Source organism: Colletes latitarsis, chromosome 1 (assembly GCF_051014445.1).
Source record: "Colletes latitarsis isolate SP2378_abdomen chromosome 1, iyColLati1, whole genome shotgun sequence".
NCBI classification, from domain to species: Eukaryota; Metazoa; Arthropoda; class Insecta; order Hymenoptera; family Colletidae; genus Colletes; species Colletes latitarsis.
In genome coordinates this window covers 27,231,618-27,303,706 of record NC_135134.1, presented here as the reverse complement: position 1 = coordinate 27,303,706, position 72,089 = coordinate 27,231,618, and positions in this window count along the sequence as shown.

The following is a 72,089-nucleotide window of genomic DNA, read 5'->3' as shown; positions in this document are numbered from 1 at the left end:
TCTTATGGACCGCCACCGTCATCCCCATCCCCCTGATCCGGTCGACGACGCGTTGCGACCCCTCCTCCGCGCGACGCATGGCCCTCCCCCAGTGCGCCCCGACGGCCAGCACCAGTGTGTCATCCGCATAACACACCGTGCTGACGCCGTCGGGGAGGCCGGCCCGCAACACCGAGTCGTACGCGATGTTCCACAGGAGTGGCCCGAGGACCGACCCCTGCGGAACACCGCAGTACACCTCCCTCCGCATATCACCATCCCGGCCCGGATACTCGATCCACCTGCCGCGGAGATAATCCCCGACGACCGCCCTGAGACAAGGGGGGACTCGATGATATTCGAGCCCCCTCCTTATCCCTTCCCAGGGGAGGGTGTTAAAGGCATTGGCAATATCCAAGGATATTGCCAATGCCACCCCTCCCCGGGAGACGGCCGCCTCCGAGAGGGCCCTCACACGACCTATCGCGTCGATAGTCGATCGGCCCCCCCGGAAACCGAACTGGCAGTCGGCCAGACCGGGATCACCCCGCGACAGGTGCTCGACGAGGCGGGCAGCAATCACACGCTCGAAGAGCTTGCCCACCTCGTCGAGGAGACAAATGGGCCGGTATGCGGAGGGAGACTCCGCGGGCCGACCCTCCTTCCGGAGGAGGACCATCCTCGCCACCTTCCAACTGGGGGGGAATCGCCCGTCCCTCAGGCAGCGGTCGAACAACCGCCTGAGGTCGGCCCCAAGGACGCCCTGGGTCAAGACCCAAACCCGGCCGGGCACACCATCCGGACCCGGGGCCGTGTTACGAACCCCGAGCCGTCTGATGGCCGCTGCCAGCTCCTCCTGCGTGACCCCCAGCTCGGCCGTCCACTCCACTGGGACAGCCGCCGCCGCCGGAGGACGCGGTCCCCTCTCCCCAATTGGGAAGAGTGTATTGACCACGTCCTCCAGCAGCCGGGGGTCAAGACCCTCGGTGACGGGGGGCGCCCACGGGCGGAGCTTATTCAGCACCACCTTATATGGGCGCCCCCATGGATCGTCATCAAGGGTCTGGAGGAGCTCCTTCCATGCCTGGGTCTTGGCCCGTTTGATGGCGACCTGCAGAGCAACCCGCGCCACGCGGTATGCTCCATACAGGTCATCAGCTGCCCTCGCTCGCGCCACGCCGTCGCCTGTACGTTGACGACGGCGCGCGCGGGTGTACTGGCGTCGGGCGCGGACAGTCGCGACTCGCAACTCCGCGATCGCGTCCGACCACCAGTACACCGCCCGGCGAGGAGAAGCCCGCCCGACCCGAGGCATCGCCGCGTCGCAAATACCCGCGACCAACGCTCCGAGCCGGGCGACCTCCTCCTCTATGCTCGGCAACTCGGCCGCTCCCTGCGGCCAAGTTGCAGCGAGGGCAGCTGCCATCAGGGCGTCCTTGTCCAGGCGCCGAAGCGCCCAGCGGCGTGGTGGGGTGCCACGCAGGCGGCCGTGTCGGGATGCACTCGCGGCGGCAGAGACCTCCATCCGGATGTACCGGTGATCGGAGAGTGTCTCTGCCCCCGCGACCACGTGCCAACCCGACACCATGCGCACGGCGTTGGGGGTCGCGAATCCAACATCCACGATGGACCCCCCATATCGCCGCACGCATGTGTGCTCCGACCCCCGGTTCAATACCCGGAGGTCGAGCCCCGCCGCCCAATCGCCCAGGATCCCGCCGCGAACGGAGGTCCTGGGGGATCCCCAAGCCACCGACTTGGCATTAAAATCCCCCAGGACCAGCACCGGCCGGGCCGCGTAGCGCTGCACGCATGCCGCGACCTCGGCCAAGTACAGCTCGAACGCAGCGTGACCGCTACGGGGCGAAATGTAGCACCCCACCACAGCGACTCCCCCCCAGTCCACGGCGACGAATCCCCGACCGCGCTCCAACAAGGAGAACGGTGGGGACCCGTCGCCCCCTCCCCATACCGTCGCCACCAAGCCGTCCGCGTCACCCACCCAATGAGGGTGATCAGGGACGCGGTACGGCTCGGCGGCGACCGCCAGGCCAACCCCCCACTCCGCGAGGACTTGGGACATCAAGTCCTGTGCCGCGCGGCAGTGGTTGAGGTTGGCCTGGAGGAGGAGGCGAGGCGGCATTAATTAATGGCCGCGCCAGCCTCCTCCCGGCCGTCCGTCCCCGTAGCACCGTCCACCTCCATGGAGGACGATGCCACCGCCCTCGGCACCGGAGCCGGTGCAGCCCGCCTCTTCCTCTCCTTCCGGGAGGGGGGGGGGGGAGCACTTCTTGCTCCCCACCCTGTGATCGGCTGGCCTCCCCATGTCCGCACACAGCGGGCAGTGGGGGGCCGCCGAGCACTGGCTCGCACGGTGCTCTTTGGCACCGCAGCGGTAACACTGACCGCTGCGGTCCACCGGCGAGGTGCACCACTGCCTCACGTGCCCCAATTCGAGGCAGCGGTGACACTGGAGCGGGCGCGGCGCGAGGATTTCCACTCGCGCCGAAACCCACCCCACCAACACCCTCCCGGATTCCGCCACCTTACGGGCGGCGGAGAGGGGGCACCGGGCCCACACCGACCCGAGGCCGGAGGGCGGACAGTCCCCCGCCCTCGCAAGGGCACGGGACACATCCTGTGCGCTGACCGAGTCGTCCAGCCCACAAACGCGCATCTCCGTGCGCTTCGTGGGCCGGGCGACCCGGACACCTCGCTCGCCCAGCTGCTCCCGGAGCCTCTGGGCGAGACGATCCGCCTTCGCGCCGCCTTCTGCACCGGGGATCTCCAGCAAGAGACCCCCGGTCACGGCCCTCTTCGCCCTCACGGAGGCGATGCCCAGCTCTTCCAGGGAGATATTCTCCCTGGCGAGCCGCATCGCCTCCGCGAGGGTCAGGTCGCCCCCCTGCGCAACGGTCAGCGTCACCGCTGCCGTTTTTGGGGGACGACCTGGTCGTGCCTTCCCGACCTTCGCGGTCTTTACCTTGGCCGCCGGCGGCGGAGGCGGAGGCTGCGGTTGCGAGGCCTTCCTCGCCGCCCGCTTCGCCTTCCGCCCCACCACCTCACTCCACGCCACCCCCTCTTGGGAGGGTGCCGTGGAGGACGCGACCACCGCGACCACGGGTACACCACCCCCCTTGGGGGTCGCGACCCGGGGCCCTGGTACCGCAACGCTGGGCGGAGCCTTCACTCCGCCCTTCTTTGCCTTCCCCGACTGTACCGGAACAGGTCGGGGACGCACCGCCTTCCTGCTGACCGCTTTTCCGGCGATGAGCTCCTCCCGGAAGGCGGCCAGCTTGCCATCAATCATGTCCCCAATCCTCCTCAGAAGATCGTCTTCTGAGGAGGACGGGGACTTCTTCACGGGCGGAGTGCGGGTGGAGGGGCCCGCGGTGCCCCGCACCACTGCCGCCGCACTCCGCTTATTTACCTCCGCCGAGGGACGCGGCGGTGGAGGAGGAGGGAGGATGGGAGGGAGGGCCGCGCTGTTCCACAGCGCCTCTGCCCTCCTTCTCCCCTGTCGCTCCTCCTCCAACAGGAGCTGCAGACGGGCGTTCCGCCCTCTGAGCTCCCGCGCCGCCTCCCTCATTTCCTCCGCCGCGGCCTTCAGGGCCTCCGCGCCACCGCTTTTCTGCCCCTTAAAGGCGCAGGCAGCGGCGACTTTCTCCACCCGCCTCAGGGACGAGGAGATCCTCTCCGATATCTCCTCGGTCACCTCGTCCCTGAGGCAACTCAGCCTCACCGACGGGCTCATCGCCCCGCCCACCTCGACGACGGCCTGCCCCGTCCTCTTCCTCTTAGAGCCTATGAGGCTCCTGGTGGAGGAGAAGGACGAGACTGACGCAGTCTCGTCGTCCTCCTCCACCTTCCACGAAGCCGGGCCAGGCGCTGGGGGCGGCGCGAGCGCCGTCACTCCAGTCCCAACACCGCCTTCGTCCTCCCCCTCTGACTTACCCCGTCCCATCCCCGTTTTAATATTGAACTCCATAACATTCCCACGAGCAGGTCGGAGGAAAAGGTCCGCCCGGGCAGAGCCGCCTTACCCGGGTAAGCCTATATACTCCGGGGGTTCGGCAGGTTCCCCGGAGGTGGTCGCTTGGGATTGGGCCTTCTCCCCCAACCATGCATCCCATCGCCGCGCACCATAGCTTAGGATTGGAGGGCGATTTTATAGAGTCGCCATACTCGTGGCCCAGGCGGTTAAGCCAAGACCCCCGTTCCTCCTGCCGTCACGTACCATTCACAAAACCAATAGGGAATTGTGAATGGGTCGTTGTGACGACCAACAGGAGGCTTACGGTGTGTGTATGACTCGGGTACCCCGGGTTCGTTAAGCCCGTACTGCAGCTGAAAGGCTGGCAGCCCCTGAGGGAATCAGGGTCATACTTTCGCAGTTTTAACATGCATGTTGACCTGATCGAGGGTTTTTTTTGCTCTGGATCACGTAGTAAAGTGGTACCACACTAAAACAGTCAATTAAACCCGGTTTCGATCAATATTTTAGAGGATAACGCAAGTTAGGTCTGGGATAGGTCTGGGAGTAGCCCTCATCAGACTCATACTTTCCCAGTTTTAACATGCATGTTGACCTGATCGAGGGTATTTTCTGCTTTGGATCACGTAGTAAAGTGGTACCACAATAAAACAGTCAATTAAACCTGGTTTCGATCAATATTTTAGAGGATATCGCAAGTTAGGTCTGGGATAGATCTGGGATTTGCCCTCAACAGACTCATACTTTCGCACACTTGACATAATCGTTGATCAGATCCTGGGTTTTTTCTGGTTTGGATCACGTGGTAATGTGGTACCACACTGAAACAGTCGATTAAACCTGGTTTCGATCAATATTATTGAGGATAACGCATGTTAGGTCTAGGTTAGGCCTGGGATTTTCACTCATCAGACTCATACTTTCGCATTCTTCACATACTTGTTGAACGGATCCTGGGTTTTTTCTGGTTTGGATCACGTAGTAATGTGGTACCACACTGAAACAGTCAATGAAACCTGGTTTCGATCAATATTTTAGAGGATAACGCAAGTTAGGTCTGGGATAGGTCTGGGATTCGCCCTAATCAGGCTCATACTTTCGCGTGTTTCACATACTTGTTGAACTGATCCTGGGTTTTTTCTGGTTTGGATCACGTAGTAATGTGGTACCACACTGAAACAGTCGATTAAACCAGGTTTCGATCAATATATTAGAGGATAACGCAAGTTAGGTCTGGGATAGGTCTGGGATTTGACCTCATCAGACTCATACTTTCGCACCCTTCACGTACTCGTTGAACAGATCCTGGGTTATTTTCTGGTTTGGATCACATAGTAATGTGGTACCACACTGAAACAGTCGATTAAACCAGGTGTCGATCAATATTTTTGAGGATAACGCATGTTAGGTCTAGGTTAGGCCTGGGATTTTCACTCATCAGACTGATACTTTCGCATTCTTCACATACTTGTTGAGCGGATCCTGGGTTTTTTCTGGTTTGGATCACGTAGTAATGTGGTACCACAATAAAACTGTCGATTAAACCTGGTTTCGATCGATATTATTGAGGATAACGCATGTTAGGTCTAGGTTAGGCCTGGGATTTTCACTCATCAGACTCATACTTTCGCATTCTTCACATACTTGTTGAACGGATCCTGGGTTTTTTCTGGTTTGGATCACGTATTAATGTAGTACCACACTGAAATAGTCAATGAAACCAGGTTTCCATCAATATTTTAGAGGATAACGCATGGTAGGTCTAGGTTAGGCCTGGGATTTTCACTCATCAGACTCATACTCTCGCATTCTTCACATACTTGTTGAACGGATCCTGGGTTTTTTCTGGTTTGGATCACGTAGTAATGTGGTACCACACTGAAACAGTCCATTAAACCTGGTTTGGATCAGTATTTTAGAGAATAATTCATGTTAGGTCTAGGTTAGGTCTGGGAATTACTCTCATCAGGCTCATTCTTTCGCATATTACTCATACTTCATGGCTAGATCCTGGGTTCTTTCTGGATTCGATCACGTAGTAATGTGGGACCACACTGAAACAGTGAACTAAACCTGGTTTCCATCAATATCTTAGAGGACAACGCAAGTAAGGTCTGGGATAGGTCTGGGATTTGCCCTCATCAGGCTCATACTTTCGCGTTTTTCACATACTTGTTGAACAGATCCTGGGATTTTTCTGGTTTGGGTCACGTAGTTGTGTGGTACCACACTGAAACAGTCGATTAAACCTGGTTTGGATCAATATTTTTGAGGATAACGCATGTTAGGTCTGGGTTAGGTCTAGGATTTGCCCTCATCAGGCTCATACTTTCGCATATTTCTCATACTTCATGGCTAGATCCTGGGCTGTTTCTGGATTGCATCACGTAGTAATGTGGTACCACACTGAAACATTCAATTAAACCTGGTCTTGATAAATATTTTAGAGGATAACGCATGTTAGGTCTGGGCTACGTCTGTGATTTGCCCTCATCAGGGTCATACTTTCGCAGTTTTAACATGCATGTTGACCTGATCGAGGGTTTTTTTTGCTTTGGATCACGTAGTAAAGTGGTACCACACTAAAACAGTCAATTAAACCTGGTTTCGATCAATATTTTAGAGGATAACGCATGTTAGGTCTGGGATAGGTCTGGGATTAGCCCTCTTCAGACTCATACTTTCGCACACTTCACATACTCGTTGACAAGATCCTGGGTTTTTTTCTGGTTTGGATCAGGTAGTAATGTGGTACCACACTGAAACAGTCGATTAAACCTTGTTTCGATCAATATTTTTGAGGATAACACATGTTAGGTCTGGGATAGGTCTGGGATTTGCCCTCATCAGGCTCATACTTTCCCAGTTTTAACATGCAGGTTGACCTGATCGAGGGTTTTTTCTGCTTTGGATCACGTAGTAAAGTGGTACCACAATAAAACAGTCAATTAAACCTGGTTTCGATCAATATTTTAGAGGACATCGCAAGTTAGGTCTGGGATAGGTCTGGGATTTGCCCTCATCAGACTCATACTTTCGCACACTTGACATACTCGTTGATCAGATCCTGGGTTTTTTTCTGGTTTGAATCACGTAGTAATGTGGTACCACACTGAAACAGTCGATTAAACCTGGTTTCGATCAATATTATTGAGGATAACGCATGTTAGGTCTAGGTTAGGCCTGGGATTTTCACTCATCAGACTCATACTTTCGCATTCTTCACATACTTGTTGAACGGATCCTGGGTTTTTTCTGGTTTAAATCACGTAGTAACGTGGGACCACACTGAAACAGTCAATTAAACCTGGTTTCGATCAATATTATAGAGAATAATTCATGTTAGGTCTAGGTTAGGTCTGGGATTTACTCTCATCAGGCTCATTCTTTCGCATATTACTCATACTTGGTGGCTAGATCCTGGGCTTTTTCTGGATTGGATCACGTAGTAATGTGGGACCACACTGAAACAGTCCATTAAACCTGGTTTGGATCAATATTATAGAGGATAACGCATGTTAGGTCTAGGTAAGGTCTGGGATTTTCACTCATCAGACTCATACTTTCGCATTCTTCACATACTTGTTGAACGGATCCTGGGTTTTTTCTGGGTGGATCACTTAGTAATGTGGTACCACACTGAAACAGCCGATTAAACCAGGTTTCGATCAATATTTTTGAGGATAACGCAAGTTAAGTCTGGTATTGGTCTGGGATTTGACCTCATCAGACTCATACTTTCGCACACTTCACATACTCGTTGAACAGATCTTGGGTTATTTTCTGGTTTGGATCACATTGTAATGTGGTACCACACTGAAACAGTCGATTAAACCAGGTTTCGATCAATATTTTTGAGGATAACGCATGTTAGGTCTAGGTTAGGCCTGGGATTTTCACTCATCAGACTCATACTTTCGCATTCTTCACATACTTGTTGAACGGATCCTGGGTTTTTTCTGGTTTGGATCACGTAGTAATGTGGGACCACACTGAAACAGTCAATTAAACCTGCTTTCGACCAATATTTTAGAGAATAATTCATGTTAGGTCTAGGTTAGGTCTGGGATTTGCTCTCATCAGGCTCATTCTTTCGCATATTTCTCATAGTTGATGGCTAAATCCTGGGCTTTTTCTGGATTGCATCACGTAGTAACGAAGTACAACACTGAAACAGTCAATTAAACCTGGTTTCCATCAGTATTTTAGAGGACAACGCAAGTTAGGTCTGGGATAGGTCTGGGATATGCCCTCATCAGGTTCATACCTTCGCGTTTTTCACATACTTGTTGAACAGATCCTGGGTTTTTTCTGGTTTGGATCCCGTAGTAGTGTGGTACCACAGAAACAGTCCATTAAACCTGGTTTCGCTCAATATTTTAGAGGATAACGCATGTCAGGTCTGGGTCAGGCCTGGGATTTTCACTCATCAGACTCATACTTTCGCATTCTTCACATACTTGTTGAACGGATCCTGGGTTTTTTCTGGTTTGGATCACGTTGTAACGTGGGACCACACTGAAACAGTCCATTAAACCTGGTTTCCATCAATATTTTAGAGGATAACGCAAGTTAGGTCTGGCATAGGTCTGGGATTCGCCCTCATCAGGCTCATACTTTCGCGTTTCTCAGATACTTATTGAACAGATCCTTGGTTTTTTCTGGTTTGTATCACGTAGTAATGTGGTACCACACTGAAACAGTCCATTAAACCTGGTTTGGATCAATATTTTAGAGGATAACGCATGTTAGGTCTAGGTTAGGTCTGGGATTTACTCTCATCAGGCTCATTCTTTCGCATATTACTCATACTTGGTGGCTAGATCCTGGGCTTTTTCTGGATTGGATCACGTAGTAATGTGGGACCACACTGAAACAGTGAATTAAACCTGGTTTCCATCAATATCTTAGAGGACAACGCAAGTTAGGTCTGGGATAGGTCTGGGATTTTCACTCATCAGACTCATACTTTCGCATTCTTCACATACTTGTTGAACGGATCCTGGGTTTTTTCTGGTTTGGATCACGTAGTAATGTGGGACCACACTGAAACAGTCAATTAAACCAGCTTTCGACCAATATTTTAGAGAATAATTCATGTTAGGTCTAGGTTAGGACTGGGATTTGCTCTCATCAGGCTCATTCTTTCGCATATTTCTCATACTTGATGGCTAGATCCTGGGCTTTTTCTGGATTGCATCACGTAGTAACGAAGTACAACACTGAAACAGTCAATTAAACCTGGTTTCCATCAGTATTTTAGAGGACAACGCAAGTTAGGTCTGGGATAGGTCTGGGATATGCCCTCATCAGGTTCATACTTTCTCGTTTTTCACATACTTGTTGAACAGATCCTGGGTTTTTTCTGGTTTGGATCCCGTAGTAGTGTGGTACCACACTGAAACAGTCCATTAAACCTGGTTTCGCTCAATATTTTAGAGGATAACGCATGTCAGGTCTGGGTCAGGCCTGGGATTTTCACTCATCAGACTCATACTTTCGCATTCTTCAGATACTTGTTGAACGGATCCTGGGTTTTTTCTGGTTTGGATCACATAGTAATGTGGGTCCACACTGAGACAATCAATTAAACCTGGTTTCGATCAATATTTTAGAGAATAATTCATGTTAGGTCTAGGTTAGGTCTGGGATTTGCTCTCATCAGGCTCGTTCTTTCGCATATTTCTCATATTTGATGGCCAGATCCTGGGCTGTTTCTGGATTGCAGCACGTAGTAATGAAGTACGACACTGAAACAGTCAATTAAACCTGGTTTCCATCAATATCTTAGAGGACAACGCAAGTTAGATCTGGCATAGGTCTGGGATTCGCCTTCATCAGGCTCATACTTTCGCGTTTTTCACATACTTGTTGAACAGATCCTGGGGTTTTTCTGGTTTTTATCACGTAGTAGTGTGGTACCACACTGAAACAGTCAATTAAACCTGGTTTCCATCAATATTTTAGAGGATAACGCAAGTTAGGTCTGGCATAGGTCTGGGATTCGCCCTCATCAGGCTCATACTTTCGCGTTTCTCACATACTTATTGAACAGATCCTTGGTTTTTTCTGGTTTGTATCACGGAGTAGTGTGGTACCACACTGAAACAGTCCATTAAACCTGGTTTGGAAAATATTTTAGAGGATAACGCATGTTAGGTCTAGGTTAGCCCTGGGTTTTTCACTCATCGGACTCATACTTTCGCGTTTTTCACATACTTGTTGAACAGATCCTGGGTTTTTTCTGATTCGGATCACGTAGTAATGTGGTACCACACTGAAACAGTCCATTAAACCTGGTTTCGATCAATATCTTTGAGGATAACGCATGTTAGGTCTGGGTTAGGTCTAGGATTTGCCCACATCAGACCCATACTTTCGCATATTTCTCATACTTCATGGCTAGATCCTGGGCTATTTCTGGATTGCATCACGTAGTAATGTAGTACCACACTGAAACAGTCAATTAAACCTGGTTTCGATCAATATTTTAGAGAATAATTCATGTTAGGTCTAGGTTAGGTCTGGGATTTGCTCTCATCAGGCTCGTTCTTTCGCATATTTCTCATACTTGATGGCTAGATCCTGGGCTTTTTCTTGATTGCATCACGTAGTAATGTGGTACCACGCTGAAACAGTCAATTAAACCTGGTTTCGATCAATATTTTAGAGGATAACGCAAGTTAGGTCTGGCATAGGTCTGGGATTCGCCCTCATCAGGCTCATACTTTCGCGTTTTTCACATACTTGTTGAACAGATCCTGGGTTTTTTCTGGTTTGTATCACGTAGTAGTGTGGTACCACACTGAAACAGTCAATGAAACCTGGTTTGGATCAATATTTTGGAGGATAACGCATGTTAGGTCTAGGTTAGGTCTGGGATTTTCACTCATCAGACTCATACTTTCGCATTCTTCACATACATGTTGAACGGATCCTGGGTTTTTTCTGGTTTGGATCACGTTGTAACGTGGGACCACACTGAAACAGTCAATTAAACCTGGTTTGGACCAATATTTTAGAGAATAATTCATGTTAGGTCTAGGTTAGGTCTGGGATTTTCACTCATCAGACTCATACTTTCGCATTCTTCACATACATGTTGAACGGATCCTGGGTTTTTTCTGGTTTGGATCACGTTGTAACGTGGGACCACACTGAAACAGTCAATTAAACCTGGTTTGGACCAATATTTTAGAGAATAATTCATGTTAGGTCTAGGTTAGGTCTGGGATTTTCACTCATCAGACTCATACTATCGTATTCTTCACATACTTGTTGAACGGATCCTGGGTTTTTTCTGGTTTGGATCACGTAGTAATGTGGTACCACACTGAAACAGTCGATTAAACCTGGTTTCGATCTATATTTTAGAGGATAACGCAAGTTAGGTTTGGGATAGGTCTGGGATTTGACCTCATCAGACTCATACTTTCGCACACTTCACATACTCGTTGAACACATCCTGGGTTATTTTCTGGTTTGGATCACATAGTAATGTGGTACCACACAGAAACAGTCGATTAAACCTGGTTTCGATCAATATTTTAGAGAATAATTCATGTTAGGTCTAGGTTAGGTCTGGGATTTGCTCTCATCAGGCACATTCTTTCGCATATTTCTCATACTTGATGGCTTGATCCTGGGCTGTTTCTGGATTGTATGACATAGTAATGTGGCACCACGCTGAAACAGTGAATTAAACCTGGTTTCGATCAATATTTTAGAGGATAACGCAAGTTAGGTCTAGGTTAGGCCTGGGATTTGCCCTCATCAGGGTCATACTTTCGCAGTTTTATCATACATGTTGACCTGATCAAGGGTTTTTTCTGCTTTGGATCACGTAATAAAGTGGTACCACACTGAAACATTCCATTAAACCTGGTCTTGATAAATATTTTAGAGGATAACGGATGTTAGGTTTGGGTTAGGTATAGGATTTGCCCTCATCAGGCTCATACTTTCGCATATTTCTCATACTTCATGGCTAGATCCTGGGCTGTTTTTGGATTGTATCACGTAGTAATGTGGTACCACGCTGAAACAGTCAATTAAACCTGGTTTCGATCAATATTTTAGAGGATAACGCAAGTTAGGTCTGGCATAGGTCTGGGATTCGCCCTCATCAGGCTCATACTTTCGCGTTTTTCACATACTTGTTGAACAGATCCTGGGTTTTTTCTGGTTTGTATCACGTAGTAGTGTGGTACCACACTGAAACAGTTCATTAAACCTGGTTTGGATCAATATTTTAGAGGATAACGCATGTTAGGTCTAGGTTAGCCCTGGGACTTTCACTCATCAGACTCATACTTTCGCATTCCTCTCATACTTGTTGAACTGATCCTGGGTTTTTTCTGGTTTGTATCACGTAGTAGTGTGGTACCACACTGAAACAGTTCATTAAACCTGGTTTGGATCAATATTTTAGAGGATAACGCATGTTAGGTCTAGGTTAGCCCTGGGACTTTCACTCATCAGACTCATACTTTCGAATTCTTCACATACATGTTGAACGGATCCTGGGTTTTTTCTGGTTTGGATCACGTTGTAACGTGGGACCACACTGAAACAGTCAATTAAACCTGGTTTCGACCAATATTTTAGAGAATAATTCATGTTAGGTCTAGGTTAGGTCTGGGATTTGCTCTCATCAGGCTCATTCTTTCGCATATTTCTCATACTTGATGGCTAGATCCTGGGCTTTTTCTGGATTGCATCACGTAGCAATGTGGTACCACACTGAAACAGTCGATTAAACCTGGTTTCGAACAATATTTTAGAGGATAACGCATGTTAGGTCAAGGTTAGGTCTAAGATTTGCCCTCATCAGGCTCACAGTTTCGCGTTTTTCACATACTTGTTGAACAGATCCTGGGTTTTTTCTGGTTTGGATCACATAGTAATGTGGTGCCACACCGAAACAGTCGATGAAACCAGGTTTCGATCAATATTTTTGAGGATAACGCATGTTAGGTCTGGGTTAGGCCTGGGATGTTCACTCATCAGACTCATACTTTCGCATTCTTCACATACTTGTTGAACGGATCCTGGGATTTTTCTGGTTTGGATCACGTTGTAATGTGGGACCACACTGAAACAATCAATTAAACCTGGTCGTGATAAATATTTTAGAGGATAACGCATGTTAGGTTTGGGTTAGGTCTAGGATTTGCCCTCAGCAGGATCATACTTTCGCATATCTTTCATACTTCATGGCTAGATCCTTGGCTGTTTCTGGATTGTATCACGTAGTAATGTGGTACCACGCTGAAACAGTCAATTAAACCTGGTTTCGATCAATATTTTAGAGAATAATTCATGTTAGGTCTAGGTTAGGTCTGGGATTTGCTCTCATCAGGCTCGTTCTTTCGCATATTTCTCATACTTGATGGCTAGATCCTGCGCTTTTTCTGGATTGCATCACGTAGTAATGTGGTACCACGCTGAAACAGTCAATTAAACCTGGTTTCGATCAATATTTTAGAGGATAACGCTAGTTAGGTCTGGCATAGGTCTGGGATTCGCCGTCATCAGGCTCATACTTTCGCGTTTTTCACATACTTGTTGAACAGATCCTGGGTTGTTTCTGGTTTGGATCACGTTGTAATGTGGGACCACACTGAAACAGTCAATTAAACCTGGTTTCGACCAATATTTTAGAGAATAATTCATGTTAGGTCTAGGTTAGGTCTGGGATTTGCTCTCATCAGGCTCATTCTTTCGCATATCTCTCATACTTGATGGCTAGATCCTGGGCTTTTTCTGGATTGCATCACGTAGTAATGTGGTACCACACTGAAACAGTCGATTAAACCTCGTTTCGAACAATATTTTAGAGGATAACGCAAGTTAAGTCTGGGATTGGTCTGGGATTTGACCTCATCAGACTCATACTTTCTCACACTTCACATACTTGTTGAACAGATCCTGGGTTTTTTCTGGTATGGATCCCGTAGTAGTGTGCTACCACACTGAAACAGTCCAATAAACCTGGTTTCGCTGAATATTTTAGAGGATAACGCATGTTAGGTCAAGGTTAGGTCTAAGATTTGCCCTCATCAGGCTCACAGTTTCGCGTTTTTCACATACTTGTTGAACAGATCCTGGGTTTTTTCTGGTTTGGATCACGAAGTAGTGTGGTACCACACTGAAATAGTCCATTAAACCTGGTTTCGCTCAATATTTTAGAGGACAACGCATGTTAGGTCTAGGTTAGGCCTGGGATTTTCACTCATCAGACTCATACTTTCGCATTCTTCACATACTTGTTGAACAGATCCTGGGCTTTTTCTGGATTGCATCACGTAGTAATGAAGTACAACACTGAAACAGTCAATTAAACCTGGTTTCCATCAATATCTTAGAGGACAACGCAAGTTAGGTCTGGGATAGGTCTGGGATTTGCCCTCATCAGGCTCATACTTTCGCGTTTTTCACATACTTGTTGAACAGATCCTGGGTTTTTTCTGGCTTGGATCACGTAGTAGTGTGGTACCACACTGAAACAATCCATTAAACCTGGTTTGGATCAATATTTTAGAGGATAACGCATGTTAGGTCTAGGTTAGGTCTGGGATTTTCACTCATCGGACTCATACTTTCGCATTCTTCACATACTTGTTAAGCGGATCCTGGGTTTTTTCTGATTCGGATCACGTAGTAATGTGGTACCACACTGAAACAGTCAATTAAACCTGGTTTCGATCAATATTTTAGAGAATAATTCATGTTAGGTCTAGGTTAGGTCTGGGATTTGCTCTCATCAGGCTCATTCTTTCGCATATCTCTCATACATGTTGAACAGATCCTGGGTTTTTTCTGGTTTCGATCACGTAGTAATGTGGGACTACACAGAAACAGTCAATTAAACCTGGTTTCGATCAATATTTTAGAGAATAATTCATGTTAGGTCTAGGTTAGGTCTGGGATTTGCTCTCATCAGGCTCATTCTTTCGCATATCTCTCATACATGTTGAACAGATCCTGGGTTTTTTCTGGTTTCGATCACGTAGTAATGTGGGACCACACTGAAACAATCTATAAAACCTGGTTTCCATCAATATTTTAGAGGACAACGCAAGTTAGGTCTGGGATAGGTCTGGGATCTGCCCTCATCAGGCTCATACTTTCGCGTTTTTCACATACTTGTTGAACAGATCCTGGGTTTTTTCTGATTCGGATCACGTAGTAATGTGGTACCACACTGAAACAGTCCATTAAACCTGGTTTCGATCGATATCTTTGAGGATAACGCAAGTTATGTCTAGGATAGGTCTGGGATATGCCCTCATCAGACCCATACTTTCGCATATTTCTCATACTTCATGGCTAGATCCTGGGCTATTTCTGGATTGCATCACGTAGTAATGTAGTACCACACTGAAACAGTCAATTAAACCTGGTTTCGATCAATATTTTAGAGGATAACGCATGTTAGGTCTAGGTTAGGTCTGGGATTTTCACTCATCAGGCTCATTCTTTCGCATATTTCTCATACTTGATGGCTAGATCCTGGGCTTTTTCTAGATTGCATCACGTAGTGATGTAGTACCACAATGAAACAGTCAATCAAACCTGGTTTCCATCAATATTTTAGAGGATAACGCATGTTAGGTCCAGGTTAGGTCTGGGATTTTCACTAATCAGACTCATACTTTCGCATTCTTCACATACTTGTTGAACGGATCCTGGGTTTTTTCTGGCTTGGATCACTTAGTAATGTGGTACCACACTGAAACAGTCGATTAAACCAGGTTTCGATCAATATTTTAGAGGATAACGGAAGTTAGGTCTGGGATAGGTCTGGGATTTGCCCTCATCAGGCTCATACTTTCGCGTTTTTCACATACTTGTTGAACAGATCCTGGGATTTTTCTGGTTTGGGTCACGTAGTAGTGTGGTACCACACTGAAGCAGTCGATTAAACCTGGTTTCGATCAACATTTTTGAGGATAACGCATGTTAGGTCTGGGTTAGGTCTAGGATTTGCCCTCATCAGGCTCATACTTTCGCATATTTCTCATACTTCATGGCTAGATCCTGGGCTATTTCTTGATTGGATCACGTAGTAATGAAGTACAACACTGAAACAGTCAATTAATCCTGGTTTCGATCAGTATTTTAGTGAATAATTCATGTTAGGTCTAGGTTAGGTCTGGGATTTGCTCTCATCAGGCTCATTCTTTCGCACACTTGACATACTCGTTGATCAGATCCTGGGTTTTTTTCTGGCTTGGATCACGTAGTACTGTGGTGCCACACTGAAGCAGTCCATTAAACCTGGTTTGGATTAATATTTTAGAGGATAACGCATGTTAGGTCTAGGTTAGCCCTGGGATTTTCACTCATCAGACTCATACTTTCGCATTCTTCCCATACTTGTTGAACGGATCCTGGGTTTTTCTGGTTAGGTTCACGTAGTAATGTGGTACCTCACTGAAACATTCAATTAAACCTGGTCTTGATAAATATTTTAGAGGATAACGCATGTTAGGTTTGGGTTAGGTCTGTGATTTGCCCTCATCAGGGTCATACTTTCGCAGTTTTAACATGCATGTTGACTGGTCGAGGGTTTTTTTTGCTTTGGATCACGTAGTAAAGTGGTACCACACTAAAACAGTCAATTAAACCCGGTTTCGATCAATATTATAGAGGATAACGCAAGTTAGGTCTGGGATAGGTCTGGGATTAGCCCTCATCAGACTCATACTTTCGCAAACTTCACATACTCGCGGACAAGCTCCTGGGTTTTTTTCTGATTTGGATCACGTAGTAATGTGCTACCACACTGAAACAGTCGATTAAACCTGGTTTCGTTCAATATTTTTGAGGATAACGCATGTTAGGTCTGGGATAGGTCCGGGATTTGCCCTCATCAGGCTCATACTTTCCCAGTTTTAACATGCATGTTGACCTGATCGAGGGTATTTTCTGCTTTGGATCACGTAGTAAAGTGGTACCACAATAAAACAGTCAATTAAACCTGGTTTCGATCAATATTTTAGAGGATATCGCAAGTTAGGTCTGGGATAGGTCTGGGATTTGCCCTCAACAGACTCATACTTTCGCATACTTGACATAATCGTTGATCAGATCCTGGGTTTTTTTCTGGTTTGGATCACGTAGTAATGTGGTACCACACTGAAACAGACGATTAAACCTGGTTTCGATCAATATTGTTGAGGATAACGCATGTTAGGTCTAGGTTAGGCCTGGGATTTTCACTCATCAGACTCATACTTTCGCATTCTTCACATACTTGTTGAACGGATCCTGGGTTTTTTCTGGTTTGGATCACGTAGTAATGTGGTACCACACTAAAACAGTCAATTAAACCTGGTTTCGATCAATATTTTCGAGGATAACACATGTTAGGTCTGGGATAGGTCTAGGATTTGCCCTCATCAGGCTCATACTTTCCCAGTTTTAACATGCATGTTGACCTGATCGAGGGTTTTTTCTGCTTTGGATCACGTAGTAAAGTGGTACCACAATAAAACAGTCAATTAAACCTGGTTTCGATCAATATTTTAGAGGACATCGCAAGTTAGGTCTGGGATAGGTCTGGGATTTGCCCTCATCAGACTCATACTTTCGCACACTTGACATACTCGTTGATCAGATCCTGGGTTTTTTTCTGGTTTGAATCACGTAGTAATGTGGTACCACACTGAAACAGTCGAGTAAACCTGGTTTCGATCAATATTATTGAGGATAACGCATGTTAGGTCTAGGTTAGGCCTGGGATTTTCACTCATCAGACTCATACTTTCGCATTCTACACATACTTGTTGAACGGATCCTGGGTTTTTTCTGGTTTGGATCACGTTGTAACGTGGGACCACACTGAAACAGTCAATTAAACCTGGTTTCGATCAATATTATAGAGAATAATTCATGTTAGGTCTAGGTTAGGTCTGGGATTTACTCTCATCAGGCTCATTCTTTCGCATATTACTCATACTTGGTGGCTAGATCCTGGGCTTTTTCTGGATTGGATCACGTAGTAATGTGGGACCACACTGAAACAGTGAATAAAACCTGGTTTCCATCAATATTTTAGAGGATAACGCAAGTTAGGTCTGGGATAGGTCTGGGATTTGCCCTCATCAGGCTCATACTTTCGCGTTTTTCACATACTTGTTGAACAGATCCTGGGATTTTTCTGGTTTGGGTCACGTAGTAGTGTGGTACCACACTGAAACAGTCGATTAAACCTGGTTTCGATCAACATTTTTGAGGATAACGCATGTTAGGTCTGGGTTAGGTCTAGGATTTGCCCTCATCAGGCTCATACTTTCGCATATTTCTCATACTTCATGGCTAGATCCTGGGCTATTTCTGGATTGGATCACGTAGTAATGAAGTACAACACTGAAACAGTCAATTAATCCTGGTTTGGATCAATATTTTGGAGGATAACGCATGTTAGGTCTAGGTTAGGTCTGGGATTTTCACTCATCAGACTCATACTTTCGCATTCTTCACATACTTGTTGAACAGATCCTGGGTTTTTTCTGGTTTGTATCACGTAGTAGTGTGGTACCACACTGAAACATTCAATTAAACCTGGTCTTGATAAATATTTTAGAGGATAACGCATGTTAGGTCTGGGCTACGTCTGTGATTTGCCCTCATCAGGGTCATACTTTCGCAGTTTTAACATGCATGTTGACCTGATCGAGGGTTTTTTTTGCTTTGGATCACGTAGTAAAGTGGTACCACACTAAAACAGTCAATTAAACCTGGTTTCGATCAATATTTTAGAGGATAACGCATGTTAGGTCTGGGATAGGTCTGGGATTAGCCCTCATCAGACTCATACTTTCGCACACTTCGCATACACGTTGACAAGATCCTGGGTTTTTTTCTGGTTTGGATCACGTAGTAATGTGGTACCACACTGAAACAGTCGATTAAACCTTGTTTCGATCAATATTTTCGAGGATAACACATGTTAGGTCTGGGATAGGTCTGGGATTTGCCCTCATCAGGCTCATACTTTCCCAGTTTTAACATGCATGTTGACCTGATCGAGGGTTTTTTCTGCTTTGGATCACGTAGTAAAGTGGTACCACAATAAAACCGTCAATTAAACCTGGTTTCGATCAATATTTTAGAGGACATCGCAAGTTAGGTCTGGGATAGGTCTGGGATTTGCCCTCATCAGACTCATACTTTCGCACACTTGACATACTCGTTGATCAGATCCTGGGTTTTTTTCTGGTTTGAATCACGTAGTAATGTGGTACCACACTGAAACAGTCGATTAAACCTGGTTTCGATCAATATTATTGAGGATAACGCATGTTAGGTCTAGGTTAGGACTGGGATTTTCACTCATCAGACTCATACTTTCGCATTCTACACATACTTGTTGAACGTATCCTGGGTTTTTTCTGGTTTGGATCACGTTGTAACGTGGGACCACACTGAAACAGTCAATTAAACCTGGTTTCGATCAATATTATAGAGAATAATTCATGTTAGGTCTAGGTTAGGTCTGGGATTTACTCTCATCAGGCTCATTCTTTCGCATATTACTCATACTCGTTGACAAGATCCTGGGTTTTTTTCTGGTTTGGATCACGTAGTAATGTGGTACCACACTGTAACAGTTGATTAAACCTGGTTTCGATCAATATTTTTGAGGATAACGCATGTTAGGTCTAGGTTAGGCTTGGGATTTGCCCTCATCAGGGTCATTCTCTCGCAGTTTTAACATACATGTTGACTTGATCGAGGGTTTTTTCTGCTTTGGATCACGTAGTAAAGTGGTACCACACTGAAACAGTCAATTAAACCTGGTTTCGATCAATATTTTAGAGGATAACGCAATTTCGGTCTGGGATAGGTCGGGGATTCGCCCTCATCAGGCTCATACTTTCGCGTTTTTCACATACTTCTTGAACAGATCCTGGGTTTTTTCTTGTTTGGAACACATAGTAATGTGGTACCACACTGAAACAGTCCATTAAACCTGGTTTCGATCAATATTTTAGAGGATAACGCATGTTAGGTCTGGGATACGTCTAGAATTTGCCCTCATCAGGCTCATACTATCGCATATTTTTCATACTTGATGGCTAGATCCTGGGCTTTTTCTAGATTGGATCACGTAGTAATGTAGTACCACACTGATACAGTCGATTAACCCTGGTTTCGACCAATATTTTAGAGGATAACGCATGTTAGGTCTAGGTTAGGCCTGGGATATGCCCTCGTCAGGGTCATACTTTCGCAGTTTTAACATACATGTTGACCTCATCGAGGGTTTTTTCTGCTTTGGATCACGTAGTAAAGTGGTGCGACACTAAAACTGTCAATTAAACCTGGTTTCTATCAATATTTTAGAGGATAACGCAAGTTATGTCTGGGATAGGTCTGGGGATTTGCCCTCATCAGGCTCATACGGTCGCGTTTTTCACATTCGAGTTGAACAGATCCTGGGTTTTTTCTGGCTTGGATCACCTAGTAATGTGGTACCACACTGAGACAGTCCATTAAACCTGGTTTCGATCAATATTTTAGAGAATAATTCATGTTAGGTCTAGGTTAGTTCTGGGATTTGCTCTCATCAGGCTCATACTTTCGCATATTTCTCATACTTGATGGAAAGATTCTGGGCTTTTTCTGGTTTGGATCACGTAGTAATATGGTACCACACTGAAACAGTCCATTAAACCTGGTTTCGATCGATATTTTAGAAGATAACGCATGTTAGGACTAGGTTAGGCCTGGGATTCGCCCTCATCAGACACATACTTTCGCATTCTTTACGTACTTGCTGAACAGCTCCTGGGTTTTTTTCTGGTTTGGATCACGTTGTAATGTGGTACCACACTGAAACAGTCCATTAAACCTGGTTTCGATCAATATTTTAGAGGATAATGCAAATTAGGTCTAGGTTAGGCTTGGGATTTGCCCTCATCAGGGTCATACTTACGCAGTTTTAACATACATGTTGACCTGATCGAGCGATTTTTCTGCTTTGGATCACGTAGTAAAGTGGTACCACACTGAAACAGTCCATGAAACCTGGTTTCGATCAATATTTTAGAGGATAACGCAATTTAGGTCTGCGATAGGTCTGGGATTTTCACTCATCAGACTCATACTTTCGCATTTTTCACATACTTGCTGAACAGATCCTGGGTTTTTTCTGGTTTGGATCACGCAGTAGTGTGGTACCACACTGAAACAGTCCACTCAACCTGGTTTCGATCAATATTTTAGAGGATAACGCATGTTATGTCTAGGTGAGACCTGGGATTAGCCCTCATCAGACTCATACTTTCGCATATTTCTCATACTTCATGGCTAGATCCTGGGCTATTTCTGGATTGCATCACGTAGTAATATAGTACCACACTGAAACAGTCAATTAAACCTGGTTTCCATCAATATTTTAGCGGATAACGCCAGTTATGTCTAGGATAGGTCTGGGATATGCCCTCATCAGGCTCATACTTTCGCGTTTTTCACATACTTGTTGAACAGAACCTGGGTTTTTTATGATTCGGATCACGTAGTAATGTGGTACCACACTGAAACAGTCCATTAAACCTGGTTTCGATCAATATTTTAGAGGATAACGCATGTTAGGTCTGGGATACGTCTAGAATTTGCCCTCATCAGGCTCATACTATCGAATATTTTTCATACTTCATGGCTAGATCCTGGGCTTTTTCTGGTTTGGATCACGTAGTAATGTGGTACCACACGGAAACAGTCCATTAAACCTGGTTTCGATCGATATTTTAGAAGATAATGCATGTTAGGTCTAGGATAGGCCTGGGATTTGCCCTCATCAGACACATACTTTCGCATTCTTTACGTACTTGTTGAACAGCTCCTGGGTTTTTTTCTGCTTTGGATCACGTAGTAAAGTGGTACCACACTGAAACAGTCCATTAAACCTGGTTTCGATCAATATTTTAGAGGATAACGCAATTTAGGTCTGGGATAGGTCTGGGATTCGCCCTCATCAGGCTCATACTTTCGCGCTTTTCACATACTTCTTGAACAGATCCTGGGTTTTTTCAGGTTTGGAACACATAGTAATGTGGTACCACACTGAAACCGTCCATTAAACCTGGTTTCGATCAATATTTTAGAGGATAATGCATGTTAGGTCTAGGTTAGGCCTGGGATTTGCCCTCATCAGGGTCATACTTTCGCGTTTTTCACATACTTGTTGAACAGATACTGGGTTTTTTTCTGGTTTGGATCACGTAGTAATGTGGTACCACACTGAAACAGACGATTAAACCTGGTTTCGATGAATATTTTTGAGGATAACGCATGTTAGGTCTAGGTTAGGCCTGGGATTTTCACTGATCAGACTCATACTTTCGCATTTTTCACATACTTGTTGAACAGATCCTGGGTTTTTTCTGGTTTGGATCACGCAGTAGTGTGGTACCATACTGAAACATTCAATTAAACCTGGTCTTGATAAATATTTTAGAGGATAACGCATGTTACGTCAGGGTAAGGTCTAGGACTTGCCCTCATCAGGCTCATACTTTCGCATAATTCTAATACTTCATTGCTAGATCCTGGGCTATTTCTGGATTGCATCACGTAGTAATGTGGTACCACACGGAAACAGTCCATTAAACCTGGTTTCGATCGATATTTTAGAAGATAACGCATGTTAGGTCTAGGATAGGCCTGGGATTTGCCCTCATCAGACACATACTTTCGCATTCTTTACGTACTTGTTGAACAGCTCCTGGGTTTTTTTCTGGTTTGGATCACGTAGTAATGTGGTACCACACTGAAACAGCCCATTAAACCTGGTTTCGATGAATATTTTCGAGGATAACGCATGTTAGGACTAGGTTAGGCCTGGGATTTGCCCTCATCAGGGTCATACTTTCGCAGTTTTAACATACATGTTGACCTGATCGAGGGTTTTTTCTGCTTTGGATCACGTAGTAAAGTGGTACCACACTGAAACAGTCCATTAAACCTGGTTTCGATCAATATTTTAGAGGATAACGCAATTTAGGTCTGGGATAGGTCTGGGATTCGCCCTCATCATGCTCATACTTTCGCGTTTTTCACATACTTCTTGAACAGATCCTGGGTTTTTTCTGGTTTGGAACACATAGTAATGTGGTACCACACTGAAACAGTCCATTAAACCTGGTTTCGATGAATATTTTAGAGGATAATGCATGTTAGGTCTAGGTTAGGCCTGGGATTTGCCCTCATCAGGCTCATACTTTCGCATATTTTTCATACTTCATGGCTAGATCCTGGGCTTTTTCTGGTTTGGATCACGTAGTAATGTGGTACCACACGGAAACAGTCCATTAAACCTGGTTTCGATCGATATTTTAGAAGATAACGCATGTTAGATCTAGGATAGGCCTGGGATTTGCCCTCATCAGACACATACTTTCGCATTCTTTACGTACTTCTTGAACAGATCCTGGGTTTTTTCTGGTTTGGAACACATAGTAAAGTGGTACCACACTGAAACAGTCCATTAAACCTGGTTTCGATCAATATTTTAGAGGATAACGCAATTTAGGTCTGGGATAGGTCTGGGATTCGCCCTCATCATGCTCATACTTTCGCGTTTTTCACATACTTCTTGAACAGCTCCTGGGTTTTTTTCTGGTTTGGATCACGTAGTAATGTGGTACCACACTGAAACAGTTGATTAAACCTGGTTTCGATCAATATTTTTGAGGATAACGCATGTTAGGACTAGGTTAGGCCTGGGATTTGCCCTCATCAGGGTCATACTTTCGCAGTTTTAACATACATGTTGACCTGATCGAGGGTTTTTTCTGCTTTGGATCACGTAGTAAAGTGGTACCACACTGAAACAGTCCATTAAACCTGGTTTCGATCAATATTTTAGAGGATAACGCAATTTAGGTCTGGGATAGGTCTGGGATTCGCCCTCATCATGCTCATACTTTCGCGTTTTTCACATACTTCTTGAACAGATCCTGGGTTTTTTCTGGTTTGGAACACATAGTAATGTGGTACCACACTGAAACAGTCCATTAAACCTGGTTTCGATCAATATTTTAGAGGATAATGCATGTTAGGTCTAGGTTAGGCCTGGGATTTGCCCTCATCAGGGTCATACTTTCGCGTTTTTCACATACTTGTTGAACAGATACTGGGTTTTTTTCTGGTTTGGATCACGTAGTAATGTGGTACCACACTGAAACAGTCGATTAAACCTGGTTTCGATCAATATTTTAGAGGATAATGCATGTTAGGTGTAGGTTAGGCCTGGGATTTGCCCTCATCAGGGTCATACTTTCGCGTTTTTCACATACTTGTTGAACAGATACTGGGTTTTTTTCTGGTTTGGATCACGTAGTAATGTGGTACCACACTGAAACAGTCTATTAAACCTGGTTTGGATCAATATTTTAGAGGATAACGCATGTTAGGTCTAGGTAAGGTCTGGGATTTTCACTCATCAGACTCATACTTTCGCATTCTTCACATACTTGTTGAGCGGATCCTGGTTTTTTTCTGGTTTGGTTCACGTAGTAATGTGGTACCACACGGACACAGTCGATTAAACCTGGTTTCGAACAATATTTTAGAGGATAACGCAAGTTAGGTCTGGGATAGGTCTGGGATTTGACCTCATCAGACTCATACTTTCGCACACATCACATACTCGTTGAACAGATCCTGGGTTTTTTCTGGTTTGGATCACGTAGTAATGTGGGACCACACTGAAACAATCAATAAAACCAGGTTTCCATCAATATTTTAGAGGACAACGCAAGTTAGGTCTGGGATTTGCCCTCATCAGGCTCATACTTTCGCGTTTTTCACATACTTGTTGAACAGATCCTGGGTTTTTTCTGGTTTGGATCCCGTAGTAGTGTGCTACCACACTGAAACAGTCCATTAAACCTGGTTTCGCTCAATATTTTAGAGGATAACGCATGTTAGGTCAAGGTTAGGTCTAAGATTTGCCCTCATCAGGCTCACAGTTTCGCGTTTTTCACATACTTGTTGAACAGATCCTTGGTTTTTTCTGGTTTGGATCACGAAGTAGTGTGGTACCACACTGAAACAGTCCATTAAACCTGGTTTCGCTCAATATTTTAGAGGATAACGCATGTTAGGTCTAGGTTAGGCCTGGGATTTGCCCTCATCAGACTCATAGTTTCGCACACTTCACATACTCCTTGACAAGATCCTGGGTTTTTTTCTGATTTGGATCACGTAGTAATGTGGTACCACACTGAAACAGTCCATTAAACCTGGTTTCGATGAATATTTTAGAGGATAACGCATGTTAGGTCTGGGATAGGTCTAGAATTTGCCCTCATCAGGCTCATACTTTCGCATATTTTTCATACTTGATGGCTAGATCCTGGGCTTTTTCTAGATTGGATCACGTAGTAATGTAGTACCACACTGATACAGTCGATTAACCCTGGTTTCGATCAATATTTTAGAGGATAACGCATGTTAGGTCTATGTTAGGCCTGGGATATGCCCTCGTCAGGCTCATACTGTCGCGTTTTTCACATCCGAGTTGAACAGATCCTGGGTTTTTTCTGGCTTGGATCACCTAGTAATGTGGTACCACACTGAGACAGTCCATTAAACCTGGTTTCGATCAATATTTTAGAGGATAACGCAAGTTAGGTCTGGGATAAGTCTGGGATTCGCCCTCATCAGGCTCATACTTTCGCGTTTTTCACATACTTGTTGAACAGATCGTCGGTTTTTTCTGGTTTGGATCACGTAGTAATGTGGTACCACACTGAAACAGTCCATTAAACCTGGTTTCGATGAACATTTTAGAGGATAACGCATGTTAGGTCTGGGATAGGTCTAGGATTTGCCCTCATCAGGCTCATACTTTCGCATATTTTTCATACTTCATGGCTAGATCGTGGGCTTTTTCTGGTTTGGATCACGTAGTAATGTGGTACCACACGGAAACAGTCCATTAAACCTGGTTTCGATCGATATTTTAGAAGATAACGCATGTTAGGTCTAGGATAGGCCTGGGATTTGCCCTCATCAGACACATACTTTCGCATTCTTTACGTACTCGTTGAACAGCTCCTGGGTTTTTTTCTGGTTTGGATCACGTAGTAATGTGGTACCACACTGAAACAGTTGATTAAACCTGGTTTCGATCAATATTTTTGAGGATAACGCATGTTAGGTCTAGGTTAGGCCTGGGATTTGCCCTCATCAGGGTCATACTTTCGCAGTTTTAACATACATGATGACCTGATCGAGGGTTTTTTCTGCTTTGGATCACGTAGTAAAGTGGTACCACACTGAAACAGTCCATTAAACCTGGTTTCGATCAATATTTTAGAGGATAACGCAATTTAGGTCTGGGATAGGTCTGGGATTCGCCCTCATCAGGCTCATACTTTCGCGTTTTTCACATACTTCTTGAACAGATCCTGAGTTTTTTCTGGTTTGGAACACATAGTAATGTGGTACCATACTGAAACAGTCCATTAAACCTAGGTTTCGATCAATATTTTAGAGGATAATGCATGTTAGGTCTAGGTTAGGCCTGGGATTTGCCCTCATCGGGGTCAAACTTTCGCGTTTTTCACATACTTGTTGAACAGATACTGGGTTTTTTTCTGGTTTGGAACACATAGTAATGTGGTACCATACTGAAACAGTCCATTAAACCTAGGTTTCGATCAATATTTTAGAGGATAATGCATGTTAGGTCTAGGTTAGGCCTGGGATTTGCCCTCATCGGGGTCAAACTTTCGCGTTTTTCACATACTTGTTGAACAGATACTGGGTTTTTTTCTGCTTTGGATCACGTAGTAAAGTGGTACCACACTGAAACAGTCCATTAAACCTGGTTTCGATCAATATTTTAGAGGATAACGCAATTTAGGTCTGGGATAGGTCTGGGATTCGCCCTCATCAGGCTCATACTTTCGCATATTTCTAATACTTCATGGCTAGATCCTGGGCTAATTCTGGATTGCATCACGTAGTAATGTGGTACCACACTGAAACAGTTGATTAAACCTGGTTTCGATCAATATTTTTGAGGATAACGCATGTTAGGACTAGGTTAGGCCTGGGATTTGCCCTCATCAGGCTCATACTTTCGCATATTTTTCATACTTGATGGCTAGATCCTGGGCTTTTTCTAGATTGGATCACGTAGTAATGTAGTACCACACTGATACAGTCGATTAACCCTGGTTTCGATCAATATTTTAGAGGATAACGGATGTTAGGTCTATGTTAGGCCTGGGATATGCCCTCGTCAGGCTCATACTGTCGCGTTTTTCACATCCGAGTTGAACAGATCCTGGGTTTTTTCTGGCTTGGATCACCTACTAATGTGGTACCACACTGAGACAGTCCATTAAACCTGGTTTCGATCAATATTTTAGAGAATAATTCATGTTAGGTCTAGGTTATTTCTGGGATTTGCTCTCATCAGGCTCGTACTTTCGCATATTTCTCATACTTGATGGGCAGATTCTGGGCTTTTTCTGGTTTGGGTCACGTAGTAATGTGGTACCACACGGAAACAGACCATTAAACCTGGTTTCGATCAATATTTTAGAAGATAACGCATGTTAGGTCTAGGTTAGGCCTGTGATATGCCCTCATCAGACACATACTTTCGCATTCTTCACGTACTTGTTGAACAGCTCCTGGGTTTTTTTCTGGTTTGGATCACGTAGTAGTGTGGTACCGCACTGGAGCAGTCAATTAAACCAGGTTTCGATCAATATTTTAGAGGATAACGCAAGTTAGGTCTGGGACAGGTCTGGGATTTGCCCTCATCAGACTCATACTTTCGCACACTTCACATACTCGTTGACAAGATCCTTGGTTTTTTCTGGTTTGGATCACGAAGTAGTGTGGTACCACACTGAAACAGTCCATTAAACCTGGTTTCGCTCAATATTTTAGAGGATAACGCATGTTAGGTCTAGGTTAGGCCTGGGATTTTCCCTCATCAGACTCATAGTTTCGCACACTTCACATACTCCTTGACAAGATCCTGGGTTTTTTTCTGATTTGGATCACGTAGTAATGTGGTACCACACTGAAACAGTCCATTAAACCTGGTTTCGATGAATATTTTAGAGGATAACGCATGTTAGGTCTGGGATAGGTCTAGAATTTGCCCTCATCAGGCTCATACTTTCGCATATTTTTCATACTTGATGGCTAGATCCTGGGCTTTTTCTAGATTGGATCACGTAGTAATGTAGTACCACACTGATACAGTCGATTAACCCTGGTTTCGATCAATATTTTAGAGGATAACGCATGTTAGGTCTATGTTAGGCCTGGGATATGCCCTCGTCAGGCTCATACTGTCGCGTTTTTCACATCCGAGTTGAACAGATCCTGGGTTTTTTCTGGCTTGGATCACCTAGTAATGTGGTACCACACTGAGACAGTCCATTAAACCTGGTTTCGATCAATATTTTAGAGAATAATTCATGTTAGGTCTAGGTTATTTCTGGGATTTGCTCTCATCAGGCTCGTACTTTCGCATATTTCTCATACTTGATGGGCAGATTCTGGGCTTTTTCTGGTTTGGATCACGTAGTAATGTGGTACCACACGGAAACAGACCATTAAACCTGGTTTCGATCAATATTTTAGAAGATAACGCATGTTAGGTCTAGGTTAGGCCTGTGATATGCCCTCATCAGACACATACTTTCGCATTCTTCACGTACTTGTTGAACAGCTCCCGGGTTTTTTTCTGGTTTGGATCACGTAGTAGTGTGGTACCGCACTGAAACAGTCAATTAAACCAGGTTTCGATCAATATTTTAGAGGATAACGCAAGTTAGGTCTGGGACAGGTCTGGGATTTGCCCTCATCAGACTCATACTTTCGCACACTTCACATACTCGTTGACAAGATCCTGGGTTTTTTTCTGGTTTGGATCACGTAGTAATGTGGTACCACACTGAAACAGTCGATTAAATCTGGTTTCGATCAATATTTTAGAAGATAACGCAAGTTAGGTCTGGGATAAGTCTGGGATTCGCCCTCATCAGGCTCATACTTTCGCGATTTTCACATACTTGTTGAACAGATCCTCGGTTTTTTCTGGTTTGGATCACGTAGTAATGTGGTACCACACTGAAACAGTCCATTAAACCTGGTTTCGATGAACATTTTAGAGGATAACGCATGTTAGGTCTGGGATAGGTCTAGGATTTGCCCTCATCAGGCTCATACTTTCGCATATTTTTCATACTTCATGGCTAGATCCTGGGCTTTTTCTGGTTTGGATCACGTAGTAATGTGGTACCACACGGAAACAGTCCATTAAACCTGGTTTCGATCGATATTTTAGAAGATAACGCATGTTAGGTCTAGGATAGGCCTGGGATTTGCCCTCATCGGACACATACTTTCGCATTCTTTACGTACTCGTTGAACAGCTCCTGGGTTTTTTTCTGGTTTGGATCACGTAGTAATGAGGTACCACACTGAAACAGTTGATTAAACCTGGTTTCGATCAATATTTTTGAGGATAACGCATGTTAGGTCTAGGTTAGGCCTGGGATTTGCCCTCATCAGGGTCATACTTTCGCAGTTTTAACATACATGATGACCTGTTCGAGGGTTTTTTCTGCTTTGGATCACGTAGTAAAGTGGTACCACACTGAAACAGTCCATTAAACCTGGTTTCGATCAATATTTTAGAGGATAACGCAATTTAGGTCTGGGATAGGTCTGGGATTCGCCCTCATCAGGCTCATACTTTCGCGTTTTTCACATACTTCTTGAACAGATCCTGAGTTTTTTCTGGTTTGGAACACATAGTAATGTGGTACCATACTGAAACAGTCCATTACACCATGTTTCGATCAATATTTTAGAGGATAATGCATGTTAGGTCTAGGTTAGGCCTGGGATTTGCCCTCATCGGGGTCATACTTTCGCGTTTTTCACATACTTGTTGAACAGATACTGGGTTTTTTTCTGGTTTGGATCACGTGGTAATGTGGTACCACACTGAAGCGTTCGATTAAACCTGGTTTCGATCAATATTTTTGAGGATAACGCATGTTAGGTCTAGGTTAGGCCTGGGATTTTCACTCATCAGACTCATACTTTCGCATTTTTCACATACTTGTTGAACAGATCCTGGGTTTTTTCTGGTTTGGATCATGCAGTAATGTAGTATCTCACTGAAACAGTCGATTAACCCTGGTTTCGATCAATATTTTAGAGGATAACGCAAGTTAGGTCTAGGTTAGGCCTGGGATATGCCCTCATCGGGGTCATACTTTCGCAGTTTTAACATACATGTTGACCTCATCGAGGGTTTTTTCTGCTTTGGATCACGTAGTAAAGTGGTGCCACACTAAAACTGTCAATTAAACCTGGTTTCGATCAATATTTTAGAGGATAACGCAAGTTATGTCTGGGATAGGTCTGGGATTCACCCTCATCAGGCTCATACTTTCGCGTTTTTAACATACTTGTAGAACTGATCCTGGGTTTTTTCTGGTTTGGATCACGTAGTAATGTGGTACCACACTGAAACAGTCCATTAAACCTGGTTTCGATCAATATTTTATAGAGTAATTCATGTTAGGTCTAGATTAGGTCTGGCATTTGCTCTCATCAGGCTCATTCTTTCGCATATTTCTCATACATGTTGAACAGATCCTGGGTTTTTTCTGGTTTGGATCACGTAGTAATGTGGGACCACACTGAAGCAATCAATAAAACCTGGTTGCCATCAATATTTTAGAGGACAACGCAAGTTAGGTCTGGGATAGGTCTGGGATTTGCCCTCATCAGGCTCATACTTTCGCGTTTTTCACATACTTGTTGAACAGATCCTGGGTTTTTTCTGGTTTGGATCCCGTAGTAGTGTGCTACCACACTGAAGCAGTCCATTAAACCTGGTTTCGCTCAATATTTTAGAGGATAACGCATGTTAGGTCAAGGTTAGGTCTAAGATTTGCCCTCATCAGGCTCACAGTTTCGCGTTTTTCACATACTTGTTGAACAGATCCTGGGTTTTTTCTGGTTTGGATCACGAAGTAGTGTGGTACCACACTGAAACAGTCCATTAAACCTGGTTTCGCTCAACATTTTAGAGGATAACGCATGTTAGGTCTAGGTTAGGTCTGGGATTTGATCTCATCAGGCTCATTCTTTCGCATATTTCTCATACTTGATGGCTAGATCATGGGCTTTTTCTGGATTGCATCACGTAGTAATGTAGTACCACACTGAAACAGTCAATGAAACCTGGTTTCCATCAATATTTTAGAGGACAACGCAAGTCAGGTCTAGGTTAGCCCCGAGATTTTCACTCATCAGACTCATACTTTCGCATTCTTCACATACTTGATGAACGGATCCTGGGTTTTTTCTGGTTTGGTTCACGTAGTAATGTGGTACCACACTGAAACATTCAATAAAACCTGGTCTTGATAAATATTTTAGAGGATAACGCATGTTAGGTCTGGGTCAGGTCTAGAATTTGCCCCCATCAGACACATACATTCGCACATTTCTCATACTTCATGGCTAGAACCTGGGCTATTTATAAATTGGATCACGAAGTAATGTGGCACCACGCTGAAACAGTCAATTAAACCTGGTTTCGATCAATATTTTAGAGGATAACGCAAGTTATGTCTGGGTTAGGTCTAGGATTTGCCCTCATCAGGCTAATACTTTCGCATATTTCTCATACTTCATGGCTAGATCCTGGGCTATTTCTGAATTGCATCACGTACTAATGTAGTACAACACTGAAACAGTCAATTAAACCTGGTTTCCAACAATATTTTAGAGGACAACGCAAGTTAGGTCTGGGTTAGGCCTGGGATTTGCCCTCATCAGACTCATACTTTCGCATACTTCACATACTTGTTGAACAGATCCTGGGTTTTGTTCCGGTTTGGATCACGAAGTAATGTGGTACCACACTGAAACAGTCGATTAAACCTGGTTTCCAACAATATTTTAGAGGACAACGCAAGTTAGGTCTGGGATAGGTCTGGGATTTGCCCTCATCAGGCTCATACTTTCGCGTTTTTCACATACTTGTTGAACAGATCCTGGGTTTTTTCTGGTTTGGATCCCGTAGTAGTGTGCTACCACACTGAAGCAGTCCATTAAACCTGGTTTCGCTCAATATTTATGAGCATAACGCATGTTAGGTCTAGGTTAGGCCTGGGATTTGCCCTCATCAGACTCATACTTTCGCATTCTTCATATACTTGTTGAACGGATCCTGTGTTTTTACTGGTTTGGATCACGTAGTAATGTGGTACCACACTGAAACATTCAATTAAACCCGGTCTTGATAAATATTTTAGAGGATAACGCATGTTAGGTCAGGGTAAAGTCTAGGATTTGCCCTCATCAGACACATACTTTCGCATTCTTCACGTACTTGTTGAACAGCTCCTGGGATTTTCTGGTTTGGATCACGTAGTAAAGTGGTACCACACTGAAACAGTCCATTAAACCTGGTTTCGATCAATATTTTAGAGGATAACGCATGTTAGGTCTAGGTTAGGTCTGGGATTTTCACTGATCAGACTCATACTTTCGCATTCTTCACATACTTGTTGAACGGATCCTGGGTTTTTTCCGGTTTGGTTCACATAGTAATTTGGTACCACACTGAAACATTCAATTAAACCTGGTCTTGATAAATATTATAGAGGATAACGTATGTTAGGTCCGCGATAGGTCAGAGATTTGCCCTCATCAGACTCATACTTTCGCACACTTCACATACTCGTTGAACAGATCCTGGATTTTTTTCTGGTTTGGATCACGTAGTATTTTGGTACCACACTGAAACTGTCGACTAAACCTGGTTTCGATTAATATTTTTGAGGATAACGCATGTTAGGTCTGGGATAGGTCTGGGATTTGCCCTCATCAGGCTCATGCTTTCGCAGTTTTAACATGCATGTTGACCTGATCGAGGGTTTTTTCTGCTTTGGATCACGTAGTAAACTGGTACCACACTAAAACAGTCAATTAAACCTGGTTTCGATCAATATTTTAGAGGATAACGCAAGTTAGGTCCGAGATAGGTCAGAGATTTGGCCTCATCAGACTCATACTTTCGCACACTTCACATACTCGTTGAACAGATCCTGGATTTTTTTCTGGTTTGGATCACGTAGTATTGTGGTACCACACTGAAACTGTCGATTAAACCTGGTTTCGATCAATATTATTGAGGAGAACGCATGTTAGGTCTAGGTTAGGCCTCGGATTTTCACTGATCAGGCTCATACTTTCGCATTCTTCACATACTTGTTGAACGGATCCTGCGTTTTTTCCGGTTTGGTTCGCGTAATAATGTGGTACCACACTGAAACATTCAATTAAACCTGGTCTTGATAAACACTTTGGAGGATAACGTATGTTATGTCTGGGTTACGTCTAGGATTTGCCCTCATCAGGCTGATACTTTCGCATATTTCTCATACTTCATGGCTAGATCCTGGATTTTTTTCTGGTTTGGATCACGTAGTAATGTGGTACCACACTGAAGCTGTCGATTAAACCTGGTTTCGATCAATATTATTAGGGATAACGCAAGTTAGGTCTGAGATAGGTCTGGGATTCGCCCTCATCACGCTCATACTGGATTCGATCAATATTTTAGAGGACAACGCATGTTAGGTCTGGGATTGGCCTGGGATGTGCCCTCATCAGGGTCATACTTTCGCATATTTCACATACTGCATGGCTAGATCCTGTGTTTTTTCTGGTTTGGATCACGAAGTAGTGTGGTACTACACTGAAACAGTCCATTAAACCTGGTTTCGCTCAATATTTTAGAAGATCACGCATGTTAGGTCTAGGTTAGGCCTGGGATTTGCCCTCATCAGGGTCATACTTTCGCAGTTTTAACATGCATGTTGACCTGATCGAGGGTTTTTTCTGCTTTGGATCACGTAGTAAAGTGGTACCACAAATAAAACAGTCAATTAAACCTGGTTTCTATCAATATTTTAGAGGATAACGCAAGTTAGGCCTGGGATAGGTCTGGGATTAGCCCTCATCAAACTCATACTTTCGCATATTTCTCATACTGCATGGCTAGATCCTGTGTTTTTTCTGGTTTGGATCACGAAGTAGTGTGGTACTACACTGAAACAGTCCATTAAACCTGGTTTCGCTCAATATTTTAGAAGATCACGCATGTTAGGTCTAGGTTAGGCCTGGGATTTGCCCTCATCAGGGTCATACTTTCGCAGTTTTAACATGCATGTTGACCTGATCGAGGGTTTTTTCTGCTTTGGATCACGTAGTAAACTGGTACCACACTAAAACAGTCAATTAAACCTGGTTTCGATCAATATTTTAGAGGATAACGCAAGTTAGGTACGAGATAGGTCAGAGATTTGCTCTCATCAGGGTCATACTTTCGCATACTTCTCATACTGCATGGCTAGATCCTGGATTTTTTTCTGGTTTGGATCACGTAGTAATGTGGTACCACACTGAAGCTGTCGATTAAACCTGGTTTCGATCAATATTATTAAGGATAACGCAAGTTAGGTCTGAGATAGGTCTGGGATTCGCCCTCATCAGGCTCATACTGGTTTCGATCAATATTTTAGAGGACAACGCAAGTTAGGTCTGGGATAGGTCTGTGATTTGCCCTCATCAGGATCATAGTTTCGCATTTTTCACATACTTGTTGAACAGATCCTGGGTTTTTTCTGGTATGGATCACGTAGTAATGTGGTACCACACTGAAACATTCAATTAAACCTGGTCTTGATAAATATTTTTGAGGCTAACGCATGTTAGGTCTGGGTTAGGTCTAGGATTTGCCCTCATCAGGCTCATACTTTCGCGTTTTTCACATACTTGTTGAACATATCCTGAGTTTTTTCTGGTTTGGATCACGTAGTAATGTGGTACCACACTGAAACAGTCCATTAAACCTGGTTTCGATCAATATTTTAGAGAATAATTCATGTTAGGTCTAGGTTAGGTCTGGGATTTGCTCCCATCAGGCTCATTGTTTCGCATATTTCTCATACTTGATGGCTAGATCCTGGTCTTTTTCTGGATTGCATCACGTAGTAATGTGGTACCACACTGAAACAGTCCATTAAACCTGGTTTCCATCAATATTTTAGAGGACAACGCATGTTAGTTATAGGTTAGGCCTGAGATTTGCCCTCATCAGGGTCATACTTTCGCAGTTTTAACATACATATTGACCTGATCGAGGGCTTTTTCTGGATTGGATCACGTAGTAATGTGGTACCACGCTGAAACAGTCAATTAAACCTGGTTTCGATCAATATTTTAGAGGATAACGCAAGTTAGGTCTGAGATAGGTCTGGGATTTGCTCTCATCAGGCTCATACTTTCGCATATTTCTCATACTTCATGGCTAGATCCTGGGCTATTTCTGGATTGTATCACGTAGTAATGTGGTACCACGCTGAAGCAGTCAATTAAACCTGGTTTCGATCAATACTTTCGAGGATAACGCAAGTTAGGTCTGAGACAGGTCTGGGATTCGCCCTCATCAGGCTCATACTTTCGCGTTTTTCACATACTTGTTGAACTGGTCCCAGGTTCTTTCTGGTTTGGATCACGTAGTAATGTGGTACCACACTGAAACAGTCGATTAAACCTGGTTTCGATCAATACTTTAGAGGATAACGCAAGTTATGTCTGGGATAGGACTGGGATTTGCCCTCATCACACACATACTTTCGCACACTTCACATACTCGTTGAACAGATCCTGGGTTATTTTCTGGCTTCGATCACATATTAATGTGGTACCACACTGAAACAGTCCATTAAACCTGGTTTGGATCAATATTTTAGAGGATAACGCAAGTTATGTCTGGTATAGGTCTGGGATTTGCTCTCATCAGGCTCATTCTTTCGCATATTTCTCATACTTGATGGCTAGATCCAGGACTATTTTCTGGTTTGGATCACATAGTAATGTCGTACCACACTGAAGCAGTCCATTAAACCTGGTTTGGATCAATATTTTAGAGGATAACGCATGTTAGGTTTGGGTTAGGTCTAGGATTTGCCCTCGTCAGGCTCATACTTTCGCATATTTCTCATACTTCATGGCTAGATCCTGGGCTGTTTCAGGATTGTATCACGTAGTAATGTGGTACCACGCTGAAACAGTCTATTAAACCTGATTTCGATCAATATTTTTGAGGATAACGCATGTTAGGTCTAGGTCAGGCCGAGGATTTTCACTCATCAGACTCATACTTTCGCATTCTTCAGATACTTGTTCAACGGATCCTGGGTTTTTTCTGGTATGGTTCACGTAGTAATGTGGTACCACACTGAAACAATCAATTAAACCAGGTCTTGATAAATATTTTAGATGATAACGCATGTTAGGTCTGGGTTAGGTCTAGGATTTGCCCTCATCAGGCTCATACTTTCGCATATTTCTCATACTTCATGGCTAGATCCTGGGCTATTTCTGGATTGGATCACTTAGTAATGTGGTACCACACTGAAACAGTCAATTAAACCTGGTTTCCATCAATATCTTAGAGGACAACGCAAGTTAGGTCTGGGATAGGTCTGGGATTTGCCCTCAACAGACTCATACGTTTCGTTTTTCACATACTTGTTGAACGGAACCTGGGTTTTTTCTGGTTTGGATCACGTAGTAATGTGGTACCACACTGAAACATTCAAATAAACCTGGTCTTGATAAATATTTTAGAGGATAACGCATGTTAGGTTTGGGTTAGGTCTAGGATTTGCCCACATCAGGCTCATTCTTTCGCATATTTCTCATACTTCATGGCTAGATCCTGGGCTGTTTCTGGATTGTATCACGTAGCAATGTGGTACCACGCTGAAACAGTCAATTAAACCTTGTTTCGATCAATATTTTAGAGGATAACGCAAGTTAGGTCTGGGGTAGGTCTGGGATTTGCCCTCATCAGACTCATGCTTTCGCTTATTTCTTATACTTCATGGATAGATCCTGGGCTATTTTCTGGTTTGGATCGCATAGTAATGTGGTACCACACTGAAACAGTCGATTAAACCAGGTTTCGATCAATATTCTTGAGGATAACGCATGTTAGGTCTAGGTAAGGCCTGGGATTTTCACTCATCAGACACATTCTTTCGCATTCTTCACATACCTGTTGAACGGATCCTGGGTTTTTTCTGGTTTGGATCACGTAGTAATGTGGGGCCACACTTAAACAATCAATTAAACCTGGTCTTGATAAATATTTTAGAGGATAACGCATGTTAGGTCTGGGTTAGGTCTAGGATTTGCTCTCGTCAGGCTCATACTTTCACATATTTCTCAAACTTGATGGCTAGATCCTGGGCTTTTTCTGGATTGCATCACGTAGTAATGAAGTACAACACAGAAACAGTCAATTAAACCTGGTTTCCATCAATATCTTAGAGGACAACGCAAGTTAGGTCTGGGATAGGTCTGGGATTTGCCCTCAACAGACTCATACGTTTCGTTTTTCACATACTTGTTGAACGGAACCTGGGTTTTTTCTGGTTTGGATCACGTAGTAATGTGGTACCACACTGAAACATTCAAATAAACCTGGTCTTGATAAATATTTTAGAGGATAACGCATGTTAGGTTTGGGTTAGGTCTAGGATTTGCCCACATCAGGCTCATTCTTTCGCATATTTCTCATACTTCATGGCTAGATCCTGGGCTGTTTCTGGATTGTATCACGTAGCAATGTGGTACCACGCTGAAACAGTCAATTAAACCTTGTTTCGATCAATATTTTAGAGGATAACGCAAGTTAGGTCTGGGGTAGGTCTGGGATTTGCCCTCATCAGACTCATGCTTTCGCTTATTTCTTATACTTCATGGATAGATCCTGGGCTATTTTCTGGTTAGGATCGCATAGTAATGTGGTACCACACTGAAACAGTCTACTAAACCTGGTTTCGATCAATATTTTTGAGGATAACGCATGTTAGGTCTAGGTTAGGCCGAGGATTTTCACTCATCAGACTCATACTTTCGCATTCTTCAGATCCTTGTTGAACGGATCCTGGGTTTTTTCTGGTATGGTTCACGTAGTAATGTGGTACCACACTGAAACAATCAATTAAACCAGGTCTTGATAAATATTTTAGATGATAACGCATGTTAGGTCTGGGTTAGGTCTAGGATTTGCCCTCATCAGGCTCATACTTTCGCATATTTCTCAAACTTCATAGCTAGATCCTGGGCTATTTCTGGATTGGATCACGTAGTAATGTGGTACCACACTGAAACAGTCAATTAAACCTGGTTTCGATCAATATTTTAGAGGACAATGCAAGTTAGGTCTGGGATAGGTCTGGGATTTGCCCACATCAGGGTCATACTTTCGCATTTTTAACATACTTGTTGAACAGATCCTGGGTTTTTTCTGGTTTGGATCGCGCAGTAATGTGGTACCACACTGAAACAGCCCACTAAACCTGGTTTCGATCAATATTTTAGAGGATAACGAAAGTTATGTCTAGGTTAGGCCTGGGATTTGCCCTCATCAGACTCATGCTTTCGCATTTTTCACATACTTGTTGAACAGATCCTGGGTTTTTTCTGGTATGGATCACGTAGTAATGTGGGGCCACACTGAAGCATTCAGTTAAACCTGGTCTTGATAAATATTTTAGAGGATAACGCATGTTAGGTCTGGGTTAGGTCTAGTATTTGCCCTCATCAGGCTCATACTTTCGCATATTTCTTATACTTCATGGATAGATCCTGGGCTATTTTCTGGTTTGGATCACATAGTAATGTGGTACCACACTGAAACAGTCGATTAAACCAGGTTTCGATCGATATTCTTGAGGATAACGCATGTTAGGTCTAGGTAAGGCCTGGGATTTTCACTCATCAGACTCATTTTTTCGCATTCTTCACATACCTGTTGAACGGATCCTGGGTTTTTTCTGGTTTGGATCACGTAGTAATGTGGGGCCACACTGAAACAATCAATTAAACCTGGTCTTGATAAATGTTTTAGAGGATAACGCATGTTAGGTCTGGGTTAGGTCTAGGATTTGCTCTCGTCAGGCTCATACTTTCGCATATTTCTCAAACTTGATGGCTAGATCCTGGGCTTTTTCTGGATTGCATCACGTAGTAATGAAGTACAACACTGAAACAGTTAATTAAGCCTGATTTCGATCAATATTTTAGAGGATAACGCAAGTTAGGTCTGGGATAGGTCTGGGATTCGCCCTCATCAGGCTCATACTTTCGCATATTTCTCATACTTGATGGCTAGATCCTGGGCTTTTTCTGGATTGCATCACGTAGTAATGAAGTACAACACTGAAACAGTCAATTAAACCTGGTTTCCATCAATATCTTAGAGGACAACGCAAGTTAGGTCTGGGATAGGTCTGGGATTTGCCCTCATCAGACTCATACTTTCGCACACTTCACATACTCGTTGAACAGATCCTGGGTTATTTTCTGGTTTGGATCACATAGCAATGTGGTACCACACAGAAACAGTCGATTAAACCAGGTTTCGATCAATATTTTTGAGGATAACGCATGTTAGGTCTAGGTTAGGCCTGAGATTTTCACTCATCAGACTCATACTTTCGCATTCTTCACATACTTGTTGAACAGATCCTGGGTTTTTCTGGTTTGGATCACGTAGTAATGTGGGACCACACTGAAACAATCAATTAAACCTGGTATTGATAAATATTTTAGAGGATAACGCATGTTAGGTCTGGGTTAGGTCTAGGATTTGCCCTCATCAGGCTCATACTTTCGCATATTTCTCATACTTCATGGCTGGGTCCTGGGCTATTTCTGGATTGGATCACGTAGTAATGTGGTACCACGCTGAAACAGTCTATTAAACCTGATTTCGATCAATATTTTTCAGGATAACGCATGTTAGGTCTAGGTCAGGCCGAGGATTTTCACTCATCAGACTCATACTTTCGCATTCTTCACATACTTGTTGAACAGATCCTGGGTTTTTCTGGTTTGGATCACGTAGTAATGTGGGACCACACTGAAACAATCAATTAAACCTGGTATTGATAAATATTTTAGAGGATAACGCATGTTAGGTCTGGGTTAGGTCTAGGATTGGCCCTCATCAGGCTCATACTTTCGCATATTTCTCATACTTCATGGCTGGGTCCTGGGCTGTTTCAGGATTGTATCACGTAGTAATGTGGTACCACGCTGAAACTTTCGCATATTTCTCATACTTCATGGCTGGGTCCTGGGCTATTTCTGGATTGGATCACGTAGTAATGTGGTACCACGCTGAAACAGTCTATTAAACCTGATTTCGATCAATATTTTTGAGGATAACGCATGTTAGGTCTAGGTCAGGCCGAGGATTTTCACTCATCAGACTCATACTTTCGCATTCTTCAGATACTTGTTCAACGGATCCTGGGTTTTTTCTGGTATGGTTCACGTAGTAATGTGGTACCACACTGAAACAATCAATTAAACCAGGTCTTGATAAATATTTTAGATGATAACGCATGTTAGGTCTGGGTTAGGTCTAGGATTTGCCCTCATCAGGCTCATACTTTCGCATATTTCTCATACTTCATGGCTAGATCCTGGGCTATTTCTGGATTGGATCACTTAGTAATGTGGTACCACACTGAAACAGTCGATTAAACCAGGTTTCGATCAATATTTTAGAGGTCAATGCAAGTTAGGTCTGGGATAGGTCTGGGATTTGCCCACATCAGGGTCATACTTTCGCATTTTTCACATACTTGTTGAACAGATCCTGGGTTTTTTCTGGTTTGGATCGGGCAGTAATGTGGTACCACACTGAAACAGCCCACTAAACCTGGTTTCGATCAATATTTTAGAGGATAACGAAAGTTACGTCTAGGTTACGCCTGGGATTTGCTCTCATCCGACTCGTGCTTTCGCATTTTTCACATACTTGTTGAACAGATCCTGGGTTTTTTCTGGTATGGATCACGTAGTAATGTGGTACCACACTGAAACATTCAGTTAAACCTGGTCTTGATAAATATTTTTGAGGATAACGCATGTTAGGTCTGGGTTAGGTCTTGGATTTGCCCTCATCAGGCACATACTTTCGCATATTTCTTATACTTCATGGATAGATCCTGGGCTATTTTCTGGTTTGGATCACATAGTGATGTGGTACCACACTGAAACAGTCGATTAAACCAGGTTTCGATCAATATTCTTGAGGATAACGCATGTTAGGTCTAGGTAAGGCCTGGGATTTTCACTCATCAGACACATTTTTTCGCATTCTTCACATACCTGTTGAACGGATCCTGGGTTTTTTCTGGTTTGGATCACGTAGTAATGTGGGGCCACACTGAAACAATCAATTAAACCTGGTCTTGATAAATATTTTAGAGGATAACGCATGTTAGGTCTGGGTTAGGTCTAGGATTTGCTCTCGTCAGGCTCATACTTTCGCATATTTCTCAAACTTGATGGCTAGATCCTGGGCTTTTTCTGGATTGCATCACGTAGTAATGAAGTACAACACTGAAACAGTTAATTAAGCCTGATTTCGATCAATATTTTAGAGGATAACGCAAGTTAGGTCTGGGATAGGTCTGGGATTCGCCCTCATCAGGCTCATACTTTCGCATATTTCTCATACTTGATGGCTAGATCCTGGGCTTTTTCTGGATTGCATCACGTAGTAATGAAGTACAACACTGAAACAGTCAATTAAACCTGGTTTCCATCAATATCTTAGAGGACAACGCAAGTTAGGTCTGGGATAGGTCTGGGATTTGCCCTCATCAGGCCCATACTTTCGCGTTTTTCACATACTTGTTGAACAGATCCTGGGTTTTTTCTGGTTTGGATAACGTAGTAGTGTGGTACCACACTGAAACAGTCCATTAAACCTGGTTTGGATCAATATTTTACAGGATAACGCATGTTAGGTCTGGGATAGGTCTGGGATTTGCCCTCATCAGACTCATACTTTCGCACACTTCACATACTCGTTGAACAGATCCTGGGTTATTTTCTGGTTTGGATCACATAGCAATGTGGTACCACACAGAAACAGTCGATTAAACCAGGTTTCGATCAATATTTTTGAGGATAACGCATGTTAGGTCTAGGTTAGGCCTGAGATTTTCACTCATCAGACTCATACTTTCGCATTCTTCACATACTTGTTGAACAGATCCTGGGTTTTTCTGGTTTGGATCACGTAGTAATGTGGGACCACACTGAAACAATCAATTAAACCTGGTATTGATAAATATTTTAGAGGATAACGCATGTTAGGTCTGGGTTAGGTCTAGGATTTGCCCTCATCAGGCTCATACTTTCGCATATTTCTCATACTTCATGGCTGGGTCCTGGGCTATTTCTGGATTGGATCACGTAGTAATGTGGTACCACGCTGAAACAGTCTATTAAACCTGATTTCGATCAATATTTTTGAGGATAACGCATGTTAGGTCTAGGTCAGGCCGAGGATTTTCACTCATCAGACTCATACTTTCGCATTCTTCACATACTTGTTGAACAGATCCTGGGCTTTTCTGGTTTGGATCACGTAGTAATGTGGGACCACACTGAAACAATCAATTAAACCTCGTATTGATAAATATTTTAGAGGATAACGCATGTTAGGTCTGGGTTAGGTCTAGGATTGGCCCTCATCAGGCTCATACTTTCGCATATTTCTCATACTTCATGGCTGGGTCCTGGGCTGTTTCAGGATTGTATCACGTAGTAATGTGGTACCACGCTGAAACAGTCTATTAAACCTGATTTCGATCAATATTTTTGAGGATAACGCATGTTAGGTCTAGGTCAGGCCGAGGATTTTCACTCATCAGACTCATACTTTCGCATTCTTCAGATACTTGTTCAACGGATCCTGGGTTTTTTCTGGTATGGTTCACGTAGTAATGTGGTACCACACTGAAACAATCAATTAAACCATGTCTTGATAAATATTTTAGATGATAACGCATGTTAGGTCTGGGTTAGGTCTAGGATTTGCCCTCATCAGGCTCATACTTTCGCATATTTCTCATACTTCATGGCTAGATCCTGGGCTATTTCTGGATTGGATCACTTAGTAATGTGGTACCACACTGAAACAGTCGATTAAACCAGGTTTCGATCAATATTTTAGAGGTCAATGCAAGTTAGGTCTGGGATAGGTCTGGGATTTGCCCACATCAGGGTCATACTTTCGCATTTTTCACATACTTGTTGAACAGATCCTGGGTTTTTTCTGGTTTGGATCGGGCAGTAATGTGGTACCACACTGAAACAGCCCACTAAACCTGGTTTCGATCAATATTTTAGAGGATAACGAAAGTTACGTCTAGGTTACGCCTGGGATTTGCTCTCATCCGACTCGTGCTTTCGCATTTTTCACATACTTGTTGAACAGATCCTGGGTTTTTTCTGGTATGGATCACGTAGTAATGTGGTACCACACTGAAACATTCAGTTAAACCTGGTCTTGATAAATATTTTTGAGGATAACGCATGTTAGGTCTGGGTTAGGTCTTGGATTTGCCCTCATCAGGCACATACTTTCGCAAATTTCTTATACTTCATGGATAGATCCTGGGCTATTTTCTGGTTTGGATCACATAGTGATGTGGTACCACACTGAAACAGTCGATTAAACCAGGTTTCGATCAATATTCTTGAGGATAACGCATGTTAGGTCTAGGTAAGGCCTGGGATTTTCACTCATCAGACACATTTTTTCGCATTCTTCACATACCTGTTGAACGGATCCTGGGTTTTTTCTGGTTTGGATCACGTAGTAATGTGGGGCCACACTGAAACAATCAATTAAACCTGGTCTTGATAAATATTTTAGAGGATAACGCATGTTAGGTCTGGGTTAGGTCTAGGATTTGCTCTCGTCAGGCTCATACTTTCGCATATTTCTCAAACTTGATGGCTAGATCCTGGGCTTTTTCTGGATTGCATCACGTAGTAATGAAGTACAACACAGAAACAGTCAATTAAACCTGGTTTCCATCAATATCTTAGAGGACAACGCAAGTTAGGTCTGGGATAGGTCTGGGATTTGCCCTCAACAGACTCATACGTTTCGTTTTTCACATACTTGTTGAACGGAACCTGGGTTTTTTCTGGTTTGGATCACGTAGTAATGTGGTACCACACTGAAACATTCAAATAAACCTGGTCTTGATAAATATTTTAGAGGATAACGGATGTTAGGTTTGGGTTAGGTCTAGGATTTGCCCACATCAGGCTCATTCTTTCGCATATTTCTCATACTTCATGGCTAGATCCTGGGCTGTTTCTGGATTGTATCACGTAGCAATGTGGTACCACGTTGAAACAGTCAATTAAACCTTGTTTCGATCAATATTTTAGAGGATAACGCAAGTTAGGTCTGGGGTAGGTCTGGGATTTGCCCTCATCAGACTCATGCTTTCGCTTATTTCTTATACTTCATGGATAGATCCTGGGCTATTTTCTGGTTTGGATCGCATAGTAATGTGGTACCACACTGAAACAGTCTACTAAACCTGGTTTCGATCAATATTTTTGAGGATAACGCATGTTAGGTCTAGGTTAGGCCGAGGATTTTCACTCATCAGACTCATACTTTCGCATTCTTCAGATCCTTGTTGAACGGATCCTGGGTTTTTTCTGGTATGGTTCACGTAGTAATGTGGTACCACACTGAAACAATCAATTAAACCAGGTCTTGATAAATATTTTAGATGATAACGCATGTTAGGTCTGGGTTAGGTCTAGGATTTGCCCTCATCAGGCTCATACTTTCGCATATTTCTCATACTTCATGGCTAGATCCTGGGCTATTTCTGGATTGGATCACGTAGTAATGTGGTACCACACTGAAACAGTCAATTAAACCTGGTTTCGATCAATATTTTAGAGGACAATGCAAGTTAGGTCTGGGATAGGTCTGGGATTTGCCCACATCAGGCTCATACTTTCGCATTTTTCACATACTTGTTGAACAGATCCTGGGTTTTTTCTGGTTTGGATCGCGCAGTAATGTGGTACCACACTGAAACAGCCCACTAAACCTGGTTTCGATCAATATTTTAGAGGATAACGAAAGTTATGTCTAGGTTAGGCCTGGGATTTGCCCTCATCAGACTCATGCTTTCGCATTTTTCACATACTTGTTGAACAGATCCTGGGTTTTTTCTGGTATGGATCACGTAGTAATGTGGGGCCACACTGAAGCATTCAGTTAAACCTGGTCTTGATAAATATTTTAGAGGATAACGCATGTTAGGTCTGGGTTAGGTCTAGTATTTGCCCTCATCAGGCTCATACTTTCGCATATTTCTTATACTTCATGGATAGATCCTGGGCTATTTTCTGGTTTGGATCACATAGTAATGTGGTACCACACTGAAACAGTGGATTAAACCAGGTTTCGATCGATATTCTTGAGGATAACGCATGTTAGGTCTAGGTAAGGCCTGGGATTTTCACTCATCAGACTCATTTTTTCGCATTCTTCACATACCTGTTGAACGGATCCTGGGTTTTTTCTGGTTTGGATCACGTAGTAATGTGGGGCCACACTGAAACAATCAATTAAACCTGGTCTTGATAAATATTTTAGAGGATAACGCATGTTAGGTCTGGGTTAGGTCTAGGATTTGCTCTCGTCAGGCTCATACTTTCGCATATTTCTCAAACTTGATGGCTAGATCCTGGGCTTTTTCTGGATTGCATCACGTAGTAATGAAGTACAACACTGAAACAGTTAATTAAGCCTGATTTCGATCAATATTTTAGAGGATAACGCAAGTTAGGTCTGGGATAGGTCTGGGATTCGCCCTCATCAGGCTCATACTTTCGCATATTTCTCATACTTGATGGCTAGATCCTGGGCTTTTTCTGGATTGCATCACGTAGTAATGAAGTACAACACTGAAACAGTCAATTAAACCTGGTTTCCATCAATATCTTAGAGGACAACGCAAGTTAGGTCTGGGATAGGTCTGGGATTTGCCCTCATCAGGCCCATACTTTCGCGTTTTTCACATACTTGTTGAACAGATCCTGGGTTTAATCTGGTTTGGATAACGTAGTAGTGTGGTACCACACTGAAACAGTCCATTAAACCTGGTTTGGATCAATATTTTACAGGATAACGCATGTTAGGTCTGGGATAGGTCTGGGATTTGCCCTCATCAGACTCATACTTTCGCACACTTCACATACTCGTTGAACAGATCCTGGGTTATTTTCTGGTTTGGATCACATAGCAATGTGGTACCACACAGAAACAGTCGATTAAACCAGGTTTCGATCAATATTTTTGAGGATAACGCATGTTAGGTCTAGGTTAGGCCTGAGATTTTCACTCATCAGACTCATACTTTCGCATTCTTCACATACTTGTTGAACAGATCCTGGGTTTTTCTGGTTTGGATCACGTAGTAATGTGGGACCACACTGAAACAATCAATTAAACCTGGTATTGATAAATATTTTAGAGGATAACGCATGTTAGGGCTGGGTTAGGTCTAGGATTTGCCCTCATCAGGCTCATACTTTCGCATATTTCTCATACTTCATGGCTGGGTCCTGGGCTATTTCTGGATTGGATCACGTAGTAATGTGGTACCACACTGAAACAGTCAATTAAACCTGGTTTTGATCAATATTTTAGAGAACATTTCATGTTAGGTCTAGGTTAGGTCTGGGATTTGCTCTCATCAGGGTCATACTTCCGCAGTTTTAACATACATGTTGACCTGATCGAGGGTTTTTTCTGCTTTGGATCACGTAGTAAAGTGGTACCACACTGAAACAGTCCATTAAACCTGGTTTGGATCAATATTTTAGAGGATAACGCATGTTAGGTCTAGGTTAGCCCTGGGATTTTCACTCATCAGACTCATACTTTCGCATTCTTCACATACTTGTTGAACAGATCCTGGGTTTTTTATGGTTTGGTTCACGTAGTAATGTGGTACCACACTGAAACATTCAATTAAACCTGGTCTTGATAAATATTTTAGAGGATAACGCATGTTAGGTCTGGGTTAGGTCTAGGATTTGCTCTCGTCAGGCTCATACTTTCGCATATTTCTCAAACTTGATGGCTAGATCCTGGGCTTTTTCTGGATTGCATCACGTAGTAATGAAGTACAACACTGAAACAGTTAATTAAGCCTGATTTCGATCAATATTTTAAAGGATAACGCAAGTTAGGTCTGGGATAGGTCTGGGATTCGCCCTCATCAGGCTCATACTTTCGCATATTTCTCATACTTGATGGCTGGGTCCTGGGCTATTTCTGGATTGGATCACGTAGTAATGTGGTACCACACTGAAACAGTCAATTAAACCTGGTGTTGATCAATATTTTAGAGAACAATTCATGTTAGGTCTAGGTTAGGTCTGGGATTTGCTCTCATCAGGGTCATACTTCCGCAGTTTTAACATACATGTTGACCTGATCGAGGGTTTTTTCTGCTTTGGATCACGTAGTAAAGTGGTACCACACTGAAACAGTCCATTAAACCTGGTTTGGATCAATATTTTACAGGATAACGCATGTTAGGTCTGGGATAGGTCTGGGATTTGCCCTCATCAGACTCATACTTTCGCACACTTCACATACTCGTTGAACAGATCCTGGGTTATTTTCTGGTTTGGATCACGTAGCAATGTGGTACCACACAGAAACAGTCGTTTAAACCAGGTTTCGATCAATATTTTTGAGGATAACGCATGTTAGGTCTAGGTTAGGCCTGAGATTTTCACTCATCAGACTCATACTTTCGCATTCTTCACATACTTGTTGAACAGATCCTGGGTTTTTCTGGTATGGATCACGTAGTAATGTGGGACCTCACTGAAACAATCAATTAAACCTGGTATTGATTAATATTTTAGAGGATAACGCATGTTAGGTCTGGGTTAGGTCTAGGATTTGCCCTCATCAGGCTCATACTTTCGCATATTTCTCATACTTCATGGCTGGGTCCTGGGCTATTTCTGGATTGGATCACGTAGTAATGTGGTACCACACTGAAACAGTCAATTAAACCTGGTTTTGATCAATATTTTAGAGAACAATTCATGTTAGGTCTAGGTTAGGTCTGGGATTTGCTCTCATCAGGGTCATACTTCCGCAGTTTTAACATACATGTTGACCTGATCGAGGGTTTTTTCTGCTTTGGATCACGTAGTAAAGTGGTACCACACTGAAACAGTCCATTAAACCTGGTTTGGATCAATATTTTACAGGATAACGCATGTTAGGTCTGGGATAGGTCTGGGATTTGCCCTCATCAGACTCATACTTTCGCACACTTCACATACTCGTTGAACAGATCCTGGGTTATTTTCTGGTTTGGATCACATAGCAATGTGGTACCACACAGAAACAGTCGATTAAACCAGGTTTCGATCAATATTTTTGAGGATAACGCATGTTAGGTCTAGGTTAGGCCTGAGATTTTCACTCATCAGACTCATACTTTCGCATTCTTCACATACTTGTTGAACAGATCCTGGGTTTTTCTGGTTTGGATCACGTAGTAATGTGGGACCACACTGAAACAATCAATTAAACCTGGTATTGATAAATATTTTAGTGGATAACGCATGTTAGGTCTGGGTTAGGTCTAGGATTTGCCCTCATCAGGCTCATACTTTCGCATATTTCTCATACTTCATGGCTGGGTCCTGGGCTATTTCTGGATTGGATCACGTAGTAATGTGGTACCACGCTGAAACAGTCTATTAAACCTGATTTCGATCAATATTTTTGAGGATAACGCATGTTAGGTCTAGGTCAGGCCGAGGATTTTCACTCATCAGACTCATACTTTCGCATTCTTCACATACTTGTTGAACAGATCCTGGGTTTTTCTGGTTTGGATCACGTAGTAATGTGGGACCACACTGAAACAATCAATTAAACCTGGTATTGATAAATATTTTAGAGGATAACGCATGTTAGGTCTGGGTTAGGTCTAGGATTGGCCCTCATCAGGCTCATACTTTCGCATATTTCTCATACTTCATGGCTGGGTCCTGGGCTGTTTCAGGATTGTATCACGTAGTAATGTGGTACCACGCTGAAACAGTCTATTAAACCTGATTTCGATCAATATTTTTGAGGATAACGCATGTTAGGTCTAGGTCAGGCCGAGGATTTTCACTCATCAGACTCATACTTTCGCATTCTTCAGATACTTGTTCAACGGATCCTGGGTTTTTTCTGGTATGGTTCACGTAGTAATGTGGTACCACACTGAAACAATCAATTAAACCAGGTCTTGATAAATATTTTAGATGATAACGCATGTTAGGTCTGGGTTAGGTCTAGGATTTGCCCTCATCAGGCTCATACTTTCGCATATTTCTCATACTTCATGGCTAGATCCTGGGCTATTTCAGGATTGGATCACTTAGTAATGTGGTACCACACTGAAACAGTCGATTAAACCAGGTTTCGATCAATATTTTAGAGGTCAATGCAAGTTAGGTCTGGGATAGGTCTGGGATTTGCCCACATCAGGGTCATACTTTCGCATTTTTCACATACTTGTTGAACAGATCCTGGGTTTTTTCTGGTTTGGATCGGGCAGTAATGTGGTACCACACTGAAACAGCCCACTAAACCTGGTTTCGATCAATATTTTAGAGGATAACGAAAGTTACGTCTAGGTTACGCCTGGGATTTGCTCTCATCCGACTCGTGCTTTCGCATTTTTCACATACTTGTTGAACAGATCCTGGGTTTTTTCTGGTATGGATCACGTAGTAATGTGGTACCACACTGAAACATTCAGTTGAACCTGGTCTTGATAAATATTTTTGAGGATAACGCATGTTAGGTCTGGGTTAGGTCTTGGATTTGCCCTCATCAGGCACATACTTTCGCATATTTCTTATACTTCATGGATAGATCCTGGGCTATTTTCTGGTTTGGATCACATAGTGATGTGGTACCACACTGAAACAGTCGATTAAACCAGGTTTCGATCAATATTCTTGAGGATAACGCATGTTAGGTCTAGGTAAGGCCTGGGATTTTCACTCATCAGACACATTTTTTCGCATTCTTCACATACCTGTTGAACGGATCCTGGGTTTTTTCTGGTTTGGATCACGTAGTAATGTGGGGCCACACTGAAACAATCAATTAAACCTGGTCTTGATAAATATTTTAGAGGATAACGCATGTTAGGTCTGGGTTAGGTCTAGGATTTGCTCTCGTCAGGCTCATACTTTCGCATATTTCTCAAACTTGATGGCTAGATCCTGGGCTTTTTCTGGATTGCATCACGTAGTAATGAAGTACAACACAGAAACAGTCAATTAAACCTGGTTTCCATCAATATCATAGAGGACAACGCAAGTTAGGTCTGGGATAGGTCTGGGATTTGCCCTGAACAGACTCATACGTTTCGTTTTTCACATACTTGTTGAACGGAACCTGGGTTTTTTCTGGTTTGGATCACGTAGTAATGTGGTACCACACTGAAACATTCAAATAAACCTGGTCTTGATAAATATTTTAGAGGATAACGCATGTTAGGTTTGGGTTAGGTCTAGGATTTGCCTACATCAGGCTCATTCTTTCGCATATTTCTCATACTTCATGGCTAGATCCTGGGCTGTTTCTGGATTGTATCACGTAGCAATGTGGTACCACGCTGAAACAGTCAATTAAACCTTGTTTCGATCAATATTTTAGAGGATAACGCAAGTTAGGTCTGGGGTAGGTCTGGGATTTGCCCTCATCAGACTCATGCTTTCGCTTATTTCTTATACTTCATGGATAGATCCTGGGCTATTTTCTGGTTTGGATCGCATAGTAATGTGGTACCACACTGAAACAGTCTACTAAACCTGGTTTCGATCAATATTTTTGAGGATAACGCATGTTAGGTCTAGGTTAGGCCGAGGATTTTCACTCATCAGACTCATACTTTCGCATTCTTCAGATCCTTGTTGAACGGATCCTGGGTTTTTTCTGGCATGGTTCACGTAGTAATGTGGTACCACACTGAAACAATCAATTAAACCAGGTCTTGATAAATATTTTAGATGATAACGCATGTTAGGTCTGGGTTAGGTCTAGGATTTGCCCTCATCAGGCTCATACTTTCGCATATTTCTCATACTTCATGGCTAGATCCTGGGCTATTTCTGGATTGGATCACGTAGTAATGTGGTACCACACTGAAACAGTCAATTAAACCTGGTTTCGATCAATATTTTAGAGGACAATGCAAGTTAGGTCTGGGATAGGTCTGGGATTTGCCCACATCAGGCTCATACTTTCGCATTTTTCACATACTTGTTGAACAGATCCTGGGTTTTTTCTGGTTTGGATCGCGCAGTAATGTGGTACCACACTGAAACAGCCCACTAAACCTGGTTTCGATCAATATTTTAGAGGATAGCGAAAGTTATGTCTAGGTTAGGCCTGGGATTTGCCCTCATCAGACTCATGCTTTCGCATTTTTCACATACTTGTTGAACAGATCCTGGGTTTTTTCTGGTATGGATCACGTAGTAATGTGGGGCCACACTGAAGCATTCAGTTAAACCTGGTCTTGATAAATATTTTAGAGGATAACGCATGTTAGGTCTGGGTTAGGTCTAGTATTTGCCCTCATCAGGCTCATACTTTCGCATATTTCTTATACTTCATGGATAGATCCTGGGCTATTTTCTGGTTTTGGATCACATAGTAATGTGGCACCACACTGAAACAGTGGATTAAACCAGGTTTCGATCGATATTCTTGAGGATAACGCATGTTAGGTCTAGGTAAGGCCTGGGATTTTCACTCATCAGACTCATTTTTTCGCATTCTTCACATACCTGTTGAACGGATCCTGGGTTTTTTCTGGTTTGGATCACGTAGTAATGTGGGGCCACACTGAAACAATCAATTAAACCTGGTCTTGATAAATATTTTAGAGGATAACGCATGTTAGGTCTGGGTTAGGTCTAGGATTTGCTCTCGTCAGGCTCATACTTTCGCATATTTCTCAAACTTGATGGCTAGATCCTGGGCTTTTTCTGGATTGCATCACGTAGTAATGAAGTACAACACTGAAACAGTTAATTAAGCCTGATTTCGATCAATATTTTAGAGGATAACGCAAGTTAGGTCTGGGATAGGTCTGGGATTCGCCCTCATCAGGCTCATACTTTCGCATATTTCTCATACTTGATGGCTAGATCCTGGGCTTTTTCTGGATTGCATCACGTAGTAATGAAGTACAACACTGAAACAGTCAATTAAACCTGGTTTCCATCAATATCTTAGAGGACAACGCAAGTTAGGTCTGGGATAGGTCTGGGATTTGCCCTCATCAGGCCCATACTTTCGCGTTTTTCACATACTTGTTGAACAGATCCTGGGTTTAATCTGGTTTGGATAACGTAGTAGTGTGGTACCACACTGAAACAGTCCATTAAACCTGGTTTGGATCAATATTTTACAGGATAACGCATGTTAGGTCTGGGATAGGTCTGGGATTTGCCCTCATCAGACTCATACTTTCGCACACTTCACATACTCGTTGAACAGATCCTGGGTTATTTTCTGGTTTGGATCACATAGCAATGTGGTACCACACAGAAACAGTCGATTAAACCAGGTTTCGATCAATATTTTTGAGGATAACGCATGTTAGGTCTAGGTTAGGCCTGAGATTTTCACTCATCAGACTCATACTTTCGCATTCTTCACATACTTGTTGAACAGATCCTGGGTTTTTCTGGTTTGGATCACGTAGTAATGTGGGACCACACTGAAACAATCAATTAAACCTGGTATTGATAAATATTTTAGAGGATAACGCATGTTAGGGCTGGGTTAGGTCTAGGATTTGCCCTCATCAGGCTCATACTTTCGCATATTTCTCATACTTCATGGCTGGGTCCTGGGCTATTTCTGGATTGGATCACGTAGTAATGTGGTACCACACTGAAACAGTCAATTAAACCTGGTTTTGATCAATATTTTAGGGAACATTTCATGTTAGGTCTAGGTTAGGTCTGGGATTTGCTCTCATCAGGGTCATACTTCCGCAGTTTTAACATACATGTTGACCTGATCGAGGGTTTTTTCTGCTTTGGATCACGTAGTAAAGTGGTACCACACTGAAACAGTCCATTAAACCTGGTTTGGATCAATATTTTAGAGGATAACGCATGTTAGGTCTAGGTTAGCCCTGGGATTTTCACTCATCAGACTCATACTTTCGCATTCTTCACATACTTGTTGAACAGATCCTGGGTTTTTTATGGTTTGGTTCACGTAGTAATGTGGTACCACACTGAAACATTCAATTAAACCTGGTCTTGATAAATATTTTAGAGGATAACGCATGTTAGGTCTGGGTTAGGACTAGGATTTGCCCCCATCAGGCTCAAACTTTCGCATATTTCTCATACTTCATGGCTGGATCCTGGGCTATTTCTGGATTGGATCACGTAGTAATGTGGTACCACACTGAAATTGTCAATTAAACCTGGTTTTGATCAATATTTTAGAGAATAATTCATGTTTTGTCTAGGTTAGGTCTGCGATTTGCTCTCATCAGGCTCATTCTTTCGCATATTTCTCATACTTGATGGCTAGATCCTGGGCTTTTTCTGGATTGCATCACGTAGTAATGAAGTACAACACTGAAACAGTCAATTAAACCTGGTTTCCATCAATATTTTAGAGGACAACGCATGTTAGGTCTAGGTTAGGCCTGGGATTTGCCCTCATCAGGGTCATACTTCCGCAGTTTTAACATACATGTTGACCTGATCGAGGGTTTTTTCTGGTTTGTATCACGTAGTAATGTGGGACCACACTGAAACAATCAATTAAACCTGGTCATGATAACTATTTTAGAGGATAACGCATGTTAGGTTTGGGTTAGGTCTAGGATTTGCCCTCATCAGGCTCATACGTTCGCATATTTCTCATACTTCATGGCTAGATCCTGGGCTGTTTCTGGATTGTATCACGTAGTAATGTGGTACCACGCTGAAACAGTCGATTAAACCAGGTTTCTATCAATATTCTTGAGGATAACGCATGTTAGGTCTAGGTAAGGCCTGGGATTTTCACTCATCAGACTCATTTTTTCGCATTCTTCACATACCTGTTGAACGGATCCTGGGTTTTTTCTGGTTTGGATCACGTAGTAATGTGGCACCACACTGAAACAATCAATTAAACCTGGTCTTGATAAATATTTTAGAGGATAACGCATGTTAGGTCTGGGTTAGGTCTAGGATTTGCTCTCGTCAGGCTCATACTTTCGCATATTTCTCAAACTTGATGGCTAGATCCTGGGCTTTTTCTGGATTGCATCACGTAGTAATGAAGTACAACACTGAAACAGTTAATTAAGCCTGATTTCGATCAATATTTTAAAGGATAACGCAAGTTAGGTCTGGGATAGGTCTGGGATTCGCCCTCATCAGGCTCATACTTTCGCATATTTCTCATACTTGATGGCTGGGTCCTGGGCTATTTCTGGATTGGATCACGTAGTAATGTGGTACCACACTGAAACAGTCAATTAAACCTGGTGTTGATCAATATTTTAGAGAACAATTCATGTTAGGTCTAGGTTAGGTCTGGGATTTGCTCTCATCACGGTCATACTTCCGCAGTTTTAACATACATGTTGACCTGATCGAGGGTTTTTTCTGCTTTGGATCACGTAGTAAAGTGGTACCACACTGAAACAGTCCATTAAACCTGGTTTGGATCAATATTTTACAGGATAACGCATGTTAGGTCTGGGATAGGTCTGGGATTTGCCCTCATCAGACTCATACTTTCGCACACTTCACATACTCGTTGAACAGATCCTGGGTTATTTTCTGGTTTGGATCACGTAGCAATGTGGTACCACACAGAAACAGTCGTTTAAACCAGGTTTCGATCAATATTTTTGAGGATAACGCATGTTAGGTCTAGGTTAGGCCTGAGATTTTCACTCATCAGACTCATACTTTCGCATTCTTCACATACTTGTTGAACAGATCCTGGGTTTTTCTGGTATGGATCACGTAGTAATGTGGGACCTCACTGAAACAATCAATTAAACCTGGTATTGATTAATATTTTAGAGGATAACGCATGTTAGGTCTGGGTTAGGTCTAGGATTTGCCCTCATCAGGCTCATACTTTCGCATATTTCTCATACTTCATGGCTGGGTCCTGGGCTATTTCTGGATTGGATCACGTAGTAATGTGGTACCACACTGAAACAGTCAATTAAACCTGGTTTTGATCAATATTTTAGAGAACAATTCATGTTAGGTCTAGGTTAGGTCTGGGATTTGCTCTCATCAGGGTCATACTTCCGCAGTTTTAACATACATGTTGACCTGATCGAGGGTTTTTTCTGCTTTGGATCACGTAGTAAAGTGGTACCACACTGAAACAGTCCATTAAACCTGGTTTGGATCAATATTTTACAGGATAACGCATGTTAGGTCTGGGATAGGTCTGGGATTTGCCCTCATCAGACTCATACTTTCGCACACTTCACATACTCGTTGAACAGATCCTGGGTTATTTTCTGGTTTGGATCACATAGCAATGTGGTACCACACAGAAACAGTCGATTAAACCAGGTTTCGATCAATATTTTTGAGGATAACGCATGTTAGGTCTAGGTTAGGCCTGAGATTTTCACTCATCAGACTCATACTTTCGCATTCTTCACATACTTGTTGAACAGATCCTGGGTTTTTCTGGTTTGGATCACGTAGTAATGTGGGACCACACTGAAACAATCAATTAAACCTGGTATTGATAAATATTTTAGTGGATAACGCATGTTAGGTCTGGGTTAGGTCTAGGATTTGCCCTCATCAGGCTCATACTTTCGCATATTTCTCATACTTCATGGCTGGGTCCTGGGCTATTTCTGGATTGGATCACGTAGTAATGTGGTACCACGCTGAAACAGTCTATTAAACCTGATTTCGATCAATATTTTTGAGGATAACGCATGTTAGGTCTAGGTCAGGCCGAGGATTTTCACTCATCAGACTCATACTTTCGCATTCTTCACATACTTGTTGAACAGATCCTGGGTTTTTCTGGTTTGGATCACGTAGTAATGTGGGACCACACTGAAACAATCAATTAAACCTGGTATTGATAAATATTTTAGAGGATAACGCATGTTAGGTCTGGGTTAGGTCTAGGATTGGCCCTCATCAGGCTCATACTTTCGCATATTTCTCATACTTCATGGCTGGGTCCTGGGCTGTTTCAGGATTGTATCACGTAGTAATGTGGTACCACGCTGAAACAGTCTATTAAACCTGATTTCGATCAATATTTTTGAGGATAACGCATGTTAGGTCTAGGTCAGGCCGAGGATTTTCACTCATCAGACTCATACTTTCGCATTCTTCAGATACTTGTTCAACGGATCCTGGGTTTTTTCTGGTATGGTTCACGTAGTAATGTGGTACCACACTGAAACAATCAATTAAACCAGGTCTTGATAAATATTTTAGATGATAACGCATGTTAGGTCTGGGTTAGGTCTAGGATTTGCCCTCATCAGGCTCATACTTTCGCATATTTCTCATACTTCATGGCTAGATCCTGGGCTATTTCTGGATTGGATCACTTAGTAATGTGGTACCACACTGAAACAGTCGATTAAACCAGGTTTCGATCAATATTTTAGAGGTCAATGCAAGTTAGGTCTGGGATAGGTCTGGGATTTGCCCACATCAGGGTCATACTTTCGCATTTTTCACATACTTGTTGAACAGATCCTGGGTTTTTTCTGGTTTGGATCGGGCAGTAATGTGGTACCACACTGAAACAGCCCACTAAACCTGGTTTCGATCAATATTTTAGAGGATAACGAAAGTTACGTCTAGGTTACGCCTGGGATTTGCTCTCATCCGACTCGTGCTTTCGCATTTTTCACATACTTGTTGAACAGATCCTGGGTTTTTTCTGGTATGGATCACGTAGTAATGTGGTACCACACTGAAACATTCAGTTAAACCTGGTCTTGATAAATATTTTTGAGGATAACGCATGTTAGGTCTGGGTTAGGTCTTGGATTTGCCCTCATCAGGCACATACTTTCGCATATTTCTTATACTTCATGGATAGATCCTGGGCTATTTTCTGGTTTGGATCACATAGTGATGTGGTACCACACTGAAACAGTCGATTAAACCAGGTTTCGATCAATATTCTTGAGGATAACGCATGTTAGGTCTAGGTAAGGCCTGGGATTTTCACTCATCAGACACATTTTTTCGCATTCTTCACATACCTGTTGAACGGATCCTGGGTTTTTTCTGGTTTGGATCACGTAGTAATGTGGGGCCACACTGAAACAATCAATTAAACCTGGTCTTGATAAATATTTTAGAGGATAACGCATGTTAGGTCTGGGTTAGGTCTAGGATTTGCTCTCGTCAGGCTCATACTTTCGCATATTTCTCAAACTTGATGGCTAGATCCTGGGCTTTTTCTGGATTGCATCACGTAGTAATGAAGTACAACACAGAAACAGTCAATTAAACCTGGTTTCCATCAATATCTTAGAGGACAACGCAAGTTAGGTCTGGGATAGGTCTGGGATTTGCCCTCAACAGACTCATACGTTTCGTTTTTCACATACTTGTTGAACGGAACCTGGGCTTTTTCTGGTTTGGATCACGTAGTAATGTGGTACCACACTGAAACATTCAAATAAACCTGGTCTTGATAAATATTTTAGAGGATAACGCATGTTAGGTTTGGGTTAGGTCTAGGATTTGCCCACATCAGGCTCATTCTTTCGCATATTTCTCATACTTCATGGCTAGATCCTGGGCTGTTTCTGGATTGTATCACGTAGCAATGTGGTACCACGCTGAAACAGTCAATTAAACCTTGTTTCGATCAATATTTTGGAGGATAACGCAAGTTAGGTCTGGGGTAGGTCTGGGATTTGCCCTCATCAGACTCATGCTTTCGCTTATTTCTTATACTTCATGGATAGATCCTGGGCTATTTTCTGGTTTGGATCGCATAGTAATGTGGTACCACACTGAAACAGTCTACTAAACCTGGTTTCGATCAATATTTTTGAGGATAACGCATGTTAGGTCTAGGTTAGGCCGAGGATTTTCACTCATCAGACTCATACTTTCGCATTCTTCAGATCCTTGTTGAACGGATCCTGGGTTTTTTCTGGTATGGTTCACGTAGTAATGTGGTACCACACTGAAACAATCAATTAAACCAGGTCTTGATAAATATTTTAGATGATAACGCATGTTAGGTCTGGGTTAGGTCTAGGATTTGCCCTCATCAGGCTCATACTTTCGCATATTTCTCATACTTCATGGCTAGATCCTGGGCTATTTCTGGATTGGATCACGTAGTAATGTGGTACCACACTGAAACAGTCAATTAAACCTGGTTTCGATCAATATTTTAGAGGACAATGCAAGTTAGGTCTGGGATAGGTCAGGGATTTGCCCACATCAGGGTCATACTTTCGCATTTTTAACATACTTGTTGAACAGATCCTGGGCTGTTTCTGGATTGTATCACGTAGCAATGTGGTACCACGCTGAAACAGTCAATTAAACCTTGTTTCGATCAATATTTTAGAGGATAACGCAAGTTAGGTCTGGGGTAGGTCTGGGATTTGCCCTCATCAGACTCATGCTTTCGCTTATTTCTTATACTTCATGGATAGATCCTGGGCTATTTTCTGGTTTGGATCGCATAGTAATGTGGTACCACACTGAAACAGTCTACTAAACCTGGTTTCGATCAATATTTTTGAGGATAACGCATGTTAGGTCTAGGTTAGGCCGAGGATTTTCACTCATCAGACTCATACTTTCGCATTCTTCAGATCCTTGTTGAACGGATCCTGGGTTTTTTCTGGTATGGTTCACGTAGTAATGTGGTACCACACTGAAACAATCAATTAAACCAGGTCTTGATAAATATTTTAGATGATAACGCATGTTAGGTCTGGGTTAGGTCTAGTATTTGCCCTCATCAGGCTCATACTTTCGCATATTTCTCATACTTCATGGCTAGATCCTGGGCTATTTCTGGTATGGTTCACGTAGTAATGTGGTACCACACTGAAACAATCAATTAAACCAGGTCTTGATAAATATTTTAGAGGATAACGCAAGTTAGGTCTGGGGTAGGTCTGGGATTTGCCCTCATCAGACTCATGCTTTCGCTTATTTCTTATACTTCATGGATAGATCCTGGGCTATTTTCTGGTTTGGATCGCGCAGTAATGTGGTACCACACTGAAACAGCCCACTAAACCTGGTTTCGATCAATATTTTAGAGGATAACGAAAGTTATGTCTAGGTTAGGCCTGGGATTTGCCCTCATCAGACTCATGCTTTCGCATTTTTCACATACTTGTTGAACAGATCCTGGGTTTTTTCTGGTATGGATCACGTAGTAATGTGGGGCCACACTGAAGCATTCAGTTAAACCTGGTCTTGATAAATATTTTAGAGGATAACGCATGTTAGGTCTGGGTTAGGTCTAGTATTTGCCCTCATCAGGCTCATACTTTCGCATATTTCTTATACTTCATGGATAGATCCTGGGCTATTTTCTGGTTTGGATCACATAGTAATGTGGTACCACACTGAAACAGTCGATTAAACCAGGTTTCGATCGATATTCTTGAGGATAACGCATGTTAGGTCTAGGTAAGGCCTGGGATTTTCTCTCATCAGACTCATTTTTTCGCATTCTTCACATACCTGTTGAACGGATCCTGGGTTTTTTCTGGTTTGGATCACGTAGTAATGTGGGGCCACACTGAAACAATCAATTAAACCTGGTCTTGATAAATATTTTAGAGGATAACGCATGTTAGGTCTGGGTTAGGTCTAGGATTTGCTCTCGTCAGGCTCATACTTTCGCATATTTCTCAAACTTGATGGCTAGATCCTGGGCTTTTTCTGGATTGCATCACGTAGTAATGAAGTACAACACTGAAACAGTTAATTAAGCCTGATTTCGATCAATATTTTAGAGGATAACGCAAGTTAGGTCTGGGATAGGTCTGGGATTCGCCCTCATCAGGCTCATACTTTCGCATAATTCTCATACTTGATGGCTAGATCCTGGGCTTTTTCTGGATTGCATCACGTAGTAATGATGTACAACACTGAAACAGTCAATTAAACCTGGTTTCCATCAATATCTTAGAGGACAACGCAAGTTAGGTCTGGGATAGGTCTGGGATTTGCCCTCATCAGGCCCATACTTTCGCACACTTCACATACTCGTTGAACAGATCCTGGGTTATTTTCTGGTTTGGATGACGTAGTAGTGTGGTACCACACAGAAACAGTCCATTAAACCTGGTTTGGATCAATATTTTACAGGATAACGCATGTTAGGTCTGGGATAGGTCTGGGATTTGCCCTCATCAGACTCATACTTTCGCACACTTCACATACTCGTTGAACAGATCCTGGGTTATTTTCTGGTTTGGATCACGTAGTAATGTGGGACCACACTGAAACAATCAATTAAACCTGGTATTGATAAATATTTTAGAGGATAACGCATGTTAGGTCTGGGTTAGGTCTAGGATTTGCCCTCATCAGGCTCATACTTTCGCATATTTCTCATACTTCATGGCTGGGTCCTGGGCTATTTCTGGATTGGATCACGTAGTAATGTGGTACCACACTGAAACAGTCAATTAAACCTGGTTTTGATCAATATTTTAGAGAACATTTCATGTTAGGTCTAGGTTAGGTCTGGGATTTGCTCTCATCAGGGTCATACTTCCGCAGTTTTAACATACATGTTGACCTGATCGAGGGTTTTTTCTGCTTTGGATCACGTAGTAAAGTGGTACCACACTGAAACAGTCCATTAAACCTGGTTTGGATCAATATTTTAGAGGATAACGCATGTTAGGTCTAGGTTAGCCCTGGGATTTTCACTCATCAGACTCATACTTTCGCATTCTTCACATACTTGTTGAACAGATCCTGGGTTTTTTATGGTTTGGTTCACGTAGTAATGTGGTACCACACTGAAACATTCAATTAAACCTGGTCTTGATAAATATTTTAGAGGATAACGCATGTTAGGTCTGGGTTAGGACTAGGATTTGCCCCCATCAGGCTCAAACTTTCGCATATTTCTCATACTTCATGGCTGGATCCTGGGCTATTTCTGGATTGGATCACGTAGTAATGTGGTACCACACTGAAATTGTCAATTAAACCTGGTTTTGATCAATATTTTAGAGAATAATTCATGTTTTGTCTAGGTTAGGTCTGCGATTTGCTCTCATCAGGCTCATTCTTTCGCATATTTCTCATACTTGATGGCTAGATCCTGGGCTTTTTCTGGATTGCATCACGTAGTAATGAAGTACAACACTGAAACAGTCAATTAAACCTGGTTTCCATCAATATTTTAGAGGACAACGCATGTTAGGTCTAGGTTAGGCCTGGGATTTGCCCTCATCAGGGTCATACTTCCGCAGTTTTAACATACATGTTGACCTGATCGAGGGTTTTTTCTGGTTTGGATCACGTAGTAATGTGGGACCACACTGAAACAATCAATTAAACCTGGTCATGATAACTATTTTAGAGGATAACGCATGTTAGGTTTGGGTTAGGTCTAGGATTTGCCCTCATCAGGCTCATACGTTCGCATATTTCTCATACTTCATGGCTAGATCCTGGGCTGTTTCTGGATTGTATCACGTAGTAATGTGGTACCACGCTGAAACAGTCTATTAAACCTGATTTCGATCAATATTCTTGAGGATAACGCATGTTAGGTCTAGGTAAGGCCTGGGATTTTCACTCATCAGACTCATTTTTTCGCATTCTTCACATACCTGTTGAACGGATCCTGGGTTTTTTCTGGTTTGGATCACGTAGTAATGTGGCACCACACTGAAACAATCAATTAAACCTGGTCTTGATAAATATTTTAGAGGATAACGCATGTTAGGTCTGGGTTAGGTCTAGGATTTGCTCTCGTCAGGCTCATACTTTCGCTTATTTCTCAAACTTGATGGCTAGATCCTGGGCTTTTTCTGGATTGCATCACGTAGTAATGAAGTACAACACTGAAACAGTTAATTAAGCCTGATTTCGATCAATATTTTAAAGGATAACGCAAGTTAGGTCTGGGATAGGTCTGGGATTCGCCCTCATCAGGCTCATACTTTCGCATATTTCTCATACTTGATGGCTGGGTCCTGGGCTATTTCTGGATTGGATCACGTAGTAATGTGGTACCACACTGAAACAGTCAATTAAACCTGGTGTTGATCAATATTTTAGAGAACAATTCATGTTAGGTCTAGGTTAGGTCTGGGATTTGCTCTCATCAGGGTCATACTTCCGCAGTTTTAACATACATGTTGACCTGATCGAGGGTTTTTTCTGCTTTGGATCACGTAGTAAAGTGGTACCACACTGAAACAGTCGATTAAACCTGGTTTGGATCAATATTTTACAGGATAACGCATGTTAGGTCTGGGATAGGTCTGGGATTTGCCCTCATCAGACTCATACTTTCGCACACTTCACATACTCGTTGAACATATCCTGGGTTATTTTCTGGTTTGGATCACGTAGCAATGTGGTACCACACAGAAACAGTCGTTTAAACCAGGTTTCGATCAATATTTTTGAGGATAACGCATGTTAGGTCTAGGTTAGGCCTGAGATTTTCACTCATCAGACTCATACTTTCGCATTCTTCACATACTTGTTGAACAGATCCTGGGTTTTTCTGGTATGGATCACGTAGTAATGTGGGACCTCACTGAAACAATCAATTAAACCTGGTATTGATTAATATTTTAGAGGATAACGCATGTTAGGTCTGGGTTAGGTCTAGGATTTGCCCTCATCAGGCTCATACTTTCGCATATTTCTCATACTTCATGGCTGGGTCCTGGGCTATTTCTGGATTGGATCACGTAGTAATGTGGTACCACACTGAAACAGTCAATTAAACCTGGTTTTGATCAATATTTTAGAGAACAATTCATGTTAGGTCTAGGTTAGGTCTGGGATTTGCTCTCATCAGGGTCATACTTCCGCAGTTTTAACATACATGTTGACCTGATCGAGGGTTTTTTCTGCTTTGGATCACGTAGTAAAGTGGTACCACACTGAAACAGTCCATTAAACCTGGTTTGGATCAATATTTTAGAGGATAACGCATGTTAGGTCTAGGTTAGCCCTGGGATTTTCACTCATCAGACTCATACTTTCGCATTCTTCACATACTTGTTGAACAGATCCTGGGTTTTTTATGGTTTGGTTCACGTAGTAATGTGGTACCACACTGAAACATTCAATTAAACCTGGTCTTGATATATATTTTAGAGGATAACGCATGTTAGGTCTGGGTTAGGACTAGGATTTGCCCCCATCAGGCTCATACTTTCGCATATTTCTCATACTTCATGGCTGGATCCTGGGCTATTTCTGGATTGGATCACGTAGTAATGTGGTACCACACTGAAATTGTCAATTAAACCTGGTTTTGATCAATATTTTAGAGAATAATTCATGTTTTGTCTAGGTTAGGTCTGCGTTTTGCTCTCATCAGGCTCATTCTTTCGCATATTTCTCATACTTGATGGCTAGATCCTGGGCTTTTTCTGGATTGCATCACGTAGTAATGAAGTACAACACTGAAACAGTCAATTAAACCTGGTTTCCATCAATATTTTAGAGGACAACGCATGTTAGGTCTAGGTTAGGCCTGGGATATGCCCTCATCAGGGTCATACTTCCGCAGTTTTAACATACATGTTGACCTGATCGAGGGTTTTTTCTGGTTTGGATCACGTAGTAATGTGGGACCACACTGAAACAATCAATTAAACCTGGTCATGATAACTATTTTAGAGGATAACGCATGTTAGGTTTGGGTTAGGTCTAGGATTTGCCCTCATCAGGCTCATACGTTCGCATATTTCTCATACTTCATGGCTAGATCCTGGGCTGTTTCTGGATTGTATCACGTAGTAATGTGGTACCACGCTGAAACAGTCAATTAAGCCTGATTTCGATCAATATTTTAGAGGATAACGCAAGTTAGGTCTGGGATAGGTCTGGGATTCGCCCTCATCAGGCTCATACTTTCGCATATTTCTCATACTTGATGGCTAGATCCTGGGCTTTTTCTGGATTGCATCACGTAGTAACGAAGTACAACACTGAAACAGTCAATTAAACCTGGTTTCCATCAATATCTTAGAGGACAACGCAAGTTAGGTCTGGGATAGGTCTGGGATTTGCCCTCATCAGGCTCATACTTTCGCGTTTTTCACATTCTTGTTGAACAGATCCTGGGTTTTTTCTGGTTTGGATCACGTAGTAGTGTGGTACCACACTGAAACAGTCCATTAAACCTGGTTTGGATCAATATTTTAGAGGATAACGCATGTTAGGTCTGGGATAGGTCTGGGATTTGCCCTCATCAGGCTCATACTTTCGCGTTTTTCGCATACTTGTTGAACAGATCCTGGGTTTTTTCCGGTTTGGGTCACGTAGTAGTGTGGTACCACACTGAAACAGTCGATTAAACCTGGTTTCGATCAATATTTTTGAGGATAACGCATGTTAGGTCTAGGTTAGGCCGGGGATTTTCACTCAGGAGACACATACTTTCGCATTCTTCACATACTTGTTGAACGGATCCTGTGTTTTTACTGGTTTGGATCACGTAGTAATGTGGTACCACACTGAAACATTCAATTAAACCTTGTCTTGATAAATATTTTAGAGGATAACGCATGTTAGGTCTGGGTTGGGTCTAGGATTTGCCCTCATCAGGCTATTACTTTCGCATATTTCTCATACTTCATGGCTAGATCCTGGGCTATTTCTGGATTGGATCTCGCAGTAATGTGGTACCACACTGAAACAGTCAATTAAACCTGGTTTCCATCAATATCTTAGAGGACAACGCAAGTTAGGTTTGGGTTAGGTCTAGGATTTGCCCACATCAGGCTCATACTTTCGCATAGTTCTCATACTTCATGGCTAGATCCTGGGCTATTTCTGGATTGGATCACGTAGTAATGTGGTACCACACTGAAACAGTCAATTAAACCTGGTTTCGATCAATATTTTAGAGGACAATGCAAGTTAGGTCTGGGATAGGTCTGGGATTTGCCCTCATCAGACTGATTCGTTTCGTTTTTCACATACTTGTTGAACGGATCCTGGGTTTTTTCTGGTTTGGATCACGTAGTAATGTGGTACCACACTGAAACATTCAAATAAACCTGGTCTTGATAAATATTTTAGAGGATAACGCATGTTAGGTTTGGGTTAGGTCTAGGATTTGCCCACATCAGGCTCATTCTTTCGCATATTTCTCATACTTCATGGCTAGATCCTGGGCTGTTTCTGGATTGTATCACGTAGTAATGTGGTACCACGCTAAAACAGTCAATTAAACCTTGTTTCGATCAATATTTTAGAGGATAACGCAAGTTAGGTCTGGGGTAGGTCTGGGATTTGCCCTCATCAGACTCATGCTTTCGCATTTTTCACATACTTGTTGAACAGATCCTGGGTTTTTTCTGGTATGGATCACGTAGCAATGTGGTACCATACTGAAACATTCAGTTAAACCTGGTTTTGATAAATATTTTTGAAGATTACGCATGTTAGGTCTGGGTTAGGTCTAGGATTTGCCCTCGTCGGGCTCATACTTTCGCATATTTCTTATACTTCATGGATAGATCCTGGGCTATTTTCTGGTTTGGATCACATAGTAATGTGGTACCACACTGAAACAGTCGATTAAACCAGGTTTCGATCAATATTTTTGAGGATATCGCATGTTAGGTCTAGGTTAGGCCTGGGATTTTCACTCATCAGACTCATTCTTTCGCATTCTTCACATACTTGTTGAACGGATCCTGGATTTTTTCTGGTTTGGATCACGTAGTAATGTGGGACCACACTGAAACAATCAACTAAACCTGGTCTTGATAAATATTTTAGAGGATAACGCATGTTAGGTCTGGGTTAGGCCTGGGATTTGCCCTCATCTGGGTCATACTTTCGCAGTTCTAACATACATGTTGACCTGATCGAGGGTTTTTTCTGCTTTGGATCACGTAGTAAAGTGGTACGACACTGAAACAGTCCACTAAACCTGGTTTGGATCAATATTTTAGAGGATAATGCATGTTAGGTTTAGGTTAGCCCTGAGATTTTCACTCATCAGACTCATACTTTCGCATTCTTCAGATACCTGTTGAACGGATCCTGGGTTCTTTCTGGTATGGTTCACGTAGTAATGTGGTACCACACTGAAACAATCAATTAAACCAGGTCTTGATAAATATTTTAGATGATAACGCATGTTAGGTCTGGGTTAGGTCTAGGATTTGCCCTCATCAGGCTCATACTTTCGCATATTTCTCATACTTCATGGCTAGATCCTGGGCTATTTCTGGATTGGATCACGTAGTAATGTGGTACCACACTGAAACAGTCAATGAAACCTGGTTTCGATCAATATCTTAGAGGACAATGCAAGTTAGGTCTGGGATAGGTCTGGGATTTGCCCACATCAGGGTCATACTTTCGCATTTTTCACATACTTGTTGAACAGATCCTGGGTTTTTTCTGGTTTGGATCGCGCAGTAATGTGGTACCACACTGAAACAGCCCACTAAACCTGGTTTCGATCAATATTTTAGAGGATAACGAAAGTTATGTCTAGGTTAGGCCTGGGATTTGCCCTCATCAGACTCATGCTTTCGCATTTTTCACATACTTGTCGAACAGATCCTGGGTTTTTTCTGGTATGGATCACGTAGTAATGTGGGACCACACTGAAACATTCAGTTAGACCTGGTCTTGATAAATATTTTTGAGGATAACGCATGTTAAGTGTGGGTTAGGTCTAGGATTTGCCCTCATCAGGCTCATACTTTCGCATATTTCTTATACTTCATGGATAGATCCTGGGCTATTTTCTGGTTTGGATCACATAGTAATGTGGTACCACAATGAAACAGTCGATTAAACCAGGTTTCGATCAATATTTTTGCGGATAACGCATGTTAGGTCTAGGTTAGGCCTGGGATTTTCACTCATCAGACTCATTCTTTCGCATTCTTCACATACTTGTTGAACGGATCCTGGGTTTTTTCTGGTTTGGATCACGTAGTAATGTGTGACCACACTGAAACAATCAATTAAACCTGGTCTTGATAAATATTTTAGAGGATAACGCATGTTAGGTCTGGGTTAGGTCTTGGATTTGCTCTCGTCAGGCTCATACTTTCGCATATTTCTCATACCTCATGGCTAGATCCTGGGCTATTTCTGGATTGGATCACGTAGTAATGTGGTACCACACTGGAACAGTCAATTAAACCTGGTTTCGATCAATATTTTAGAGGATAACACAAGTTAGGTCTGGTATAGGACTGGGATTTGCCCTCATCAGGCTCATACTTTCGCGATTTTCACATACTTGTTGAACAGATCCTGGGTTTTTTCTGGTTTGGATCACGTAGTAGTGTGGTACCACACTGAAACTGTCAATTAAACCTGGTTTCGATCAATATTTTTGAGGATAACGCATGTTAGGTCTAGGTTAGGCCGAGGATTTTCACTCATCAGACTCATACTTTCGCATTCTTCACATACTTGTTGAACAGATCCTGGGTTTTTTCTGGTTTGGGTCACGTAGTAATGTGGTACCACACTGAAACAGTCGATTAAACCAGGTTTCGATCAATATTTTAGAGGATAACGCAAGTTAGGTCTGGGATAGGTCTGGGATTCGCCCTCATCAGGCTCATACTTTCGCGATTTTCACATACTTGTTGAACTGATCCTGGGGTTTTTCTGGTTTGGATAACGTAGTAATGTTGTACCACACTGAAGCAGTCCATTAAACCTGGTTTGGATCAATATTTTAGAGGATAACGCATGTTAGGTTTGTGTTAGGTCTAGGATTTGCCCTCGTCAGGCTCATACTTTCGCATATTTCTCATACTTCATGGCTAGATCCTGGGCTGTTTCAGGATTGTATCACGTAGTAATGTGGTACCACGCTGAAACAGTCTATTAAACCTGGTTTCGATCAATATTTTTGAGGATAACGCATGTTAGGTCTAGGTTAGGCCGAGGATTTTCACTCATCAGGCTCATACTTTCGCATTCTTCAGATACTTGTTGAACGGATCCTGGGTTTTTTCGGGTATGGTTCACGTAGTAATGTGGTACCACACTGAAACAATCAATTAAACCAGGTCTTGATAAATATTTTAGATGATAACGCATGTTAGGTCTGGGTTAGGTCTGGGATTTGCTCTCATCAGGCTCATACTTTCGCATATTTCTTATACTTCATGGATAGATCCTGGGCTTTTTCTGGATTGCATCGCGTAGTAATGAAGTACAACACTGAAACACTCAATTAAACCTGGTTTCCATCAATATCTTAGAGGACAACGCAAGTTAGGTCTGGGATAGGTCTGGGATTTGCCCTCATCAGACTCATGCTTTCGCATTTTTCACATACTTGTTGAACAGATCCTGGGTTTTTTCTGGTTTGGATCGCGTAGTAATGTGGGACCACACTGAAGCAATCAATTAAACCTGGTCTTGATAAATATTTTGGATGATAACGCATGTTAGGTCTGGGTTAGGCCTGGGATTTGCCCTCATCAGGGTCATACTTTCGCAGTTCTAACATACATGTTGACCTGATCGAGGGTTTTTTCTGCTTTGGATCACGTAGTAAAGTGGTACCACACTGAAACAGTCCACTAAACCTGGTATGGATCAATATTTTAGAGGATAATGCATGTTAGGTCTAGGTTAGCCCTGAGATTTTCACTCATCAGACTCATACTTTCGCATTCTTCAGATACCTGTTGAACGGATCCTGGGTTTTTTCTGATATGGTTCACGTAGTAATGTGGTACCATACTGAAACATTCAGTTAAACCTGGTCTTGATAAATATTTTTGAGGATAACGCATGTTAGGTCTGGGTTAGGCCTGGGATTTGCCCTCATCAGGGTCATACTTTCGCAGTTCTAACATACATGTTGACCTGATCGAGGGTTTTTTCTGCTCTGGATCACGTAGTAAAGTGGTACCACACTGAAACATTCAAATAAACCTGATCTTGATAAATATTTTAGAGGATAACGCATGTTAGGTTTGGGTTAGGTCTAGGATTTGCCCTCATCGGGCTCATACTTTCGCATATTTCTCATACTTTATGGCTAGATCCTGGGCTATTTCTGGATTGGATCACGTAGTAAAGTGGTACCACACTGAAACATTCAAATAAACCTGATCTTGATAAATATTTTAGAGGATAACGCATGTTAGGTCTGGGTTAGGTCTAGGATTTGCTCTCGTCAGGCACATACTTTCGCATATTTCTCATACCTCATGGCTAGATCCTGGGCTATTTCTGGATTGGATCACGTAGTAATGTGGTACCACACTGGAACAGTCAATTAAACCAGGTTTCGATCAATATTTTAGAGGATAACGTAAGTCAGGTCTGGTATAGGTCTGGGATTTGCCCTCATCAGGCTCATACTTTCGCGATTTTCACATACTTGTTGAACAGATCCTGGGTTTTTTTCTGGTTTGGATCACGTAGTAGTGTGGTACCACACTGAAACTGTCCATTAAACCTTGTTTCGACCAATATTTTTGAGGATAACGCATGTTAGGTCTAGGTTAGGCCGAGGATTTTCACTCATCAGACTCATACTTTCGCATTCTTCACATACTTGTTGAACGGATCCTGGGTTTTTTCTGGTTTGGATCAGGTAGTAATGTGGGACCACACTGAAACAGTCAATTAAACCTGGTTTCGATCAATATTTTAGAGGTCAATGCAAGTTAGGTCTGGGGTAGGTCTGGGATTTGCCCTCATCAGACTCATGCTTTCGCATTTTTCACATACTTGTTGAACAGATCCTGGGTTTTTTCTGGTATGGATCACGTAGTAATGTGGTACCATACTGAAACATTCAGTTAAACCTGGTCTTGATAAATATTTTTGAGGATAACGCATGTTAGGTCTGGGTTAGGTCTAGGATTTGCCCTCGTCGGGCTCATACTTTCGCATATTTCTTATACTTCATGGATAGATCCTGGGCTATTTTCTGGTTTGGATCACATAGTAATGTGGTACCACACTGAAACAGTCGATTAAACCAGGTTTCGATCAATATTTTTGAGGATAACGCATGTTAGGTCTAGGTTAGGCCTGGGATTTTCACTCATCAGACTCATTCTTTCGCATTCTTCACATACTTGTTGAACGGATCCTGGATTTTTTCTGGTTTGGATCACGTAGTAATGTGGGACCACACTGAAACAATCAATTAAACCTGGTCTTGATAAATATTTTAGAGGATAACGCATGTTAGGTCTGGGTTAGGCCTGGGATTTGCCCTCATCTGGGTCATACTTTCGCAGTTCTAACATACATGTTGACCTGATCGAGGGTTTTTTCTGCTTTGGATCACGTAGTAAAGTGGTACGACACTGAAACAGTCCACTAAACCTGGTTTGGATCAATATTTTAGAGGATAATGCATGTTAGGTCTAGGTTAGCCCTGAGATTTTCACTCATCAGACTCATACTTTCGCATTCTTCAGATACCTGTTGAACGGATCCTGGGTTCTTTCTGGTATGGTTCACGTAGTAATGTGGTACCACACTGAAACAATCAATTAAACCTGGTCTTGATAAATATTTTTGAGGATAACGCATGTTAGGTCTGGGTTAGGTCTAGGCTTTGCCCTCGTCGGGCTCATACTTTCGCATATTTCTTATACTTCATGGATAGATCCTGGGCTATTTTCTGGTTTGGATCACATAGTAATGTGGTACCACACTGAAACAGTCGATTAAACCAGGTTTCGATCAATATTTTTGAGGATAACGCATGTTAGGTCTAGGTTAGGCCTGGGATTTTCACTCATCAGACTCATTCTTTCGCATTCTTCACATACTTGTTGAACGGATCCTGGATTTTTTCTGGTTTGGAACACGTAGTAATGTGGGACCACACTGAAACAATCAATTAAACCTGGTCTTGATAAATATTTTAGAGGATAACGCATGTTAGGTCTGGGTTAGGCCTGGGATTTGCCCTCATCTGGGTCATACTTTCGCAGTTCTAACATACATGTTGACCTGATCGAGGGTTTTTTCTGCTTTGGATCACGTAGTAAAGTGGTACGACACTGAAACAGTCCACTAAACCTGGTTTGGATCAATATTTTAGAGGATAATGCATGTTAGGTCTAGGTTAGCCCTGAGATTTTCACTCATCAGACTCATACTTTCGCATTCTTCAGATACCTGTTGAACGGATCCTGGGTTCTTTCTGGTATGGTTCACGTAGTAATGTGGTACCACACTGAAACAATCAATTAAACCAGGTCTTGATAAATATTTTAGATGATAACGCATGTTAGGTCTGGGTTAGGTCTAGGATTTGCCCTCATCAGGCTCATACTTTCGCATATTTCTCATACTTCATGGCTAGATCCTGGGCTATTTCTGGATTGGATCACGTAGTAATGTGGTACCACACTGAAACAGTCAATTAAACCTGGTTTCGATCAATATTTTAGAGGACAATGCAAGTTAGGTCTGGGATAGGTCTGGGATTTGCCCACATCAGGGTCATACTTTCGCATTTTTCACATACTTGTTGAACAGATCCTGGGTTTTTTCTGGTTTGGATCGCGCAGTAATGTGGTACCACACTGAAACAGCCCACTAAACCTGGTTTCGATCAATATTTTAGAGGATAACGAAAGTTATGTCTAGGTTAGGCCTGGGATTTGCCCTCATCAGACTCATGCTTTCGCATTTTTCACATACTTGTCGAACAGATCCTGGGTTTTTTCTGGTATGGATCACGTAGTAATGTGGGACCACACTGAAACATTCAGTTAAACCTGGTCTTGATAAATATTTTTGAGGATAACGCATATTAAGTGTGGGTTAGGTCTAGGATTTGCCCTCATCAGGCTCATACTTTCGCATATTTCTTATACTGCATGGATAGATCCTGGGC